Raw genomic sequence first — 60,948 nt, 5'->3', positions numbered from 1 at the left:
AGTAGTAAAAACACAACAATTAACACAATCACTATTTCTGCCCCCATACAGTTTATATTTTAGCAGTAGAAGAAAGAAACATGTAATTAAATAATTACATGTAATTAAATAATTACTAGTGATGCGAGCACTGGGTGCTATAAAATTGTATAATGAAGAACATAATCTAGTCTTCAAGGGGACAGAATCAAAGATCATAGTTAAGATATCTAAAGAATGAGCAGGAGTAAGCTATGTGAAGGGAGTTGGTTTGATAGGCCAACATAGGCAAATGCCTGAGGCAGGATAAAACTTGGTATGTTTAAGGAAATAAGAGAAGGCCAGTATACTTGGAATAAAGTTGAGGGGAATGTTGGATATGAGATAGGAGAGAAGTAGGCAGGGACTTGACAATGTTAAGAAGTTTGATTAACTAATTAGGGAGCTGCAAAGAGAAATGAAATCAAGACAATGAAATAATTGAATTTGCACTTAAAATGTTTACTCTTTCCTATGTGAAGAAAATATTGGAATGGACACAAAAGGTTTTGTGATGAAACTGGTTAAGAAGTTATTGGAGCAGTACTATGTGCATTGTTAATAGCTTTGGGGTTAGTAAGTCATGATTGTGGAGATGTAATCAATTGGAGAGATTTTTAAGAAACTAGAATTGACAGGACTTTTTGATTCACTGTATATATGGGATGAAGGAGAAGGAGAAGATAAGATTGATTCATAAGCTTATGGCTTGAGAAGCTGAGTGAATAGTATTACCATTTAATGAGTTTGAGAACCCCGGAAGATGAGCAGATTTGTGGGGGAAAAGAATAATCAGTTAATTTTGAACTTACTGAACTCAAGGTATCTATGATATATGCATATGTAGAGTATGAAGTTGGATATAGTCTTTCTTAGAAAAATGGTGTATGCTGGAAATAAAACTATGGTAGTTGAAGTCATGAGTGGATGGCATTTCTTAGGAAAAGTATGTAGAATTGAGAAGCAAAGGGCCCAGGAAGAGCCCTGAGTACTCCAACATTGAAGGGCCAGGTAGAGGGGAAAAACCTAGAGAACGGAACTTGGAAGTAACCACATAAATAGGGGGAAAAACAGGAAAAATGGCTTACTGGAAGCCAAGGTAGGAAAAAAACCTCAAGGAGGGATGGGCCAATTGTGTTAAAAGCTAATGATAGATCTGGTTAAATGAAAAGGCATGTTTAATTTTCATATACACATTCTAAACGGATATAATTAGAAAAGAAGGTGGTGTTGTAGAGAGCAAAGAACATGATCTTTAATTGATACAAACCTGATTTTAAATCCTAGCTCAGGAAAGGATTTTAGCCCTCATCTCCCGCCCCCCATAGAAACACAGATTTTGACAACTACCCATGAACGAAAATAAATAACTTTGTGGGAGTACAGAAGTCCATGAAGAGGTTCTAGCACCTTGTTGGAACAAAAAGCTGTGAGAATAGACTTATTGAAGAAGAAGAATGGTTTCACTTTACCTACGAGTATGTAACCCCTCCCCAAAGGCAGCACAGCTCAGTGCTGAGAGAGATGCCCTTGGCCTGTGATTTGTCCCATGGGAGAAAGTGAGCAGCTGGCTTCCCTAGCTGCTGCAGAGATTCACTTCATTTTTACCCCACCCATAACACTTAGGAGATTGGCACAGCTAAGAAGTCAGGAGGCAGCGAAAAGCAGGGAAAAGGGATGGAGTCTCAGGGCAACTGGGGTGTGGAACTCAAGAAAGGGTAATGAATTCTGCTACTCACCTTGTGAAATATGTCAAGAGGACAACACACACACTTTGCAGGATACATCACCTGTGGTGTCCCCCAATTAGTCCACGAGTACCCCCAAAACTCCACACATTCTTCACCGCCTTGGGGCTGATGCACCCACAAAAGGCACACACAAGCATCTTCAGATAATGTTCAAACACATGCATACAACTGGCTCAAATCTGCTGGGTTGGGAGAAGGAAAATAACCTCAAACACATGAGAACACTGCCCTAGGGAAAATAAAAAGGAGGCCGTCAGTACATAGCCTGGCTTTGCAGGATTGAGAGAGGCCATACAATCCTAATACTTGTCCCTCAAGAGGGAACAAGAAGGGTGGAGTGGGTACATCTTTAGAAAAGTCTGAGAGACCCCCAGAGTCCCTGGATAGGCTGACTGGTAAAGGTCTTTCTCTCCCAGAGCCAATTAGTAAAGACCACAGGAAGTGACTGCTTCTTTAATTGAAAAGACAGTAATGCAAGAATTCAAGAAATACAAAAACTTAAGGGAACATAACACTACCAAAGGAAGACAATAACTTTCCAGTAACCAAACCCAAAGAAATGGAGAGAAATTGCCTGATAAATTACTCAAAATAATTGTTTTAAGGAAGCTCAGAAAGCTACAAGAGAACACAGACAACTCAACAAAATCAGGAAATCTGCATAAACAAAACAAAAAGTTCAACAATGATAAAGAAATCATTAAAAAGAACCAAACAGAAATTCTGGTGCTGAAGGATATGATAGCTGATATAAAACATGTAATATAGAGCTTCAACAGCAGACTTAATCAAATGGACGAATCTGTGAACTCAAAGACAGATCATTTGAAATGATCCAATCAAGGGAAAAATAAAGAATGAAAAAGAGTGAAGAAAGCCTATGGGATTTATGAAGTACCACCAAAAGAACTAATATACACATTATGGGACTCTGAGAAGAAGAGAAAAAAAGGGCAGAAGGCTTATGTAAAGAAATAAAGGCTAAAACTTCCCAAATCATGGGAGGGAAATGGATATCCAGATCCATAAAGCTCAGATCATCAAATAGGATCAACCCCCAAAAAGATTGAACTGAAATGCATTATAATTAAATTCTCAAAAGTCAAAGACAAAGAGGGAATTTTGAAAGCAGCAAGGAAAAAAACTACTCATCACATACAAGAGAAACTCCATAAAACTATCAGTGGGTTTCTCAGTAGAAATCTTAAAAACCAGGAAAGAATGAAACGATGTATTCAAAATGCTGAAAGAAAAATACTGCCAAGAAGAGTACACCCAGCAAAGATGGCCTTCAGAAATAGAGGAGAGATAAAGACTTTCTCAGACAAACAAAAGCTGAGGGAATTTATCACCATTTAGACATGCCTTACAAGAAATGCTAGAGGGAGTTCTTCAAGTTGAAACAAAAGGATGATAATTAATAACATGAAAACATATGAAAGTATAAAATTCAATGGTAAAGGTAAGTATATAGTCAAATTCAGAATACTCTAATACTGTAATAGTGATGCTTAAATTACTTTTAACTCTAGTATAAAAGTTAAAAGACAAAAGTATTAAAAATAACTTTAGTTACAATAATTTAATAATGGACACACATTATAAAAGATGTAAATTGGGGCATCAATAACATAAAATGTGGGATGGAAGTAAAAGCATAAAGTTTTTGCATGCAATTGAAGTTAAGTTGCTATCAGCTTAAAACAGAATGTTATAATTATAAGATGTTTAATGTAAGCCTAATAGTAAACACAAGGAAAAAACCTCTAGTAGATACACAAAAGATAAAGAGGAAGGAACCAAAGTGTACCACTACAAAAAGTCATCAAATCACAAAGGAAGACAGCAAGAGAGGAAGAAAGGAACAAACGAACTATAAATTTATCACAAAAAAATTAGCAAAAATGGCAATAGTAAATTCTTACCCATCAATAATTACTTTAAATCTAAATGGACTAAATCTCTCCAATCAAAAGGCATAGAGTGGCTGAATGGATTTTTTAAAAAATGATCCAACTATATGCCCACCATAAAAGACTCACTTCAACTTTAAGAAAACACAGGTTGAAAGTGAGGAGATAGAAAAAGATATTCCATGCAAATAACTGAAAGAGAGCAAGGGTGGGTATATTCATATCAGAAAAACAAACTTTAAGTCATAATTGGACAAAGAGACAAAGAAGGTCATTTGAGTAATCATAAAGGGGTAAATTCATCAAGAGAATATATCAATTGTAAATATATAAGCATCCTACACTGGGGCACATAAATATGTAAGGCAAATATTAACAGAAATATCGGGAGAAATACATAGCAATAAAATAATGGTAGGAGACTTCAATAGCCTACTTTCAACAATAGAAAGATTATCTAGACAGGAAATTGATAGACACAGAACACCTGAATAACATTATAAACCAAATGAACGTAACAGATATGTACAGAATATTCTATCTAATAGCAGCAAAATACACATTCTTCTCAAGTGCACATGGAGCAGTCACCAGGATATATCATATGTAGGGCCACAAAACAAGTTTCAACAAATTTAAGCAGAATAAAATCATATCAGTATCTTTTCCAACTACAATTATATGAAACTATAAATCAATAACAGGAAAACTGGAAATTTCACAAATATGCTGAAATTAAACAACACACTCTTCAGCACCAATGGATCAAAGAAGAAATTAAATGGGAAATCAAAAAGTACCTTGAGACAAAAAAAATGAAAACACAAAATACCAAAACTTCTGGGATGCAGCAAAAGTAGTTCTAAGAGGGAACTTTATAGTGATAAAAGCCTACATTAAAGGGGAATAAAAGATCTGAAATAGAAGACCTAACTTCACACTGTAAGGAACTAGTAAAAGAACAAACTAAGCCCAAATTTAGCAGGAGGAAGAAAATAATAAAGATCAGAACAGAAATAGATGAAATAGAGACTAGAAAACAACTTAAAAGATTAAAAAAAAACTAGGAGGTTTTTATTTGAAAAGGTATACAAAATTGACAAACCTTTAGACTACCAAGAATAAAAGAGGTTCAAATAAATAAGATTATAGATGAAAGAGTAGACATTACAGTTGACACTAAAGAAATACTAAGGATCCTAATGAAGTACTATGAACAATTATAAGCCAACAAATCAGATAAACTAGAATAAGTGGAAACATACAACTTACCAAGATTGTCATAAAGAAATAGAAAATCTGAACAGACCAGTAACTAGTAAGGAGATCGAATCAGTAATCAAAACCTCCTCACAAAGAAAAGCTCAAGATTAGATGACTTCACTGGCGTATTTTACCAAACATTAAAAATTAACACCAATCCATCATAATCTCTTCCAAAAAATTGAAGAGAACGAAACATTACCAAACTTATTTTATTAAGTCAGGAGAACTCTGATACCAAACCCAGACAAGGACACTACAAGGAAAGAAAATTACAGGCCAATATTCCTGATGAACATAGATGAACATACATGCAAAAATCCTTTACAAAATACAAGCAAACTGAATTCGACATATTAAAAAGATCATAGACCATGATTGAGTGGGATTAAGCCCTATGATGCAAGGATGGTTCAACATATGCAAATCAATGAATATGATACACCATATTAACAAAATGAAGAGTACATATCATATAATCATCTCAATAGATAAAGAAAAAGAATTAAAAAAATCAAACATCCTTTCATGATTAAAAAAATTCAATAAATTACAAATAGAAGAAATGTACATCAATGTAATAAAGGCTATATATGACAAGCCAACAGCTAACATCAGAGTAAATGATAAAAAGCCGGATGGTTCCCCTTTAAGATTAGGAACAAGACAAGAATGCCCACTTTCACCACTTCAACACATAATAGTACTGGAAGTCATATATATATATATATATATATATATATACACACATATACATACATATATACATGTATGTATATATGTATGTATATGTATATGTGTGTATATACACACATACACACACACACACAAACACATACATATACACACCGGGGGTCCTAAAAAGTGTGTACACATGACTTGTGTTCATCTTTTGTTATCAATATACATTGAGTATTACAATTTTAATATATTTTTTCCTGTCTTAAAATGTGTATACATTTTTTGGCACCTTCTGTGTATACACAGACACACACAGACACACACAGCATGGGTGTGGATGTGGGTGCATATGGATACATCTATATGTATAACTATATCTATCTATCTCTATCTCTATATTTCTATAGCTATATCATCTATATCTATGTCTATATATCCATATCCATATCCATATCTATATCATCTATATCTGTATATATGGCACTGTTATACTGGAAGTCTTAGACAGAGCCATCAGGCAAGAAAAAGAAATAAAAGGCATCAGAATCAGAAAGGAAAAAGGAAAAATGTCTCTATTTCCAGATGACGTGATTTTGTATATAAAAAATCCTCCACCAAAAACTATTAGGTCTAATGAATGAGTTCAGTAAAGTTGCAGGATATAAAGTCCACACTCAAAATTCAGCAGCGTTTTTATACACTAACAGCAAATTATCTGAAAAAGAAATGAAGAAAACAATCCCATTTACCATAGCATCAAAAACAATAAAACACTTGGGAATAAATTTAATCAAGGAAGTGACAAATCTCTACACTGAAAACTACAAGACACTGATGAATGAAATTAAAGAAGACACAAATAAATAATATTTTTGTCAAAAAGAAAGATATCCTGGATTGGAATAATTTATCTTATTAAAATGACCACACTATGTAAAGCTATCTATAGATTTAATGCAATCTAAATGAGGATTCCAATGGCATTTTTTACAGAAATAGGAAAAAATCCTAAAATTTATTTGGAACCACAAAAAAAAAAAAACCAAAAAAACCAAGTAACCAAAGAAATTAAAAAAAAAAAAAAGAACAAAGCTGGGGGCATCATACTTCCTGATTTCAAACAATATTACAAAACTATCATAATCAAAACAGTATGGTACTTGTGTAAAAACAAACACATAGACCAATGGAACAGAATCAAAAGACCAGAAATAAAACCATACATACAGTCAACTAATATTTGACAAGGGAGCCAAGAAAACTTAAAGAAGAAAAGACAGTCTCTTCAATAAATAGTGCTGGGAAAATTGGACATTTACATGCAAAATAACGAAACTAGAATCCTACCTTACACCACTCACAAAAATTAACTCAAAATGGGTTAAAGTCTTAAATGTAAGACATGACCATAAAACTCCTAGAAGAAAACAAAGGGAAAAAGCTCTTTGACATTGATCTTGGTAATGATTTTTTAAATATGGCACCTAAAAAACATGCAAAAAATGAACAAGTGGGACTGCATTAAACTAAAAAGCTACTGCACAATGAAAGAAATGATGAACAAAATGAAAACACAACCTACAGAATGGCAGAAAATATTTGCAAACCGCACATCTGAAGATGTTAATTTCCAAAATATATGAGGAACACATAAAACTCAATGGCAAAAAAAAAAAAAAAAAAATCCAATTTAAAAATGAGCAAAACAGTCCAGGACAAATGATTCTTATACTTGCATGCGTGTTTCTTTTTAATTAAAGTTTATTGGGGTGACAATTGTTAGTAAAGTTACATAGGTTTAGGTGTACAATTCTGTAATACATCATCTATATATCACATTGTGTGTTCACCACCCAGAAGCAGATATTTCTATATCTGGATGTTCATTGGTTTTTAGAAAACACTAATGAAATTCCAGATGGGATTTGATGTCAAGTCTTTATGGCTGGCAACAACACTTACAGCATTATCACAGTATCATGTCACTTCGCCTAAAAAATGAAGCATCAGAAAAATAGACACAGACCAATGGAATAGAATTGAGAACCCAGAAATAAATCCCCATAAATATGGACAGATAATTTTTGACAAATAAGCCAAAACATACAATGGAAAAAAGACAGCCTCTTCAATAAATGGTGCTGAGAGAATTGGAAAACCACGTGAAAAGAATGAAACTAGACTGCTATCTATCACCATCTACCAAAATTAACTCAAAATGGATCAAAGACCTGAAACAATAAACTGCATAGAAGAAAACATAGGTACTAAACTTATGGACCTTGGGTTCAAAGAGCCTTTTATGAATTTGACTTCAAAGACAAGGGAAGTAAAAGCTAAAACAAAGGAATGGGACTACATCAAACTAAAAAGCTTCTGCACAGCAAAAGAAACCCTCGACGAAATAAAGAGGCGGGCAACCGAATGGGAGGAGATATTTGTAAACAACGCCTCTGATAAGGGGCTAGCTAATATCCAAAATAAATGAGGAACTCACACAACTCAACAACCAAAAAACAAACAATCCAATTAAAAAATGGGCAGAGGACCTAAATGGACATTTCTCCAAAGAGGACATACAGATGGCCAATAGACATACGAAAAGATGTTCAACATCACCTATCATCAGAGAAATGCAAATAAAAACCACAATGAGATATCACCTCACCCCAGTCAGAATGGCTATCATCAACAAGACAAATAGTAACAAGTGTTGGAGAGGCGGTGGAGAAAAAGGAACCCTCATACACTGTTGGTGGGAATGCAGACTGGTGCAGCCGTTATGGAAGGCAGTGTGGAGATTCCTCAAAAAATTACGAATAGAATTATCATATGACCCAGCAATCCCTCTCCTGGGTATCTACCCAAAAAATCTGAAAACATTTATCCATAAAGACACGTGTGCTCCAATGTTCATTGCAAGCTTTGTTTACAGTGGCCAAGACATAGAAACAACCAAAATGTCCTTTGATAGATGAATGGATAAAGAAGTTGTGGTATATATACACAATGGAATACTATTCGGCGGTAAGAAAAGATGATATAGGAGCATTTGTGACAACATGGATGGATCTTGAGAGTATGATGCTAAGCGAAATAAGTCAGACAGAAAAAGCAGAGAACCATATGATTTCACTGATATGTGGTATATAAACCAAAAACAACAAAAGAACAAGACAAACAAATGAGAAACAAAAACTTATAGACACAGACAATAGTTTAGTGGTTACCAGAGGGTAAGGGGGGTGGAGGATGGGAAATGAGGGTAAGGGGGATCAAATATATGGTGATGGAAGGAGAACTGACTCTGGGTGGTGAACACACAATGGGATATATATGTATACATCACAATGGGATTTTATGATGTAATACGGAATTGTACACCTGAAATCTATGTAATTTCACTAACAATTTTCACCCCAATAAATTAAAAAAAAATACTACTAATAAGCTTCTCAAGTAAAGTTGGCTAAATCCTAAAAAAATAAAAAATAAAAAATAAATTGAATGCTGTAAGTGCTTGGTACATTATGAGAACCATTGTTCTAGTGCAGATGTGAAGAAATGGTGTCTTTGATACGATAAGAAATTTCACTGTTATGTGGGATAGAAACCTCAGAAGTAATCCACCACTGCTTTGCCAAAGCTGATGTTGGACCACTGTTGGCTTAGATGAACAGAGCAGGGTGTGTGATGACTATGACTAGAATGAGCTGCAAAAAGAAACATCTGTCCCATACTCAAAGGTCAATGATGACAGCCATTCTAATTGGGTGAGGTGATATCTCATTGTGGTTTTGATTTGCATTTCTCTGATGATTAGTGATGTTGAGCATTTTTTCATATGTCTATTGGCCATTTGAATGTCCTCTTTGGAGAAATGTCTCTTCTGGTCCTCTGCCCATTTTTCAATTGGGTTGTTTGTTTTTTTGTTGTTGAGTTGCATAAGTTCCTTGTATATTTTGGATATTAGCCCCTTATCGGAGGCACTGTTTGCAAAAATCTTCTCCCATTCAGTTGATTGCCTGTTTATTTTGTCGATGGTTTCTTTTGCTGTGCAGAAGCTTTTAAGTTTGTTATAATCCCATTCATTTATTTTAGCTTTTACTTCCCTTGCCTTTGGAGTCAAATTCATAAAACGCTCTTTGAACCCAAGGTCTATAAGTAGACAGAAAAAGCAGAGAACCATATGATTTCACTGATATGTGGAATATAAACCAAAAACAACAAAAGAACAAGACACACAAATGAGAAACAAAAACTCTTAGACACAGACAATAGTTTCGTGGTTACCAGAAGTTAAGGGAGGACGGGGGTGGTATATGAGGGTAAGGGGGATCAAATAAATATATGGTGGTGGAAGGAGAACTGACTCTGGGTGGTGAACACACAATGGGATTTATAGATGATGTAATACAGAATTGTACACCTGAAATCTATGTAACTTTACTAACAATTGTCACCCCAATAAACTTTAATTTAAAAAAAAGGTCAAAGATTTTGTAGATATTGACAACATGTTACCTCCCTCTGCTGATTGGGAAATTCAAAGGAGAACAGACATTCTTGAGGTAGGTCTGTTTTGAGCATTGAATAACAGGAAGAAAATGTGCCCACATCCTAATATCCAGGATAAAGGACATAAACAGCACTCATGATCAGTGAAAAGCTGCAATATTGTGAATGATTTTGGTTCCAAAGAGACAGTCAGATACATGTATGTGTATGTGTATATATATATATATATATATATATATATATATATATATATATATATATATATGCCAAAAAATGTATACACATTTTAAGGAAAAAAACTGTATTAAAATAACAATACTCAATATATGCCGATAACAAAAGGTGAATACAAGTCGTGTTTGACGACTGCAAATACAAGAGGTGCTCAAAGTGGTTACCATCAGCGTCCAGACACTTCTGATTACAGCGAACTACTGCTTAAGCAACGTTGACCAAAATGTCCACTTGTATACATTTTGGCACCCCCCGGTGTGTGTGTGTGTGTGTGTGTGTGTGTGTGTGTGTGTGTGGTATTTTAGTCCAACAGACATTTCTGGAGCATCTAGCATATGCGAGCTGATTTGTAATCCAGGTTCCATCTCATCTTAGCTTTGTAATCTTTGTCAAGACCGGAAAAATTCTCATGTGTACAACTAGGGGATTAGATTATAATAGGCTATCTAAGCCATCAGTTCTATAATTCCAGGCTTGGTAGCTACAGGAACTGAAATGGAAATTGGAACCTTTACTCCATAAACTCAAACTATGTAAAATATGGATTGTAAAAATCAGTCACTTGATGAAATGGTACCGGAACTTCTGAATTTGAAAATTATAAAATTATAAAACCACCTATTTCAATGGTTCTGCATGTACTTTAGTGTACACATCCAGAAGCATTTTTTTTCTTGGAAACTACCCAACATATTTTGAAAACTGTACATATTAATTTATTGCTAGGATAGACAATGTATTGGCATGCTAAATGAAGCCAGATAAATTTTTTAAAACTCATACATCAGATCACATCGCACCTCTGCTTGAACCTCTCTAATTATTTCCCATTACACTTAGAACAAAATCCAAACATCTTCTCCTAGCCTTGCAAGACCCTCTGGTCACAAGAAGATAAGAGAGACCAGAACTCCAAGCAGAGAAAGCTGGTGCAAAGATCATAAGATATGGAGGAACTTGACATATCTGAGGAACACAAAGAAGGCCAGTGTGATCTTCTCTCCTACCACTCTCCCCTTATTTCTGCTACCATCAGTCGCTCTGGCTTTATTTCTGTTTCCTCTCATATTCTTGTGGCCGACTCCTCCTTGACATTCAGGTTTCAGCTTAAGTGTTACTGCCTTAGAGAGACCTTCTTTGACTTCCCAATATAATGGCTTAGGCTAGAGATTCAAATTTTGGAGCACAGATATTACTTTAGGAGAGAATATGGGGTGATTTAGGCTCCCAAACTCATTTCTCTTTCTAAGATACTATGCTGCCTCTCAAAGTATAGGTATTAAATAAAAATAAATTAATATGTAAAGCAAAGCTTTGCAGAGGGTGGATAAAATTTAAAAAAAAAGAAGCATATACTTTGCTCAAAAATGAAGAGATGCTATTTGAGACAGGTCTTGAAGAATAAATAAGATTTAGACAATGGACAGCATGTGCAAAGGCACTGAGGTGTGAAAGAGTATATTATTGAAGTGCTAACTCCATGTATGCAAGGACATTGTCTGTCTTGTTTACTATTATATCTCCAGTATCCAGTAGGCACTTAGTACACATTTCCTGAAGCAATTAATGCATGGATGAGTGAATACTACCATAGAGGAGCAGGCTTTAACACAGGGTGTGTTGGTGAGAGAAGCAGAATATGAAGCAGGGAAGGTAGAGAGGGATCAGTTCATGGAGAGCCTTGAATCTTAGAATGTATCCTCTACATAATGGGGAGCCAATGAAGATTTTAAGTAGGATTTTGAAGTGATCAGGTTTTGTTTTAGAGACAATATCAAGTGACAAAGGGGGGATGATGAAGGAGATACAATAGGTACAGAGACATTAATTTTGATTGCTAGTGCCCAGATCATTTTGTTCACGATTTCCTGAATGTACTTGATCTCTACCATGTTTCCCTGAAAATAAGATCGCGTCTTACATTAATTTTTGCTCCAAAAGATGCATTAGGGCTTATATTCAGGGGATGTCATCCTGAAAAATCATGCTAGGGCTTATTTTCCAGTTAGGTCTTATTTTCAGTGAAACACGGTATAGCCCACCCAGAACTGATAACAACTAAAGGATAGTATATCCTGTATGCATTAGAGTAGAACCCTGTGTATAGTGCCTCATAATCAGTGCCAGTCACCAAGATGGTATTACAGAAGGAGGAGCAGGTTATGGGAGAGAAGAGAGTAGAAATGTATTAGGCCAAGTGAGTACTACGTTAAGCTTTAGGTGTCTGAAAGAGATGCCCAGCTGTCGTGAGATATTTAGGTCTGGGTTATAGGAGTCCTGTCTGGCCTTGCAATCAGCATACTGATGACAACCAAAGCAATGGTAATGGTTAAGATCACCCAAGAAAAGTGTGAAGAGTAAGAAAAAAAAGAGAGTCTAGGGCAGAGTCCTATGAAACATAAATTTATTTCAAAGGAAAATGAGGATGTGTCACATAAGTGAGAGGGGAACCAGGAAGAGTGAAACATCTTAGAAAGAGCTAAGAGACTAGAGGCTCCTATGAAGTGAATGTTTGTGCTCCCCGCCCAAATGTATCTGAGCCCTCCTCAAGTGATGGTGTTAGGAGGTGGGTCCTTTGGGAGGTGATTAGGTCATGAGGGTGGAGCCTTCATGAATGGGATGAGTGCCCTTAAAAAAGATATGAAAGAGATGACGTCTTTCCATCTTGTGAGAATTCAGCAAGAATGCAGCAGTCTGTGAGCCAGGAAACAGGTCCTCACCAGAACCCGACCATACTGGCACCCTGGTCTGAAAGTTCCCAACATCCAGAACTGTGAAAAATAAATTTCTGTTGTTTAAGCCATCCAGACTATGGTATTTTGTTAAAGTGGCTCGAACTAAGAGAAGGTTTCAAGGAGGAGGAAACAATCAATGTAAAATTGACATAATTGAAGTATGGTAATAGTTTAAGAGTGCCTATTTATTTTAGCAACTATGTTGAGAATTTTGACTGGAAAGGAGAGGTGGGAGGAAGACCACAAGATTAAGTCTGTTGTGGTGAGTGTTTTTTTTTGGGGGGGCGTGTAGGGTTGAGAAAGGTAACTCTGGAATGTTTTAGAAGAGAGAAACTCTGACAATCTTTAAATGTTGACAATAAAGAGCGAGTAAGAAGTGTCGGGAGACAGAAGCGTTCATCAGTGGAGCTAGCCTCAGAGTTGGTAGGAGGGAATAGTGATGCAAAGCAGCTAGAGGAACTTAGATCAAAGTACTAGTAGTTGTTGTTGTTGCTACTGCTGCTGCAAAAGAATGAGAGAAAAGACTGTGAGGGGTCCAAGGAGGTTAGAAATTTTCGTGGCGGAAGTACAGGGAGTTCCTGTCAGACGAATTCTATTTTGTCTGTGAAGTAGGCGACGTAACCTGCTGAGACTAAGCGGGGAGATGGTGGGACAAGATCGACTCTTCATTTATCCCGCCGACTCAGTGCTGGCCAATTCTTTGTGGCCCTGTATCCTCTTGTTTTCCCGGAGGAACAGTGCTTGCCGTTGTTTACAAGAGTTGAACGAACGTGTGACAGCCTCCGCGTATGACAGTCGAAACTACCACTCCCAGAATGCAGTGCGGCTCCTGGGAAGTACGGTGGCTGGGAACGCTCAGGCCTCGCCCCTCCGCCCGCAGCCATTGGAGGAGTGCGCACATTCCCAGGAGGCCGCGCGCGGGCGGGGCTCTATACCCGGAAGCTGGCGGCGTCCGGTCCCTACCGTCTCTGGGAGCGGGCGGTCGGCGACGCCGCGCTGACCCGCGCCCCTCAGTCCCGAGCCCGCGCCCTCTGAGAGGGTGCCCGGACAGGTAAATGAAGCGGGGCGCGCTCAGCGGAAGGCAGGGAAATGACGGCGGTGGGAGAGCAGAGGTGTCGATCTGAACGTACTGGGGTGGGAGGAGGAGGCAGCGCAAGGGTGACGTACTTCTCTGGTGTCGACAGTTCGAAATGTCAGACAGGTCCAGTTTTGGCGAAGTGCGTTTTATGCCACTGAAATGGCCTCGACTTAAAGAGTGTCAGAATGCGTCACTTAAGTTGTTACAGAAGGGAAAAAAATGTTAACTTTCCCTCAGCTCGCGTTCTACAAGACCTCTCTATAGCATTTGAATCTCTTGACATCTCTTCAGCCTTCTGAGAACTCCTCGCTACGCCCTTGTTTCGATGACGTCACTTTCTACTTCATCTCCTCTTTCTGAGCTCCCACGTGGGTTTCTAGTCCTTTGCGTGCCCTTTCTCTACCACCCAGTGTTGACATTCTTCTACCTCAGTTGTGATAGGAACTTTTATCTCCGCCCAGATATGTTTTCTGCGTTAGACCTGTATGGCGTCATTGTTATTATTGGCCAACTCTGACCATGTAATAGATTCTTTGGGACATGCTTTACATCTCCCTTTCCCATAATCCCCACAATCAGTTATCAAATCCTTTTCTGTCTTATTCATTGCTCTCAACTATCTGTACCTCCATTGTCCCACCCTTGATCCCAGAGGATACTGTCATGTTTGGGACATTCTCTGCCTTTGAATGGCTGTGGTTGAGAGCATACCCACTTATATGTTTAATAGATATTTACTGAACAGGTAATATATGCTAGACATTCTTCTAAGCGCAAGGGATATAGCTGGAAACAAGACATAGGAGATCACTACTCTCAGTAGCTTACATGTTTATGTGTGGGAGCAAACAGGAGTAATCAAGATCGTGTAATGTGGTGGTGGTGGTGGTGAATGTAAAATAACACAGGTGGTTGACTTGACAGAGTAGGCTCCTATCCTGAAAAAGTCAGAGGAATTGGGTTGGGGCTCAGAGCATCACCCAAAAAGAATATTTCTAATACCAACAAGAATAGTCTTGATCTGTGACCAGACTTAAGGCTTTTCATAAATACCCGTCTTTTCTTCTGTCATATCAATGTTTGTTCTTCATTCTTCTGTCTCCCCCAGCGTTATTACATCAGAATTGGTGGTTTATCTGTCGTTGGCTTAGTTCCTCCTAAGACCCAGACAGAAGAGTTGGGGGTTGGATTATTCTCAGCTCAACTGTTTTATCTTACTTAGGGAGATAGTTGGTAATCAAAATATTTTTCTTGCCAGGTCCTACTGAATATAAAGTTATCTGTCATTTATAGTATATATAAAACCAAAACATACTGTTCATTCATTTATTCAACAAATATTTGAGGGAATGGTATATGCCAGGCACTGCTGGGCACTGGGAACCTAGTGAGGATAAAATAGACACTTTGAACTCTCTTCCAAGGAGAAATAGTTGTAACAGTACATTGAGAAAATTCCTAATACATAGGCTCTCACCTGCATTCTTTTTTCTTCATTCAAGGTGAGATTATCACAGAACTTTAAGAAATCTCCCGAACAATTGTGTACATTGTTAGATTATTCACTCATTAAGCTTTATTGCATTTATTTGTTTGTGTCTGTCTTCCCCATTGTATATAACTCCCTTGAATGTAGAGGTCTTTTTTCACTGCTCTTCATGTCTCCAGTGTCTACTATAATGACTGCCACATAGTAAACCCTCAGAACATGTGTGTTGAACTGAAAGAGAAAAACTACTTGATCCAATCCAAATCACTTAATTTGTACGAGGCCTTCTTTATATAAGGCCATTAGATTTATCCCTAAACCTTGTCATTCACCAAATGTGGACCATTCCATTTCATCAGGCTAGTTTATTTACCTTCTCTAGCTTGTTCTCATGTCTGTGTCTTCTCTTGTTCCTTAGCTCCCTCCTAAAACGAGTTCCCATCTCTTTCCTGAGCACCTTGCGTGCCAGGCCCCCATTTCATTCAGTGGGCCAATTTAATAGTATGTCCCATGATAACAAGGGTGGGAAAAATTTAGTATTCATTGTGTTCCTATGAAACATTCTGCTAATCAACTCTTGCAAGGATTAGCATAATACATCCCCTTGCAATAATATAAGTGATGATACAGGATGCTTGCTTTTTATTTTGCATTGACTATTGCCATGTGCTATGCAATGAGTTGATTCTTCCACTTTTTTCTGTTTGAACAGTTGCACAACCTTTATTCATATAGCACATTATGGTATCATTTGGTTTCCTCTTGGTACAAACACATCTTTGAGTATCATTTTCTCCTTAGCCTGAGATAATGTATGGTTCATGTTATTCTGCCTCACTGTCATTTTCAGAATAGCAGATAAACTTCTCAGTTCTTAAAAGTTTTGTTCCATGCAGATATATTTCAATTGTAAATTATTACTGCAAAAGATAAATTTTATCTTTATAACCGATTTAAAAACAACAGGAATACAAGAGTGCTTAACTCATGACTGTCATTATGATTTTAGAATGTGCCAACGTAAGAGCAGCCAGACATGCTTCTAAGACATTAAAAATTAAGCATTGTCATTTTAGGGAATTTCTTGCTGCCTATGCCTTCCTAATGCAAATGAACACTGAATTGTGTGCCATCTCTCATTTATAAGATATACGTGTGGATGATCTAGAATATTCATATACATTTTTTTTAATTTTCCCAAAATAAAACTATAGAATTTAAACATTTCTCAGAACACGGACTTGAGTGTGAGAAACACTGACTTGGCCTTTTCCCCCCAATCAGTTCCCTGAAACTCTCCAACCTCCACTGGAAGATGCCTCCACCCAAGAGGTATTTGCATCATTGTTGTGCTATTTGGTTAGCAGTTTTTTAAAAACAGGCAGTCCCTTACTCACAAATGGATATATTCCAAAGGTTTCTTTGTAAGATTATTGTTTGACACTCTGGATGCAATTTCCTCTGTATACAATGTTATTTATGACATTTCGGTTGTTATGCCAACCAGTAGCATCTTACTTTACCTTAATTTGATGGACTTAAAGAGCTTCACCACAATTTATAATAATTCCTCTATAAGAAAAAAAGCCACCCCAATGAATTTTAATTTAAAAAATAAAAATCTTCCATAATACTTACAAAAAAGAAAGAAAGAAAAAAAACGAAACTACATCCAGAATTCTCATTTGGGTTCCCCCACAGTATATCTTTTTCTGGAATCCCAGCAACTGGAACAAAAATGTCCTTTCTTTGGAACCTTCTAGGCAATAGAAACGGCTTTCTAACTCCAAGCTGTTGGAATTACTGTCTGGCCCACTGCTGTAAGGGCTCTTAAATGAGTAAGGAAAGAGATGGGGTAGAGGTTTTGGAGAGGAGAGGGAGGCAGGTTGGGGTGAGGTGGGTATGTGGAGAGGAAGAGTAGCAGTGATTTGGGAAGAACAGTTAGTTTCTAAGATGGGAGTTTATTGTGTCCTCAAAAAAGATACGTTATATCCTGACTCCTGGTACCTGTGAATGTGACCACATTTGGAAATAGGGTCTTTGCAGATGTAGTAATTAAGATGTAAGTTAAAATAAGGTCATACTGGAATAGGTGTCCCTGTAAGAAGAAAAGACACAGAAAGTGCCATGTGAAGACCTGGACACACATGGAGAACACCACGTGACTATGGGGGCAGAGACTGAAGTGCTTCAGCTGGAGGCCGAGGACCTCCATGGGTGGCCAGCAAACCAGCAGAAGCTAGGAAGAGACAAGGAAGGATTCTCCCCAACAGATTTCAGAGGGAACACGGCCCTGCCAACATCTGGATTTCAGGCTTCTGGCCTCCAGAACTATGAGACAATAAATTTCTGTTGTTTTAAGCCTTGCAGCTTTTGGCACTTTTTTATGGCAGCTACAGAAAACTCATACAGGATTCTTAGCAGAATGAAGTAGAATGGGGATGATGGCTCTGGGACAGCAAGGAGTGATAAGAGAACAGGGAAGGGCAGTGTCGAGAAGGGCTTTCCTTTACATTCCATTAGCTTTCCCCCCCTCTTTTCTCTGGCTTTTTTTTTTTCTTCTTGAGTATTATATTTATATAGCACTCTGGTTTACTAGATGTTCACATCCTGGTAATAATTAGGAGAGCTAGGTTTTCTGGCTTCAAATGAAGTATTACCATGTTTCCCCGAAAATAAGACCTAGCCGGACCGTCAGTTCTAATGTGTCTTTTGAAGCAAAAATTAATATAAGACCCGGTCTTACATTATATTTTATTATATTAAATTATATAAGACCCGGTATTTATTATATTATATTATACCTAGTCTAATAGTAAAATAAGACCGGGTCTTATATTAATTTTTGCTCCAAAAGACGCATGAGAGCTGATGGTCCAGCTAGGTCTTATTTTCAGGGAAATACGGTATTAGGTTGGTGCAAAAGTAATTGCGGTTTTTGCAATTATCTTTAACCTTTTAAACCTCATTTACTTTTGCACCAACTTAAATATTGCTACCACAGTTGTTTCTATTATTCCGATACTCAAGATATTACAGATTCTATTGCAACAGAGTTACAATGGGGGCGCATGAGACGTTATAGGTGGGGCTGTTAGCAGTATAGGAGAGAGTAAGAAACTCCTATTAGTGATATCTGAAAGGAAAGTTTCTGTTGTTATGTGCCCGATGTTTAACAGTCAGACATTTTAAAATTGGGGCCTGCTTTTATTGAACAAAACACTGCTTCCCTATAACTTATATCCATTGTTACTAGTTATATTCTGAATAATGCACTCCCTGTTCCAGGTAACTGTACTTTATATAAACTTGAAGACTGCCATCACATTCCCCCTAAGCCTTCTCTTTTTCATGTTAAATATTTCTAGTTCCTCTAGCCATTCTTCAAATGACACACTCTCCAGGTCTCTCACCCATACTGTTGCCCTTTTGTGCAATCTTGAAATGCTATACCCACAAATGAACTCAGTATTCCACTTGTGTTCTAACCCCACAGAGTATAATGGCAATAGTACTTAAAGAGATCAAGATACCCTGTTTCTTAATGTAATTTAAGATTACATAAGCATTTTAAGCAATTACCTCATGTCAGTTCATAATGAACTTATGGTCTACTAGGACACTAGATGTTTTTGTATTGTGGCCAAACTCAGTTTTCTTCTTGAAGCTGCTGAGGGACTGAGGCTGCTGCTTTTTCATCTCTCTGTGTCAGGAACCATATGATTTTGCGCTTCTGTTTCTCTGTGTTTTTGTTCCACTCCACCGCATGTCTCTTTGACCCTAAGCAATGACCTACTTCCTTATAAAATTTCAGTGACTGTTTTACAGTCATCTTACTGTGCATCAGTGAACACAGTTAGGAGCTGACACTTGTTCCTTCTCGAAGCATTCTCTCCCTTTGGCTTCCAGGCCACCACACTCTTCTGGCTTTCCTCTCCTGTTCCCAGTTTGCGGGTCCCTATTCCTCCATCTTTCCCTCAACTGTTTGTTGCACCTTGGGTTTTGTCTTTGGTTTTCCCTCAATTTTGGTGTGCTCTGCTCTTGTTTTGTTTTTCTTTTGCATGCAGTGTGTCTTCAGCAAATAAATCCGTTTAAAATGGCAAATCTAGATGAGCTCATCTAGAGATAAGAGTGCAGAACCAGTCCCTGTGGAAATTCAACATTGAGAGGTAAACTGGAGGAGGCGGGCTCAGCAAGAAGACAGAAGGAGAAGCCAGATATGTAGGAGTGTTTCAAGAAGGAGGGTTAGTCAGCGATGCTGACTGTTCTGGGAGGTCTAGTAGAGTGAGAATGGAGAAGTTACCACTGAATTTTGCAACATAGAGGCCGTTGGTGATCTTGGCAAGCATGGTTTCATGGACTGTTGAGAACAAAAGCCAGATTACAGTAAGTTGAGGTGTTAAAAGGAGGTAGAGAAGCAGAGAGAGAGAGTATAGATTATGATTTTAAGAAATGGAGCCATACTGGGAGCATGTTACAGGGTCAGTTGAGACTTTTAGGATCAAGAGACATAATGTATGGAAAGTGATTTGGAAATTATAACTTGCTACGTATGAGTAAGGAGAAATCCAGAAAGAAGATGGCTGAGGACATAACTCTGGGGAACACCCTCATTTAGAGAGTGGTACGAAGAAGAGACCCTGAGAGGAGTTCAGTTCACGAGACAGATGGGCACTTCTGCTGTGTGCTATCCTTCCATGCTGGGATTCCCCGAAGGGATTGGTGGTTCCCTGACCTCAAGCACTTTATCATCTGTTGCTGAGTTTCACAAAATATGGCTGTGCGGGTCACCTGCAGCCAGCAGGCTTGTCATAGCTCGGGGCCCCGCCTCAGGTCTACCGAGTAAGAATTTCAGGGCATGATGCCAACAATATGAATTTTTAGCAAGTGACTCTCAACTCTGCCACCTAAGACACCTCATTCACACTACAGTTAGAGAACCACTGGCTTATTGGATGAAACTGAACATACTAACAAATAACATTAGGTTGAAGAGTTAGTTGAAGAATAGGAAGGCATTCTCTCATCTCTTTTTATGTTTATACTATTAGATAAGACAAACTGGGCTGTTCTGTTGGGGAAAAAATAGTACAGATCCATAAACAAGAGAAAAAGAAACTTAACCTCATGTTCCATTGTTTTAGAAATGTTTTGCTTATGAAGGATCTTACCATAATCTATAGAAGCATTTCTCTCTTGTGGAAGGTTTGGGTCATTTTCACTTTGTTTCTATAATATGGATAATGCCTTTCTAGTAGAGGCACTATACACACAGGGATGAGATTGTGGGTTTGAATCCCAACTCTTACCGCTTACTAGCTCTGTAATTTGGGACAGATTATGTAAGTCATCTATACTTCAGTTTCTTCATTTTAATATAAGTATCATGATAGTGTGTGCTTTCACTGATGTGTGGATTAAACGAGGTGATAATTGTAAAATGCTTAAAATGGTGCCTGACACATAGTAAGTAAGCACTTAATGAATATGGGTTATTATTATTGTTAATAGGTATCTTTATGAACCTAGAGGCTAACTTCTGTAACTATTTCCCTATGATAAATTTTCATGATGGGATTACTGCATTAAAGGATGAAGACATCTTTATGTCCCTTTGCTATCTGTGGTCATTGCTTTCCAAAGGGTGAAATGAGTTTGTGCTGTCTAATTTATAAATGCAACCTATTTATCAATGTAATGTATTTGTGTGTGTGTGTGTGTCACATAATTACATGTACACACATAAATACACAGGTACATATTTGATATGTCTCTATATATGTATGCATATCAGCATGATTTAGGTTGAAAGCTTGTACAAGACTGTGATATTGTTAAATTTTGTTACATTTGATATTACAGTTAGTGCCTCATCAAGACTGTCTCCAGGTAGATGTTGGTAAATGATAGTAAGTTACTTCTGAAAGATCATGTTAAAGAAATATTCTAAGTCTCATATGTCTTTTTTTCCTTTTGATAGATTGAAGCCATGGCCATTCTTTTTGCTGTTGTTGCCAGGGGAACCACTATCCTTGCCAAACATGCTTGGTGTGGAGGAAACTTCCTGGAAGTGACAGAGCAGATTCTGGCTAAGATACCTTCTGAAAATAACAAACTAACGTATTCACACGGCAAGTGAGTTCTGCTCTGCATGGGTAGAGGGTGAAAGAAGTCAATTCTAGTATTATAATCAGGACAGTGGAAAACTACTAAACAAAATTCTTGGTAGATAATTTGAATAAGCTGACACGACAGTAACCTCTACCATCTTAGAAAGTGTCTAGTTGTATTAATTAGAAATTTAACTTGTAATTATTTTATTATATCATTGAAGTGATGTTAATATTTTAAAGAAAGATAATGGGAATGCTAGATGTAAAAATGACTTGCCCTCTAAGATATGTGAATGTTGATATAGATAAGATATATAGTATTCCTTTCTTCATTCTTTTGTTTTTAAATTATATTGGGGAATATTGGGGAACAGTGTGTTTCTCCAGGGCCCATCAGCTGCAAGTCATTGTCCTTCAATCTAGTTGTGAAGGGCGCAGCTCAGCTCCAAGTCCAGTCGCTGTTTTCAGTCTGGTTGCCGGGGGTGCAGCCCACCATCCCATGTGGGAATTGAACCAGCAACCTTGTTAAGAGCTCACGCTCTAACCAACTGAGACTTCCGGCTGCCCTCTCCATTCTTTTAGTAAATATTTACTGAGCAGTTGACTATTGCCGAGCACTTTGCCTGGTATTGGGGCTACAAGACTTTAAGCAGTAGTTGCCCTCCTAGAGGTTATAGTTTAATGAAGGAGACAGTCAAATCCATGGACAATTGTAGTAGAGGGTGTGGTAGTGGTGAGGGAGGTGGCATTCCAGGTAGAGGGAACAGCTACCATGTTTCCCCAAAAATAAGACCTCGTTGAACCATCAGTTCTAATGTGTCTTTTGGAGCAAAAATTAATATAAGACCCGGTCTTACTTTAATATAAGACCTGGTATAATATAATACAATATAATATAATACCAGGTCTTGTATTAATTTTTGCTCCAAAAGACGCATTCGAGCTGATGGTCCAACGAGGTCTTATTTTCGGGGAAACACAGTACTAGAGAAGTGTGGAGAGAGGAGATCAAGGGCACGTTTAGGGAGGCAGGTGGGTTTCTGTGACTAGTGCCCAGTGCGGTGAAAATAGAGCTAGAGAGATGGGTAGACGAGAAGCCGCGTAGGGTCTTACAGGTCATGTAACAGATTGGACTTGACCCTATGGGCAGTGGGAAGGCACTGAAGGTTTTGAGCTGGGGTTGACGTGGTCAGCTTTTGCTTTAGAAAGACCATGCTGGTGGCTGCTTGGAGAATGGGTTGGAGAGGGTGTAGATGGGAAATCTTAGTAATCAGATAACAGGTACGTCAACCTGCCTCATCAGTACTTAAGAAACTTTGGTTGCTTAAGCCATCCTAATTTTCTTAGTTCTTACATCAGAAGGAGGTCCTTACTGCTTTCCAGGACTAAGTCCTGTAGCCTAGGATGTAGCCTAAGCCACTATAAGAGAGACACCCCAAAGTACATTGTTGACTGAAATGAGATAGCCCACAGGTGAGTACTTTGGGGCTGGTGGGGCAGCTCAGCCATGTTTAATTAGTGCTTTCCAACTCTGGTCATGGCAGCCCCTTCAGTTCGTGTTGCCTCCCTGTGGTAGCTTGGTGGCCTGACATGTTACTCTTCAGGAGCTTCTACTTACATTTGACTGTTTGCTGTGCAGTTATGTAGCTAATCTAGGAAGGGAGGCTAGGATTTGTTATTTCTAGCTGTGCAGCCATATGCTCAGCTCAAAGTCTGTTACTCTGGAAGAAGTTACGGGATATCAGGAGGCAACTTACTATCTCAGTCTACTCTTCCCAGCCCCCCACATATCTGGGTGCACTCTTCTTCCCCAACATAGAACACTCCTCCTCCCTGCAGGAGGTGGCCCCAAAGACTCATCTGGTCACTGTGCCCAGCTCCAAGTCCCGAGAGAGGGTGACGCACGGATGGCTCCTGTAGCCCACTGACCTTAACCGGAACGACAAGCCATGTGTTCCCCTGCTCCCCCAGCCCCACCCAGTGGACAACGGTGAAATAAGAACAGCAGCACTGCAGTGGAAGCTACAAACTCCAACTTACGAAGGGAGGAACGAGAAACATGTAGAGGCCTCTGCGGCCTAGCAACGTTAAAATCTGTGCTTCACCGCCATTGCACAGACCTCGTGTTGTGCCCCGGCAGTGGTTAGGGCCCTGCTTTATGAGAGGATCCCTTGTCTTTCTTCCGTGACTCCTGGTCTGGTTCTCCAGGAGGCTCTTCCTGCTCTGTTATCCTCTCTGGCCACATTGACTGGGTGTTAGAGAGTTGTCATGTGTGGGAACTGCATGGTCTTGTTGCCTGCTGCTTGCTGGGATGGTTTACTGGCCTGCAGGTTGCCCTTCGGGGTTAAATACTCCCAGCTTCTTGTCAGTATGGCTTTATAGTTTCTTCAGAAACTTATCGGGCTTACTATCTGTGTTTCTAGTCAGTTCCCAGGAAAATGCCCAGAGACAGCACGTGCAGTCCTTTTGAGGCAAGACCGGGAAGTAGGGCATGTACCTGCCACTCATGTTTCATCAGCCACATAGTCACATAGCCATAGCTAGCTCCAAGGGAAGCCAGAATATGGAATCCACTGAAAATGTAGTTTTATTAATAGTGTAAGAAGGCTGCGCTCTCTGACTGCCGTGCGTCTCTACCTGCGTCCTGATCCAGTTCAGCCTAGTATCTTCTGGAGTGAGGCTCCATCACCGAGTTGTTTTCTTTCCTTTTAACCTTCTGCCTTGGTCTCTCCTATAATCATATTCTATCACCCCAGTCAAAAATATCTGTTATTGCTGTATACCAAAAGAAAAATGTTCATTTTACCGTAAGACAATCATTTCTACCCTGGAATCTGCTCTTCTGCTTGCTGTTCCTTTCTTCTTTGGTGACATCACCAGCCATTCACTTGGCTGAGCCTGGAACTTTGGAATCATTTCTGACTTGTCACCAAACCCTTGCTTCTCCCACAGGGGGTACTTAATCCATCCCCTCTCTTCTGTCCCCATTTGTCACAGTGTTAGTTCAGACCTTTATTATTTCTCATTTCTAATGGCCTCCTCGTGACTGTTTTTTTCTGCTCCCTCCTTAAATCTGTTTTCCACATTTCAGTGATTACACGTCCTTGCTTAAAGCCCAGTGCTTTTAGAATAAAGCCCACACTTGACCTTTGCAGTTTGGTCCATTCCTGACCTTTCTACCTTATCTTTGTAGGACTCCTTGCCGTCCCCTGACCTACGAGTGTTATTTCAAGCTTTAGTATATTTCTTTTAGGCTTTTGCATCTTGGAATTTCCTTCCCCTCCTAGGCCCCCTGGTAAATTATTGCTCATTTTACAGGTCTCAAATGAAGTACTTTCTTAATTCTTTAATTCTTCTAAAAGGGCACTTCTGTTCCTGTCCCCTCCTTCAGCAGGTACTCCTTGCCGTCGGGCTAAAATTTCTTAACAGGAGTTGGAAGATTCTTCAAGATCTGGCCCTGCTCCCTTCTCTGGCCTCATCTGTCACTACTTCAGCCCTCAGTTTTGTTCTCAACCATACTTAGCTATTTGCATCTCAATGCTGGCTTGTTTCTTCCTACCCTTTGCAATGGCTATTACCTTTTACTGGAATATGTTTGTGTTTTAAAAAATCTGACTCTGTCTTCTTAAGCTTAGATGTTTCCTCTCCTAGAAACCCCTGACTCCAAAACTGGGCCAGGTGCCCTCTTTTTGTGTGTCTGCCTAGAATCCTGGGTTTGTTCTTATTGTAGCACTTACCAGACTGTATTATAATTGCAATCTTTATTTTTTGTCTCTGTTCCCTGACTGTAGGCTCCTCGATGGCAGGGACTGTCCCTGTTACCTTTTGTTGTCGTTGCACCAAGTTATTCCCAAGTGTGGTTAAGGAGAAATAAATTTTGTAGTGAAAAGGATGGTTTCCATCTTGGACATGTTGTGTTTAAGTTGTCTGTGGTACATCTGGTTGGATATGTCTAGTAGACAGCATATGTGGGCCTGGAGCTCAGGAGATAGGTCAGATATAGATTTAGAAATCGTCATCGTAATTGTGGTAGCTGAAAACGGACATCAACCACAAAACATGAAAGTGGATGCCACCCTCCAGGGAGTGCGTGTGAGAAAAGCTGGGGCCTGAGGAAGCTGGAAAACATCAACAGAGAAGCATAAAGCAGGGGAGCCTGGTGTCAAGTAGTATAGTGGAGGGAAAACACTGTCTAGAAGAAGGAAGTGGTCAACACTACCAAGTGTTTCAGAGGCAGCCACTGGCTATGGCCACGTGAAAATCCTTGGTGAAATTGATGTGAACTTTTAGAGGAGTGAAGACAGTTTGCCTGAGTGTCCATACCTCCTCATACTTCCTGTCAAGCCTGCATGCGAACATGAATCATATAATTCAGCAGGTACTCCTGTCTATCCACTTGCTCCAGGTAGAAATGTGGGAGGCAGAGTTGAATTATCCCCATGCCTCACTCCCAACAGCCAGTCATCAAGTTCTGTCCTCCTATTTCTTCTGTGTGCCCTCTTCTTCACTGCCCACAGCACTTGAGTTTATTTCCCTTATTGTTTCTTACCTGCTCTGCTGCAGGGGAGTCTCCTGTCTGGCTCTCCTTTCAGTCAGTTCCCCACACTCTAACCAAAGCATCCTTTCCTGTTGGAAATCTGATCACACTCGCCCAGAGCTGAAGGCCTCTGATGCCTGTTCACTGTTCCGAGTCTGATGCACAGGGAGGGTTGAAAGTCCTGTATAACCTGGTGTTGGCTCACTTCTCCAGCTTCATGTGTGCAGTCACTTTATTGTTCTTACATTCCGTCCCCTGGTCATGTGACCTAATTTTACTGTCATGAACCCGTTACGTGCTGTAGGCCCTGGTGCTTGGTCTCACTCCGGAACACTTTGCACACTCCTCCCCTTGCCATCTCTTACTTAGCCTTCAGGTCTCACCTTAGACATCGCTCTCCTGTTACCCTTCACCAAACTCTGTTAGGTACCTCCTGTGTCCCCGGAGTGCCATGTACTGCCCTCAGCCCCTCATCCTACCATGCTGCCCTGGAATTCTGTCAACTGATCTCTGAAGACAGGGACTGATGATTTGGCTTATTTGTATCCTCAGCACCCAGGCAGCTACTGACACAAAGCAGACAGCGAATAAATATTGCTGTTGAGTATTTGGTAGAACAAAAAGCATTTGCTTTGAGATCTTAGGAGAGGGCAAGGAAGAACATATGGCTCATGGAGGTTAGTCTCACTGCCTCCCTCCTAAGGTGTCCTCTCGTGTTCAGGCCTTAAGAGTCCAATTATGCTTTTGTAACTATCATTTTAATGGGTACTGTGCATGTTGCTGCACTGTGTAGCTAGGGTAGAGAGCTGCTTTTAATTTCTCATGCGTTCTTATCGGTTTGGCTTGAGAGAAACAGGTATGCACAGGGGAGGGGGAGAGGGAGAACAGGCAGACAGTATCTGTAATTACTGGTCCTGAAGTTGCTTATATACAGAAGATAGAAGTGAAAGAGAGATGGCTCAGAATCACAGTAATTTTTATATCTTTTATCCTGCAGTTATTTGTTTCATTACATCTGCCAAGATAGGATTGTATACCTTTGTATCACGGATGATGTAAGTAACTTGAAGACATGTTGCTGTTTAACTGTGTGCTGTTAACGGAGTCAGTTTTTAATCAGCTATATCTGTGGTAGGTAAAGGTGACATAGATGTAATTGTCCGCAGCTGGAAATTTTTTCTGTACTTTGCATTTATCATACAGAGCAGCAGGTGACAAGAAAAGTTGATACCTGGGCATGTGCAAATCAGCTCAGTTTTGGTAGCGTTTTCGCTTAACCCCTTGTAACTTACACATTTATCCTATTGAGTAATGAGAATTGGTGTTCAGAATTATGACCCTTTGGTATCAAATCCTCTCAAAATGTATTTATCTGAAATATTAAAGTATTTCATTCCTCCAGTCAATAGTTAGTTAATTTTTTAATGTATATGAACTTTGTGCAAACAAAATCACAATACATTATGATCAGCTTCATAAACCCGTAGTTCCCATTGGTAGGTTCCAGGCGCAAGATGCTCAATAACTTAACCGTGTCATCAAGGTACTTTCTCTCCTCTGCTGTCCTTAGTGTCAGCCTCTTCCTGGTTGCATGGAGCCACATGCTTATTTACTCCTGTGCAGAGAAGAGGAACTATGTCTTGCTATAGGAATGAGGAAACTTTTCCCAGAAGCACACCTTCCCCTCCCCCTGTTTTCAAAGTGTGTTATTGACTAGGGCTAGGGTACATACTTATTTCTAAATTGATCCCTGACAAGAGGCATGCAATTGGCATGACTACCATAGGTCAGGGTTCTTAACCTTTACTGTGTCACAGACCCCTTTGACACTCACGGGCCCCTCCCACGGTGTTTTTAAATATAAAGTAAAGTACATGACTAAACGAAACCAAGTATATTGAAAGGCAGTATTTAAAGTATTTTAAAAATTGATATAGTGACATATATACTGCTTTATGAATTCATTAAATAACAAGATTTAGTCATAGGTCTAATAACTAATAATAATTTTAAGTGGTGATGAGTATAAACAAGATTTCAAGATGAAATAAGATTTCTATTGGTGACAGAGTCACAGCTACTTTTTAATACTATTATGGTTTCTTATGTTCACAATAGAAATGTAACTTAAGGATTGGTGAAAATAACAATGTAGTTTTTTTTTTCTATCCAAGTACATGGGCCCCTTGATTTTGGACCATTGACCCCAGTGTAAGAAGCCCTGGCTGAGACTGAACACCTTGGGTGACGTGGAGATGAATGTCAACCACAGTGATCACCACAGAGATTTTTATTCTTGGTTTCACAGCATTTTCTAAAATTACTTTCAAAAAATCCAGCTACATCTGAAATAACTAACGTGAATGGGCTTGGAGTAGATGAGAAATATCACTAAATTTGGGACAGTCAGAGATGAGTCTTGTATTTCTCGAGCTATAATTGTGTGTGTGTGTGTGTGTGTGTGTGTGTGTGTGTGTGTGTACGTACATAAACACTTTTTGGCTAACTGGGCCCAGACTCGATCTTTCCAAATTTATCACCACTATTGAAAAAAAATTCAGAGTTTATGTCAGTGGTATTATCTTTGTATGAAAGACTGCTATTATTAAGGATTTATTAAACTTCTTGTGCTAGGCCATCTAACAGATCCTGTGAAAGATACAGAGGAGGTAAAACCCCAAAGCCTGCTCTCAAGAAGCTAACCTTGGTTCTGTTATCTTCAGTGAGCAGTAATCAAACATATTTGGATTGGACTCTCAGCTCTTTTATTTACTAGTTGTCTGACCTTTGGCAAGTTAGTTCTCTTTGCAGAACCTTTGTTTCCTTATCTGTAAAGTGAGGTCAGTGCTAGTTCCTGCTCATGGAATCATTGCTCAGTAAATGTTAGCTGTTCTTACGGTTGTTGTTAATCATCCATCTCATCCGTTGTTTACTTTATAATGTACACTCTGTGTTGATCTCTCAGGATTTTGAACGTTCCCGAGCCTTTAATTTTCTGAATGAGATAAAGAAGAGGTTCCAGACTACATATGGTTCAAGAGCACAGACAGCACTTCCATATGCCATGAATAGCGAGTTCTCAAGTGTCTTGGCTGCACAGCTGGTAAGATCTTTTTCAGTATACAGTGTTTTCAATCATATCTTCTTTATTACCTCAAAGCACCACGAATATAGGGGACCCTGACCTGCAGTAGTTTTCCTATTGTGTTATTATATGCCAACATAGTAAAGTTTCCCTCATAAAAAAATGGAAAGGGGCCATTTTAGGGCAGAGCTAATAACTGGTGACGTTCTCTATTAATAGTGGTCAGAGTATCTCAGGACTAGGAAGGACATTAAGGATCATCTAGTTAAGCAACCCATCTAATGCAAGAATCCACTTAACGTGCCACATGGCCTCTTAACCTAGTCATTGATCTTCTAGCATCCCATGAGGCAAGTTTCATTTTCGACATGCTCAAAGGAGTCAGTTGAAAATCTGTTAATCTGTATGAATACCTAATTGTCAGCTCAGTGAAGTTTGACATATGTATACACCTACGGGGGAAATACCACCCTTTCCAAGATGGAAAACATCTCCATGACTCTAATAAAAGTTCCTTCCCCAACGCTCTGCCTCAGGCAATCACTGTTTTATTTCTATTTGCTGTCACTATAAATTAGTTTTGTCTTTTCTAGAATTTCCTGTAAATGGAATCATACATTAGACACTCTTTTGTGCCTTGCTTGTTTCACTTAGTGTAAGGCTTTTGATATCCATCCATGTTTTGTAAATCAGTAGTACCTTTTCTTGCCTAGCATTATTGTATGCATATAGCACAATTTCTTTATCCATTCACTTGTTGCTGGATATTTGAGTTGCTTCCAGTTTCCCCTATCGTGAATAAAACTGTTATGAACATCCATATACAAGTCTTTATGCGGACGTATGTTTTCATTTCTCTTGGGTAAATACCTAGGAATGGAATTGCTGGGTCAGATGGTGAGTATTATTTAATTTTATAATAAATCATCAAACTTTTTCCAAAGTAGTTGTACCACTTACATTCCTACCAGCAGGTCCGTGTTTCTGCATCCTTGCCAATACTTGTTATGGTCTGCCTTTCAATTTTAGTCATCCTAGTGGGTGTGCAGTGATAATCTCATTGTGGTTTTAATTTGCATTTCCCGGATGACTAATGATGTTGAGACCTTTAGAAATGCTTACCTTTTGTCCACGAAACTATTGGAGTGCAAAGACATAAATTCTATCTTTGTGTTGTGAATGAGAAAAAGGGCTTATTTTAATTGTATACTTTCCTTTTCACTTCTTCTGTGAGTGTTCTTTTTTACTCTAGATTTTTGAGTATTACACTTTGAAATATGCATTCCTCTGGAGACGGAGTTTCTTTACCTAGTTATAAATCTTTATTATTCAGTCAGTTGGTTTGTTTTATACTTCTCACTAGGAAACATTCATATACAGGAAACTATGTGAAACGTCACCAACAAAAGTGTACCAGCACACAAAGTAAATAGGGTCAGCTGGCAACTAGGCTTTCAACTTAGCCAGTTTGTCATTAGCTCCAGTTCTGTGTGTGACCCTCTGAATAAATATGTGCCCATTTCCTCATCTATAAATGGAGATAATAATAGCATTTTCATCATAGAGGTTTTGGGTGGATTAAATAATATCCCCTACTTGAAGCATTGGGCACCGTGAAGTGACTGGAATATCCTTTATTAATTACTCCATAATTATTAGCTGTGGATGATAATTTCAAAATACATACTATCATCAGTGTTTTACATTTATAGATCCTATAAGAAGGCAATGAAAATAGGATGCATATCTGATCCCAGCTGAGACAAGGACAGATGCTCAGAAGCTGGGCCATCCCCTACCTCATGATACCCAAGAAGTGGGGAACAATTGAGGGTGCCCTTTCTCTGTCCTGTTCTTGCCCCAACTCTAGTCATCTTTTCTTCTTTCCTCCTTGTCTGAGCACAGACCGTATCACCCCCTGCTTCTGCTCCAAGAGTCTCAGATGTATATTTGATATGTTGTTATACACTTAACTTTATTTAATTTAAAATAAGGTGGTATTTTTATACTGGAACACATTTCATATGGCAGCATTTTTTGTGTGTGCTGCCTGTATTTTTCGCTAGGTCTGGTAACAGTTTTTGAATGAAGTGACATATATCTTTCGTATCAATAGAGACATAATTTTATAGCATTTCTCAACATCATTCCTCGTCTTTTTGTTTTCCTATTGTAAATAATGTGTGGATACCATAAGTTAAATATTATTTTCTTATAGAAGCATCACTCTGAGAATAAGGGCCTAGACAAAGTGATGGAGACTCAAGCCCAAGTGGATGAACTGAAAGGAATCATGGTCAGAAACATAGGTATGTTTCATGGCATAGTCCATACGCACGTGGGCAAAAATGGTAATAGTATACGTGATTGGGGTCAAATTATTCTAGAGAGGCTGAAACAGAACTTCCTTATTCTTACTGTTGGAAGCTAATTGTCAGGTGAGATGTAGAGATGACTTATCTGTGAGACGGTCTACTGTATGAATAGTTTCTTTTCAGTACTTACAACTGTTCTTCATTCATAATTTGTTAATTTACTTAGCAAAACTAATTTCTGACACCCTGACAACAGTCCAGCAACTTACCATCATTTAGTCAGTTTTGGGTAGAGATACTCAGATGGCTGATGTTATCACTACTAGATACTTAAAGTATAACTATTTGACATCCTTAGAAAGTTTGTGGCTCTTGATTAAGAGAAAAAAAGAATTGGACCAAAACACTGTTATAGCCTTCCAAAGTATGAACTGTGATATAAATTTCATCAGCCTGTGTTTTGTCAAGAACCTGTTTAGCACATTAAAATAATCCAGAGAAATGCATCAAGTTTATTTTTAATTATTCAGTGGTATTTCGATTTAGGATGATGCTAATTTTTTAAAAAGCACTGGTTCTCAAAGTGTAGTCCCAGGGCCAGTAGCAGCAGCAGCATCATCTCCTGGCATCCTGTTAGAAATGCAGATTTTCAGGCCCCGACCCAGACCTACCGAATCAGAAACTCTGGGAGTGAAGCTCAGCAATCTTTGTTTCCACAAGTCTTCTGGAGAATTCCAGCGCATACTCAAGTTTGAGAACCACTCCTTTAAATATATCTTCTAAGGGGAATGAATATCTCACAGACAATAACTTTTATAAAATTGAACAGAAGTGATTATGTAATTGTTTTATAAGATATTTAATTGAGACATTATCAAATTTCATAAATGTCCATTTACTTACAATTTTGGATTTAGCATTTGAATTATTTTTATATTTATTATTAGAACAGTTACACATTACGAAAGGACATTTTTAGAAATGTACTTTTGGTCTCACCATCCTAAAGACTCATTTCCATTTTCTTTCCTTTCCATTTTTATCCACATGTATACATAGTTGTGGTCATAGTTTAGATTCAGTTTTGTGGAGGCAGACATGCCTGAGATTGAGTCCTGATTTCACTTCCTGCTTGCTGTTAGCCCTTGACCAATCCTCTAACCTCTGTGAGCTTTATTTCCTAATGTGCAAAAGGGAGGTAATGGAACCTGAGGGTACCAGGGTAAAGGAGGTAATGTATGTAAAAGCACTTTGTATCGTGCCTGGCACATAGTAAGAGCTGAGTGACTGTTAGCAATTGTTAGCTACGTTATGCTCATGTAGTGTTTCATTGAGTTATGTCATAGGTTACCAATTGTGTCCTTATTTGGGACACTGACTCTTCAGAGCTGTGGTACGCAGGGTGCTGTTTTACACCCACACAAGGAGCTCGCTTCCGAGTGTAAGCACTCTGCTTCCTTCATGAACGTCTGACCTTGAAAATGCCTGTTGGGCTGAACAGTGTGCTTAGAGACTTAGGTAAAGCAGTAGCAAGCCCTCTTTGGCATCAGTCCTGCTGATTTAGAGGATCGTGTTCTAATAACAGTTCTGATAGAAATGTTTTTATGCCTATTATGTTTTTTTTTTAACTTTAAGATTCATTTCCAGGAACGAGATTAATACTCAAAAGGCAGAGACATTTTTGTGGTTCTTGATAGGTATGTCTCTTGGCTATTTGAAGTGATTTCCTTTTACTGATTTTAGTTTTAATTCTATGTTTAGATGCAGACAAGAGAACCTATTGAAAAAACTACTAATATTTATTTTCCCCTTTTGTTGGTCTCCAAACGTTTTTATTTTGCCTGAAAGCAGAAGCAGCCAACTACTACAATATTATTCATTGCAGATGCATAATGTTTCCAGAAAATGAACCTCTTTCATCAGCTCCTTTTAGACTTACTTAGTTTTCGAATAATATAAACAGCAGATTAAAACTGTAATCAAAAACGTTTCTAACCATCTCCCTTTGATTTGATTTTTTTAGCAGTTTTATTGAGATACAACTCACACAATTCACCCATTTAAAGTATACAAGCCAGTGGTTTTTACTATAACCACAGAATTGTGAAACCATCACCACAGTCAATTTTAGAACATTTTTATCACCCCCAAAAGCAATCCTGTACCCACTTACACTCACTCCTTTTTTTTCCCCCTCACCTCCAGACCTAAGCAACAATTAACCTCTTTTCTGTCTATAGATTTGCCTATTCTGGAAATTTCATGTAAATGGAATCATATAATATGTGGCCTTTTGTATCTTGGCTTCTTTCACTCAGCATAATGATTTTGAAGTCCATGTTGTAGCATATATCAGTACTTCATTCCTTGTAGCGGCTGAATAACATTCCATTGTATTGATACGTTTGATTTATCATCTATTAGTTGATGGACATTTTGGTGGTTTCTACTTTTTGGTTAATTTTGATGAAGTTCAATTTATTTTTTTCTTCTGTTGCTTGTTCTTTGGATGTCATATTTAAGAGACCATTGCTTAAGCCAGGTCACAAAGATTTACTCTTTTGTTTTCTTCTCAGAGTTTTGTAGTTTTAGCTCTCAACATTTGGTCTGTGATCTATTCTGAATTAATGGTTATGTATAAAGTAAGGAAGGGGTCCAACTTAATTCTCTCAAATGTGTACATCCAGTTGTCCCAGTACCATTTGTTGAAGAGATATTTGTTTTCCCAATGAATGGTCTTAGCACTCTTATCAAAAATCAGTTATTCATAGATGTATGGGTTTATCTGGACTCTCAGTTCAGTGCCATTTAATCTGTATGTCTGTCCTTGTGCCAGTACTGCACTGTCATGATTATTTACATGTGTAGTAAGTTTTAAAGTCAGGAAGTATGTGTCTTCCAACTTTGCTCTTCTTTTTTAGGATTGCTTTGGCTGTTCTGAGTACCTATCATTTCCATAAGAATTTTAAAGTGAGCTTGTCAGTTTCTGCAGGCAAAGTAGCTGGGATTTTGATAGGGATCGTTTTGAATCTGTAGATCAATTTGGGGGGTATTGCCTGTTTAACAATATTAAACGCCTGATCCATGCACACGAGATGCTTTTTCATTTATTTAGGTCTTCTTTAAGTTTTTTTCAACAATATTTTGTAGTGTTCAGTGTACAAGTCTTACATGACAAAGACTTTCTGCTTGACCAAACATTGGACAGGCTCCTCTGAGCCTTCTGTTTGACCAGGCCTCATCCTTGGACTCTGTCCTCTGCCTGCCTAAGCCAGTCTTAGCAAAGAATCCTGCTAAGTCAATCCCCTACCCTTGATATCTTATCACCCTTGATAGCTGATCCAGTTCCTAATCCCCTACCTTTGATGTAGAAATCTTTGTCCTGTCTTTACGGAGATCCTTTTAGGCTGGTTTAGCAAGATTGCCCTATACTTGTTTTCTTCTCTTAGTAATTTTCCATCCAGTGGCTACCCCCTCACTCTGCTCATTGCCTAAAAATCTCCACTTGTCCTTTTTTAAAATTATTGAGATAGAACTTACATACAATATCCTGTGAGTTGAAGGTGTATAATGTGTTGATTTAACACATTTATAATACTGCGAGATGATTACCACCTTTGCTTTAGCTGACATCTATCACATCACATAAATTATTCTTCTGTGGTGAGAACATTTAAGATGTAGTCTCTTAGCAGTTTTGAAGTTTATAATACTGTACTCTTGGCTGTCATCACTGTGCTGGCATTAGATCTCCAGAACACATTCCTCGTCTTGTTGCAAGGTTGTGCCCTTTAACAGTACCTCCCCAGTTTCTCCCTTGGTACCACCATTCCATTCTGTTTCTATGAGTTCAGCAATTTTAGATTCCATACATAAGTAATAGACAATATTTGTCTTTGTCTGGTTTATCTCACAAGGCATAGTGCTCTCAGGGTCCACCTGTGCTGTTGCAAATGACAAGATTTCCTTCTTTCTCGTGGCTTAATATTTGTGTGTGTGTAGTTGTGTCAGTCACACACACACACACACACACACACACCACATTTTCTTTATCCATTCGTCCATTAATGGGTGCTCAGGTTGTTTCCATGTCTTGGCTATTGTGAATAATGCTACAAAAAATATGGGAGTGCAGTTATCTGTACAAAATCCTGTTTATATTTCTTTTGGCTATAGACCCAGAAGTGGAATTGCTAGATCATATAGTAGTTGTATTTTTAATTTTTTGAGAATCCTGGCTGAACCAGTTTACATTTCCACCAACAGAGCAAAGGCGTTCCCTTTCTCCATGTGCTTGCCAGCACTGGTTAGCTCTTGTCTTCTTGGTGACAGCCACCATGACAGGTGTGAGGTGGTATCTCATTGTGCTTTGGATTTGCATTTCCCTGATGACTTTGATTGCCTTTTCATGTCTGTTGGCCATCTGTAGGTCATCTTTGGAGAAATGTCTATTCAGCCAATGAAAAAATTCTGCCCATTTTTCATTGGCTTATTGGGTTTTTGTAACTGAGTTGTATGAATTCTTTGTATGTTTTGGATATTAACCCCTTATCCAATATATGGTTTGTAAATATTTTCTCCCATCCTGTATGCTGCCTTTTCATTTTGTTTATTGTTTCTTTGGCTGTGTAGAGCTTTTTAGTTTGATATAGTCCCACTTGCTGATTTTTGTTTTTGTTGCTTGTGCTTTGGTCGTCATATCCTAAAAAACCATTGCCAAGAGCAATGTCAAGGAGTTTCTGCCCATGTTTTCTTCTAGGCGTTTTATGGTTTCGGTTCTTACATTTAAGTCTTTAATCTATTTTGAGTTAATTTTTTTTTTTGAGTGGTGTACAGTAAGCCCTCACTTACCGGCATCCATGGGTTCTTGGAAACTGTAACTTTAAGTGAAAAGACATACAATGAAACCAGTTTGACCATAGGCTAATTGATATAAACAAGAGTTAAGTTCTTACAGCATATTTCTGGTCACAAAAATATCACCAAACTTCTAAAGAAAGACCCAAAACACTTCTAATATTAAACATTGAAATGAGTGTGAGCTATACCTACATTTAAGAAAGATTAAGAAGAAGAAGTAGAATTATTTTCCAACCTGCTTATTCCAGTTCAGGGTTGCGGATGGCCAGAACCTCTCCTGGTAGCTCAGGGTGCAAGGCGGGCACCCTCCCTGGAAAAGATGCTATCCCATCACACACACACACACACACACACACACACACACACACACACACACACACACACACACACACACACACACAGAGTTTACACTTACCAGTTAACCTAACATGTACATCTTTGGGCTATGGGAGGAAACCAGAGTACCTGGAGAAAACCCACACACGTGGGGAGAACGTGCAAACTCTACACAGATGGGGGCCCTGGCCAGGCATCAGTTTTTTCCTTCTCATCAATGTTATAATGAAATGATGTAATTTGAGGACCTCCTGTGTATAGGAGACCAGTTTCAATTTTCTGCGAGTGATTATCCAGTTTTCCCACATCATTTGTTAAAGAGACTATCCCTTCCCTGTTAGTATGCTTGGCTCCCTTGTCAAATCTTAGTTGACCGTATATGTGGGGCTTTATTTGGGGGCTGAATGTTCTTTTCCATTGGTCCATGTGTCTGTCTTTATGCCAGTACCATGCTGTTTTTAATTACTATAGCTTTGTAATAGTTTGAAATCAAGAAGTGTGATGCCTCTGGCTTTGTTTTCTCAGGATTGCTTTGGCTATTTGAGGTCTTTGAGTGTTCAGTTTCTATTTCTTCCTGATTCAGTCTTGGGAGATTGTATGTTTCTTGGAATTCAGTTGACCCCTGAGCAGCGTAGGTTTCAACTGCACGGGTCCAACCTAGATGTGGATTTTTTGCCCCCAAAAAAATACACGGTCAGCCCTCCGTACCCCCCAGTTTTGCATCCACAGATTCAGCCAGCCGTGGATTGAAAACAGTATTTGATCTGCAGTTGGGAATCTGTGGATGCAGAGGGCTGATTTAAGTTATACATGGAATTTTGACTGCACGGGGCGGGGGGGTCAGTGCCCCTAACACCCATGCTGTTCAAGGGTAAACTGTATGTCCATTTCTTCTAGGTTATCTAATTTGTTGGCATATAATTGTTCATAGTAATATCTTATGATCCTGTGTGTTTCTGTAATGTCAGCTGTAATGTCTCCTCTTTTCTGATTTTGTTACTTTATTTATTAAATTTATTGGGGGTAACATTGGTTAACAACATTATTAATTTTCAAGTGTACAAGATTATAATTGGATATCTGTGTGTACTCTATTGCATGTTCCCCACCCGAAGAGTAGTTTCCTTCAGTTATCATATATTTGACCCCCTTTACCTGCCTCACCCTCTCCCCACCCTGTTCCCCTCTGGTAACCACCATTCTGTGACCTGTATCTGTGAGTTAGTTTTGTTTTGTTAGTTTGTTAATTTTTGTTTTATATGCCACATCTGAGTGAAATCATACGATTTTTGTCCTTCTCAGTCTGACATCCTTCACTTAGCAGAATACTGTCAGTATCCACCAGGCTGTCACAAATTGCAATGTTTCATCTTTTTTATGGCTGAGTAGTATTCCACTGTATATATGTACATCTTTTTTTGTCCACATTTCTGATTTTATTTATTTGAGTCTTCTCTTTTTTTCTTAGTCTAACTAAAGGTTTGTCGATTTTGTTTATCTTTTCAAAAAACAAAAAATAAAAACAGCTCTTAGATTCGTTGATCTTTTCTATTGTTTTTCTGGTCTCTATTTCATTTATTTCCACTCTTATTGTTATTTTCTTTCATCTAATGTTGGGCTTAGTTCTTCTTTTTCTAGTTCCTTGAGATGTAAAGTTATGTTATTTGATATCTTTCTATAGTCTTAATATATGCATTTATCACTATAAACTTTTCTGTCAGAACTGCTTTTTTCTTTTTTTATATTGGTTGATGTTTTTAATTCAAATATTATCTGATTATTGTCTTCTTTGTTTTTTTTTTAATTAAAATTTTTGGGGTGACAATGGATAGTAAAATTACATAGGTTTCAAGTGTACAATTCTGTAATACATCATATATATATATCACATTGTGTGTTCACCACCCAGAGTCAAGAACTGCTTTTTCAGCAGCCCATAGGTTTTGGTGTGTTGTGTTCCCATTTTCATTTGTTTTGAGGTATTTTTTATTTCCCTTTTGATTTCTTCTTTTACCTACTGGTTGTTCGGGAATGTGTTGTTTAGTTTGCACATATTTGTAGATTTTCCAGCCTTCCTATCATTGATTTCTAGTTTCATACCATTGTGGTTGTAAAAGATAGGTAGTATGATTTCAGTCTTCTTAAATTTCTGAAGATTTGTTTTGTGTTCTGTCATCTGATCTATCCTGGAGAATGTTCTTTGTGCAATTCAGAAGAACCTATATTCTGCTGCTGTTGCATGAAATGTTCTGTCCATGTCTGTTTCGGTCTGTGTAGTGTAACGTATGGTTCAAGTGCAATATTTCCTTGTTGATTTTCTGTCTGGATGATCTATCCATTGCTGAAAGTGGGGTGTTGAGTTCCCCACCTATTATTGTATTGTTGTCTGTTGCTGTCTTCAGATTTGGTAGTGTTTGCTTAAGATACTTCCCCGATGTTGTGTGTGTATATGATTGTCATATCTTCTTGATGTATTGGCCACTTTCTTGTTATGTAATGACCTTATTTGTCTCTTATTACTGTTCTTGGCATACAGTCTTGTTTTTTTGAAATAAGTATACCTATCCTCACTTTCTTTTGGTTTCTACTTGTGTGGATTATCTTTTTCCATTCCTTCACTATGAGTGTACTTAAATCTGAAGTGAGTCTCTTGTAGGCAGCATATATTTGGGCTTTTTTTTTTATCCACCCAGTTACTCTGTGCCTTTTGATTGCTGAGTTAAATGCATTTATAATTAGAGTAATTATTTATATGTAAGGATTTACTAATTCCATCGTATCCATTGCTTTCTGGTTGCTTTGTAGTTTCATTGTTCCTTTTTCCCTGTATTTCTGCCTTCATTTTGAAATTGGTGATTTTCTGTGGTAGTATACTCTATTTCCCATTTCTTTATCTTTTGTGAATCGACTCTAGGTTTTTGTTTTGTGGTTACCATGGGGCTTACATAAAACGTCTTATTGATAAAGGTTGGTGCAAAAGTAATTGCGGTTTAAAAGGTTAAAAATAATTGCAAATACCACAGTTACTTTTGCACCAACCTAATAGTCCATTTTAAGCTGATAACAGCTTAACTTCAATCACACACAAAAGCTCCCCATTTGCTCCTACTCTGTTATATTTTTGATGTTACAATCTACCTAATTTTACCACCCTTCTCCTTCAGGAACAATACTTATTCTAATAGTTGTACATTTGATGGAGTCTCATGTAGATCACATAGGCATTCTTTGCTCTTTTGTGTTCGTTGTTGTTATCCTCTGATTGGGTTATTTCAAGCTTCCTATCCTCTAGCTCGCTTACCCTGTTTTCCAATCGATCTACTCTCTGGTGGATGCTCTTTACTGCATTTTTTTCATTTCATTCATTGAATTCTTCAGCTCCAGAATTTCTGTTTGGTTCTCCTTTATGATTTTTATCTCTTTGTTAAATTTCAGATTTTGTTCATGTACTGTTTTCCTGATTTCATTGAATTGCCTTTCTGTGTTTTCTTGTACCTTGTTGAGTTTCCACAAAACAGCTATTTTGAATTCTTTATCAGCTAGATCACAAAATTTTGTGTCTGATTTCAGTTATCAGAGGATGATTGTTACCTTTTGGTGATGACATGCTTCCTTGATTTTTTTTTTCAGTTTATTGGGGTGACAATTGTTAGTAAAATTACATAGATTTCAGGTGTACAATTCTGTATTACATCATCTATAAATCCCATTGTGTGTTAACCAAAGACGGAGTCAGTTCTCCTTCCATCACCATATATTTTATCCCCCTTACCCTCGTCTCCCACCCCCACCCCCCTTACCCTCTGGTAACCACTAAACTATTGTCTGTGTCTATGAGTTCCTTGGTTCTTAATTTTCCGTGGAGTTTTGTATTGCTGCTTTCTCATTTGAAGTATCAGACACCCCCTCATATCTTTACTAGTTGCCTTCAGGTGGCAAATACTGTTCATCGGTCCTCTTCTATCTGGAGTTTTCGTCAACCTTGTACGGGTACACCTCCATGCTTCTTGCTCCCTCTTGTGGCAGAATTCGTAAACTTTTATATCTTTTCTGGTCTTAAACTCACCAGGCTGACTCCTGGAAATCTCTCTTTCGTTTTCCAGAAGATGGCACTACAGCTCAATTTTATGGTTTCCCCTTTGTCCACAGACCCTTGTCTGATATTCTAAGAGCATTCCTTTTACATTGCACTCAGGAGCACACATTGCTCATGTATAGAAATACCGGTGATTTTCCTATACTGATCTTGTATTGTGCAACCTTGGACAACTTCTTTATTAGTTCTAAAAGCTTTTTAGTGGATTCCTTATGACTTTCTATATAAAGGATCATATCATCTGAAAATAGACATAGGGTTTAATTCTTCTTTTACAATCTGGATGCCTTTCATTTCTTTCTCCTACCCAGTTGCTGTTTCTAGAACCTCCAGTATGTCAAATAAAAGTGGCAAGATTGGACATCCTTGTCTTATTCCTGGTCTTAGGGACTCTTTCACAATTAAGGATGATATTAGTTGTGGTTCTTTCATAGATGCCGTTTATCAGGTTTAGGAAGTGCCCTTCTATTTCCTGTTTGTAGAATGGTTTTATAATGAAAAGGTGTTAGATTTTGTCAATTGCTTTTTTGTATCTATTGAAATGATCATCTGGTTTTTGTCCTTTATTCTATTAACACACTAGATTGCAATGATTGATTTTTGGATATTAAATCAACCTTGCATTTCTAAAATAAATGCCACTTCATAATGGTCTGTAATCCTTTTTGTTTATTTTTATTTTTTAAATTCTATTTTAAGTATGTTTTTCCAGGACCCATCAGCTCCAAGTCAAGTAGTTGTTTCAATCTAGTTGTGGAGGGTGCAGCTCACAGCAGCCCATGCGGGGATCAAACTGGCAACCATGGTGTTAAGAGCACCACACTGTAACCAACTGAGCTAACCAGCCACCCCTATAATCCTTTTTATATATTGCTGGATTTATTCTGCTAGTATTTTATTGGAGACTATTTTATGTCTGTATTGAGAGAGAGAGAGAGAGAAATTTGTTATTGTGGTGAGTGGCAACATTTTAGTTCAATGGCAACATTTCATGAGAACGGCCTCTGGTGTCTCTTCTTATAAGGGCACTTATCCTGTCATAAGCCCTCATGACCTCATCTAAACCAAATCACCTCCCAAAGGCCCATCTCCAACTGCCATCACATTGGGTGCTAAGATTTCAGTGTATGAATCTGGGGGGACACAATTCAGTGGATATAACATCTTCTCTTTAATGTAGATATTTACTGCTATAAATTTCCTTCTGTGAGAGGCTTTCAGTCCATCCCATGTGCTTTCCTTCTGTTACTTTAAATCCAACAGCTGAGCCCCCTCTAAGTAAGTTTCTAATCTCTGCTCCTTGTCCTGTGCATGGGTCACACTTTCCTGTTTGTTTTTTATCTCATAATTTTTGTGTTGTTGAAAACTGGACTTTTTAGATAATGTAGCAACTCTGGGCACTGATTCTCAACCCCCAGGGTTTGTTGTTTGCTTGATTATTTGTTTAGTGATTGGGCTGGGCTTTTTTTTTTTTTAAGTGTGTTTCTCCCACAGTGTGCAGCCTCTCATGGCACTTCTCAGAGGAAACAACCTTGGGCATGCACACAGTCACCCTGGAATGACATGGCTCTCATTGAGTGTCTCTTTTCCTGATCTCCCTGTTGTACTTCTAGCTAGTCTGCTCCTGTTGGTGTCTCGCCCAGCTATTAGCCTCTACTAATTGCAGGCTAATTGCTCTATTTTTTTCCAGCAGTTCCCCAGACATAAATTGCTCCAGTCTGATCTAATTAGATTTGGGCTGCCTTGTCTTTGTGGCCAGTCTTAGACATTTGTTCTGACCTCAGGAGGGTTCTTAGCTGTCTCTTCCCCTGATACTCTGTTAAACTTCTGGCTGGTCTGTGGCTTTACTTGTGGTTCTCATGAAGCTGCATCTTAATTGCTTATCTCCATTGTTTTGACAGCATCCTTAGGCTTGAACTTCCCCATGCTCTGTTCCAGATAAAGTCTGTTCTCTTAGGAAAGCTCTCTATTCCTAAGGCCTGCCAATCCGCCTGGGAACAATCCCCAAGCCACTGCTCTAGAGCTGTGGGTAGGGGCAGTGGACTACTTCTCTTGGAGTGACACCATTGCTCTACCTGTGGAGTGCTGGGTAACTTGTGGTTTTTTTGGCTTGCCTGTGGCAGCATGGAACCTCTGCTGTATGAGTAAGTCAGGGCAAGGACACTCAGGGCCCAGTATTCTCGGCCTGCCACTTGAGCTTCTGCCCTGTGTGTTGGGGCTAGGTGGAGGAAGGGAGCCCCAGACCTATCCCCTGTGCCTTGCTGGAGGAGAACGTCTGCATCTTGTGGCTTGGAGTGGGGGGGGATAGGAGGACAGATGCTGATGACTTGCCCTCATGGGTAGGAAGCAAAGCCTTTGACTGGGACCTCAGGAGAAAGAGAACCCCCCAGCACTACTTGCCAGGAACAGAGCTTCCATCTCTCTGAGCTTTGGGTTAGAGCAGGTCCTGGTTTAAATGCCATAGACTCGCTGTTCTTACTGAGAATTAGTTGATTTTCTTCATTTGCTGTATGTCCTTAGGACAGTCCCAGTTTTCAGAGACTTTAAGTGGTTGTTGTTTGTTTGTTTTTATTTTTATGTTTTCTGATTATGGTTGTTTTGTTGGAGAGAGGGTTTGTGCAGTTCCTCACAACACAATTCTTGAAGTCTCCAACTCTCAACTTATTTTGAAGTTTCCTTTTTTTTCACTTTCAGATTATACCCTTAGTTTAGAGGTTTGTAAACTATATTCCTTGGATAGAATCTGGCCTATTTTTCTACATAAAGTTTCCTTGGAAAACAGTCATACCCATGTGTTTACATATTTTCTCTGCCTGACAGAGGTGAGTAATTGCTACCGAGACAGTTTGGCCCATAAAGCCAGATATTTAGTATCTGGCCCTTTACAGAAAAAAAACTGCCAACCCCTACTTTAATTGATAAGCTTTACTAAAGTCTTTTATTACTTAAAGATAATAAGTGCTTCACTAGTAAATGTGAATTGTCAAGAATACTAAGTATAATTAAAAATAAGATTTGTCTTAAAACAAAGACAAAAATAGCAGATTTTTAATGTAAACATGTTATTTTCTGTTTTTCCAACATTTTTAGATCTGGTAGCTCAGCGAGGAGAAAGATTGGAATTATTGATAGATAAAACAGAAAATCTCGTGGATTCGGTAAGTACGGGCTATGATGATATTTTTCAGGATGTAGAGAATGTGTGGTTGATAGCTAACATAGTAGGGAAATGTCTTAAATTTAATACTGTAGTGTTTTTTTTTTCTTTTCTAACCTCCATTATCTGATTACATTGTGATTACAAGGATAACAATGAGGCATAGAAAAAAAGCCAGGACCCATTAATACCCATTAAGGAAGCTTTGGTTTGGAAAACATACGCAATTTAGAGAAACAATTTGTTTAAAGCTTTGAACTGATGTGTACATAATTCAGCACCTTCTAAGCACATTTTGTAAAACACGAAACAAATTTTCAGGCTCCTTGCGACCTAGTGTGAATCCTGAAAACTGGACAGTTCATTCATTTTCTTGCTCACTGTGACAGCTTGAGCCTTCCGTGTGTCAAGCGAGAGGCAGGATCGGGAAGGGCCACTGAGCCTTAAAGGAGTCAGTGTCCCTGTGACCTACTTACGCTACAGTTCCGTGTGTCTTCGCACTCTCCATCCGGTTAGTGGATGAAGGTTTTGAGGAAAGATGATAGATACAATGGTGAATAGAAAGAGGGCAGAGATCAGTTACAGTTTGGGTCTCTACAATTACAAATTGAAATGCAGAGTGGAAGATTACACCTTGGAACAGACCCATGGGTGATCAGGTTCATTCTTACTGGCAGCTAGATTGTAGAGGTTAACAGCACAAGTTCTAGAGGCCGGCTACCTGGGATTGACTCCATTTCTGCCACTTACTGGTCATGTGACCTTAGGCAAGTTACTTAACCTCTCTGTGCTTCAGTGATTATCTGTAAAGTGGAGATACCTACTCCATAGTGTTTGGAGAGTTAAGTCAGATGATGCATGCAAAATGCCCAACACAGTGTCTGGTACATAGTAAGAGCTATTTAAATGTTTGTTGTTATTGTTGGTTTTACTGGGACATTCATTAACAGTATGTCTTAGAAGGATAACAGTTTTTTGTTTGTGTTTGTTTGTTTGTTTTGTTTTGTTTTTTATCAAAGCCCATGGTAGTTACAGGAAGGATGGCACCATACAGGAAGTCAAAACCCCAGGATGCTGTAGTGGCTCCCTTTATAACCCATTGCTGGGGGCCAAAGAGGGCAAAGCAGTATGTGATGCCAGATCTGCAGACCGGTGTCTTTGCTGTTCCCAGTCCATCTCTTAGCTACTCCTAATCCCAGAAGGTTATCCCGTTTAGCTGGAACAGTCTGTATTTGACCAGCACTAGTATAGTCTGTACTTTCCAAATGAAAGTCTTCTTAATTTTGTTGACTACACATCCCAGGATAACAAAAGCTGCTAATTAACTAACAGATGTCTCATTTCTGGAGGAATAACATACGTAGGATAAAGCGCAGCAAGGGTACTACTGTTAGTAAGTGTACAGTTCATTAGTTTTCACATCTGCCTGTACCCATGTGACCACCACCTGGATCAAGATAGAACACATTTCTAGCACCTCCAAAGGCTGGCTTATGCCCCTTCCAGGTAATCATCCCCAACAGAGGTAACCATGTTTCTGACTTACATCATCCTAGACGATATTTTGCCTGTTCTTAAAATGTATAGAAATAGAATCATATGTTATGTAAGCTTTTGTGTCTGGCCTCTTTTACTCACCACAGCTGTGAGATCCATCAACATCGTTGAATGTAGTAATAGTTTATTCTTTTTTTATCATTTTTCACTGTTCATTTTACAAACCTGCCTACCACAATTTGTTTATACGTTCTCCTCTGTGGGGCTTGAATTCTGGATTCTCTATTTTATTTCACTGATCTGTCTGTCTGCCTTTATGCCAATACCACACTGTATTGATAACTAGAGCTTTATAGAATTTCCTAAGTCCTCCAACTATGTTCTTCTCCAGGACTGTCTTCACTATTTTCGGTCTTTTGCATTTCCAATTATATTTCAGAATAAGCTTGTTACTTTTTACCTTTAACAAAATCTTGTATCTTTGATTGTGATTGCATTTAATCTATAGGTCAATTTAGGGAGCATTGGTATCTTGCCAGCATTGCGTCTTCCTTTCCATAAATATGGCATGTCTCTGCTTCTGCATAGGACATCTTTTCTTTTTTTCCAACAATGTTTGGTAGTTTTTGGTGTACAGGTCTTGCACATATTTTGTGAAACTTACCCTTAAGAATGTCATGCTTATGTAGTCTATAAATTTTTAAATTTCATTTTCAATATTTATTGCTAATATATAGAAATAAAATTGATTTTTGTATATTGACCTGGTTTGTATCCTTCAACTTTATAAAATTCACTTATTACTTCTTGGAGCTTTTTTGTAGATTCTTGCCTTTTATTTCTTTGCCTTACCTTACTGCACTGGGTAGAATTTTCTACACAATAGTGAATGCAAGCAGTGACAGTGGAAATTTTTGTGTGTAGCACATGTTATGGGGGAAAATGCAATATTTTCACTAATTATGTTGTTAACCATAGATTTTTTGTTTTTTGAGCGTCCTTTCATCAGGTGGAAGAAATTCACTTCAGTTCTTCATTTGACAGTTTTATTCATGAATTTTATCAAGTATTTTTCTCCATCCATTGAAAGGATTGTATGGCTTTTCTCCTTTATTCAGTTACTATGACTGAATATAACTTATTCAGTCAACATTTATTTTTAACATCTTATTGGATTTGCTATTGTTTTGTTCAGGAATTTTGCATCTGCGTTCATCAGGGATATTGGTCTGTAATATATTACTCTTTTTAGGCTTTGGTATCAAGGATATGCTGGCCTCATCAGAGGAGCTGGGAAGACCTCTCTCTATCCTCCAACAGAGTTTAGATACTGTTGGTATTATCTGTTCCTTGGCTGTTTGGAAGAATTCACCAGTGAAGCTGTCTCAGCCTGGAGTTTTGTTTGTGGGAAGGTTTTAAATCTACCATTTTGATACTTGTTTCCTATTTGTACCATCTGTCCGTTGTTCCCTTCTCCCCCTTTTTCTGCCTTCTGATCAACTCGTTGAGTGTTGTCTAAATTCCATTTTTACCTCCTCTATCAGCTTATTAGCTATACCTCTTTGTTATTTGATGTTTGCCTTAGGGTTTACAGTATAAGTCATTACCTTATCATAGTCCGCCTTCAAGTGGTATTATTTCACTTCACAAAAACAGTATAAGAACCTTCCAATAGCATACCTCCATCTGACCTTCCTGGCCATGATGCTGTTTTATAATACTTTTATTTACACATATATTAGAAACCTCATGATACATTGTTATTATTTTTGTTTAAACAGTTGATTATCTTTTAAAGAGATTTAAATAATAAGAAAAAACATCTTTCTGTTTACTCATTTCTTGTAACTTCATTCTTTTCTGGATCCAGATTTTCATCTGGTGTCATTTTATTTCTACCCATAGGACGTCTTTTAACATTTTTTGTAGTACAGTTCTGCTAATAATGAATTCTTTTTAGCATTTGTATGTCCAAAAAAGCCTTTATTTATTTCACTTCCTTATTTTAAAGGTATTTTCTTTCAATATTTTAAAGGTGTTCCATCACTGTCTTACACATTCTTTCTGACAAAAATTCTGTCATTCTTGCATACATAATGTATGTTTTTCTTCTCTAGGTGCTTCCTTTTTTATTAATTTCAGGTGTACAAAACAACCTAATGATTAGACATTTACACCCCTCACAAAGTGATAAGCCCCCCCAATCTACTACCCCTCTGATGTCATGTATAGCTGTTACAATACCATTGACTATATTCCCTATACTCTACATCCCATGACTATATATATATATAGTCTGTGTATACAGACTATATATATATACAGACTGTGTGTGTGTGTGTGTGTATATAATTATAGTTGACATTCAGTATTATTCAGCTTCAGCTTCAGATGTATAGCGTGGTGGTCAGGCATCTACACAGTCTATGAAGTGATCCCCCTGGTGCTTTAAAGGTTTACTTTTTATCACTGGTTTTAAGAAATTTGGTTATAATGTGCTTTGGTGTGGTTTTTTCATGTTTCTTCAGCTTTGGGTGTGTTGAGCTGTGGGTTTGTAATTTTTGACAAATCATGAGAATATACAGACGTTATTTCTGCAAATATTTTTCTATCCCTCTTCTCTCCTTCTAGGACTCCAGTTACATGTACATTAAGCCACTTGAAGTTGTCCCGCAGCTCACTGATGCCGTGCTCATTTTTGTCAGTCTCTTTTCTTTCTGTTTTCACTTAGGATAGTGTCTATTGGTATGTCTTCAAGTTTATGTATCTTCTGCAGTTTATAATGTGCTAATACTCCCATATCATGTATTTTTCATCTCTACAAGTTTGATTTACATCGTTTCATATCGCCCATGTGTCTCTTTAACATGTGCATGCCTTCCTCTACCTTCTTGAATATATGGAATATGTTTATAATTGAAATGTTTATTCTACTTACGTGTCATGTAAATATTGATAGAGTTGGGTTTAAGTAAGATACGTTGGTCTTTGGTTTGTATTTGCCCCAGTGTCTTTGTTCCTCTTTATCTTTCTTAATTTGTTTACTCAGATATTTTAAAAATTGTTTCATTTTATCACATCTTGTTTTTTTAACAGTTTTATTGAACTATTTTTTATTGATAAATAATCCACAGACATGTGATTGACCCATCATTTAAAGTATACATTTCAATGGTTTTCTGGAATATTACAATTCTTTCAATTGTGGTTAAGATATATACCAGTATAACATAAAATTTGCCATTTTAACCATATAATTCAGTGACATTAATTATATTCACAATGTGGTGCAACCATCACTAATTCCAAAACTTTGTCATCATCCCAAGCAGAAATTCTGTAGCCATTAATCAGTAACTCCTCACTCCCCTTACCTCCAGACCCCAGTTCTAATCGTACTTACTGTCTCTATGAATTTTCCTATTCCAGGTGCCTTCATATAAGTGGAATTCCACAATATTTGCCCTTTTGCATCTGGCTTATTTCACTTAGCATAATATTTTCAAGATTCATCCATGTTGTAGCGTGTGTCAGAATTTCCTTCCTTTTTGTGACTGAAGAATATTCCATTGTATGCGTACAACACATTTTTTGTATCCATTAATATGGATGGACCCTTTGGGTTGTCTCCATCTTTGGGCTATTGTGAGTAAGGCTACTGTGAATGTTGACGTAGAAGTATCTGTTCATGTCCATGTGTTCAGTTCCTTTGGGTCTGTATCTAGGAGTAGAATTGCTGGGTCATATAGTAGTTCTATAATTAGCTTTTTGAGGGACTGCCAAACTTTTCCATAGTTACTGCACCATTTTACGTTCCCACCAGCAATATACAAGGGTATCATTTTTTCCACATCCTCAACAACACTTGTTATTTTTCCATCTTTTTATTCTAGCCATCCTGGTGGTTATGAAGTGGTATCTCATTGTGGTTTTGATTTGCTCTTTCCTAATGACTAATGACATTGAGCATCTTTTCATGTGCTTATCGGCCATTTGTATATCTTCTTTGGAGAAATTATTCAAGTCCTTTGCCCATTTTTTAAAAGGGAGTCATCAGCTTCTAATGAAACCATCTATATGGAGCAAAGAGATCATCAGGCTGATCAGCTTGCCCCTGTCATTCTCATAGGGATTTTTATATCTTCTTGTTCTCTTCTACCCCCTACTCAACTCCCCAAGGGAAGCTTTGGTAAGGTGAAACAATTGTTTTTTGTAGCTGAACTGGTTTTAAAATAGGTGATTTGTAAGAGTTCATATATTGACTTGAGGATTGTAGAGGAATCTCCACTCTGATGTATTTTATCACACGACTACATTTAGGTTTATTCATTTCGTTGCTCACTACTTTTTCTGATTCACATTATCGTCCTCTTTCTTGGATTCTTTATTGTGATTTAGTTTGTGAGTAATTGCAGAGTTCAGTTAACTGAGACGTTCACAAACTGTACAGTTTAGAGGGCAGAATCCCCAAGACCTGCCTGTTCTGACTCCAACTGCAAGTGTATTTGTTCCCCAAACCACCCTCAGGTTTGATCATTGACTAGAAGGACTCACAGAACCCCATGAAAGCTGTTACACTCACAGGTACCTGTTGTGCTGCCCTCATGGAATCAGGACGCTTTACTGTCCCAGCATAGATGTGTGACAACATGCATACAATATCGTCAAGCAGGGAAGCTTGTCCAGGCCTTGGTGATCAGTTTTTATTGAGATCTCATTATATAAGCACAACTGACTGCTGGCCCACTTGCTTGATTTCTCTCCAGTGTCCAGCTTTTCTAGGTGTACAGCTGGTTTTTCTGTAGTGACTAGTCCCCATCCTCAATGACATTGTTACTCTTTGGCTAGCTGAGGCCAAACGTCAGACCCCTTTTGGGGCAAGTGTAGGTTCTTCACTACACAGTAAAGCTGATGGGCATCTGGGTCGTTTCCATTTTTGAGATAAGACAAATAGCACAGTTGGAAATATTTTTGTATGTGTCTTTTGGTGAACTTGTGCATGCGTCTCTCTTGGGTGTATACCTAGGAGTGGAATTGCTGGGCTATTAGGGAATTTTATTGTTTGTTTGATTTAAACTGCTTGTGTCCTGGTGGGAGTGGTTAGTTGATACTGAGAAATTGATGTTTCAAAAGAAAATGAATAACTGAAGGAGTGAAGTTTTTTGGGTTTTGGCCTCATACAGGTAAGAACTTATCTTCCTGTTGAAATTGAACAGGCTTAATGGCTCAGAATCCCAGCATTATACTGGGCAGAACAGGCAAATGTGTTTGCAGCCAGCTGCCCTAGAAGTCTTTCTCATTGGAAGCGTAGAGGATAAGGCTTTCCCACCAACAGGAGGAACCACTTCTAATGGTTGACATCATGGGTATGGCTATGGTGAAGAAAAAGGAGAGAAGCCTTTCCCCTGGGCTCCGACTGCTTTGGGGGAACTAGTGATCATGAATGGCCAGTCTCACATGTGAAGAGGAGGAGGGGTAAAAACACTGGGACTTAACAGAGTAAATGAAAGTAAAAGTTTTGGAGGTCTTTCTGCAAATCAATCATATACTCAGTGCCAGGAACCAAACAATTCATGCTTTTTTTTCCTAGTCTGTCACCTTCAAAACAACCAGCAGAAATCTTGCCCGAGCCATGTGTATGAAGAATCTCAAGCTTACCATCATCATCATCATCGTATCAATTGTAAGTTTTTGTCCTCTTTGTGTTTGATCTTATTTTTTAATCTCTAAGAAATTGGGTAGTGGAATTCTTTCTAATAATGAGCACTCTAACATGAGCTACGTAGGCAGGGGCTTGCCTATGAAGTCACATTGGAATATTATCTTGACTTAAACCCCATCTCCCTGTTGAGAATTCTTACTATAAGGAGTTGTGCAAGGCATTCCAAATATTTCTGGATATTTACTGTTTTTGCCACTACTGAAATGGGATTCTTTTAAAATTGCATTTTCTTATTTCCATATTTTCTAATTATATTTCTGTTTAGTAGTTGATTCTATTTACTATTCCTTTATTTCTGTTTTCTCTTTTCTAATTGCTGTATTGTGTGTCTGGCGACTTTGTATACCTCTTTTTTTTTGAGATTTTATTGGGGAAGCAGAACAGAACTTTATTGGGGTACAGTGTGTACTTCCGGGACTTTTTCTAAGTCAGGTTGTTGTCCTTTCCATCTTAGTTGTGGAGGGCGCAGCTCAGCTCCAGGTCCAGTTGCTGTTGTTAGTTACAGGGGGCGCAGCCCACCATCCCTTGCAGGAGTCGAATTGGCAACCTTGTGGTTGAGAGGACGCACTCCAACCAACTGAGCCATCCAGGAGCTCAGTGGCAGCTCAGCTCAAGGTGCCATGTTCAATCTTAGTTGCAGGGGGCGCAGCCCACCGTCCCTGTGGGAGTCGAGGAGTTGAACTGGCAGCCTTGTGGTTTCAGAGCCCGCACTCCAACTAGCTGAGCCATCTAGCCACCCGGGAGCTCAGTGGCAGCTCTTTGTCTTCATTCTAGTTGTGGAGGGCGCAGCTCACTGGCCCATGTGGGAATCAAACCGGCAGCCCTGTTGCCCAGAGCTCGCCCTCTAACCAACTGAGCCACCTGTCCGCCCCGCATACCTCTTATTAATCACCATAGTTTGTTAGTTGATTCTTCAGTGTGCTATAGGTCAGGAGTCAGCAAACATGTTCTGTAAAGTGCCATATAATAAATATTTTAAGCTTTGCGGGCCACATACAGTCTGTTACATATTCTTATTTTTAAGCAACCCTTTAAAATTATAGAAACCATTCTTGGCTCACAAGCCATGGGCTGTAGTTTACTGACCCCTGCTATATAACTAAATTTACAGTACCATCTGTTAATAATTTTCACTTCATCAAATTCATATATGTATGTATGTATGTGTGTGTGTATATATATATATATATATATATACACACACACACATACACTACATATAATTGTATATACTTATATTTTTTTTCTTGCATTTACTAGTAGCAATGTTCAATAATTATGGTGTCAGTGGGCATCTTTATTTAGTTCCCGGTTTTAACTGAAATGCTTCTAATATGTCATTCAGAAGAGTGATACTTACTGTGAATTCTCACTAGATTTTTCTTGTCAAGTTAAGGAACTTTTATTTCTAGATTGCTAAAACTTTTATCAGGAATAGGCTTTTAACTTTAGGGAATGATGTTTCTTTACCCAATGAATTGATAATGAGACTATTTGTATTTAATGTATTGAATTACATTAATAAATGCATTTATAGATAACTATTCTTTCATTTCTGGGATAAATACTAAGAAGTTATTATGTAGTCTTTTAATACATGATGAGTTCAACTTCCTAATATTTATTTAGTAGTTCTCTTGTCTGTAAATATAAATTAGTCTATATGCTATGCTCTCCTTTTGGAACTCTTATGTAAACAGATTATTGGACCTCTTTGAACTATTCTGCATCTCTAGTAACCTTTTTAGCATGTTTAAACTCCTTTTTGCATTGCATTCTGGGAGAATCACTCAGCTAACTCTTCCAGCAAACTAAATTTATTTTCAGCTCTGTTCATTCTGCTATCGAGCTCTTCTGTTTATTTATTTGTATAGCCATGTTTTAGATTTCTAAGAAGTTTCCTTCTTCTTAACTTTAACCTTGTTTTTATGGAACTTGTACTTGTTAACAGATGTACTGTATCCTTGAATTTCTCTGGATACATAGTGAGAGCTATATCACAGGGAATTACATAACTTACACAAGGCTGGGAGCTGGCTAGGCAAGCCCCAAATCTGTAGAGCACGCTGTCAAGAAGGGCAGAATTCCTTCTTCAAGGAAACCTCAGCTTTGCTCTTAAGGCCTTTTAACTGGTTGAATCAGGCTCATTCAGATTATATAGGATAAACTGTCTTACTTAAAGTCAACTGTTAGGAATTCTAATCACAGCTGCAGAATAAAACAGCACACTGTAGCCAAGCCGAGTCGACACATAAAGCCGACCTCACAGAAATATAGTTTCTATATGTAATGGGTTCATTATTTTTATTTTGAAATACATTCTAGGTCTTTTTTTTAAATTTTCATTTCTAATATGGTAAGTGTTGATCATTTTGACGCCCTTCAGCAAGAGCCTCTTGGAGTCTTCACCAGTTTTTAAGAGTGTCAAATGTTCCTGGAGCAAACATTTGAGAGCTGCTGCTCTAAGAAGGAGGGGGGATGCAGGACTTTGGGGGTGCTTGGTGACTGGGCAAGTAGCCTTTCCTCCCTGTCCTCTTGGCATTTGCAGAAGCCCGAAGTTCCCTCCAAGCAGATACCCTGCCTCAGTCCAATTTGCCTCAATCCCTGTTGGAGGTCCTCAGGTTTGGCAGAAGGGCAGGCACAGACCTGTTGGTGTTTTACTGGCCATTGTGTCATAACCTTAAATGTCTCCTTGCTCACGATCCCCAGGTGGCACATTCTAGACTCATCGGCTTTTTTCTCCCCTCTTCTTTGGTCTGGGAATTTTGATTGATTTATGAAGCTGGGTTGTTGTTACATTCAAATTATATTTATTGATTACTTAGCACATGCAGAGTACTGCTCTAAGTGTAATACCAATCTTTGCCAAATGGTGTTGTCACCTAACATTGTACTTCAGCTTTAAAAATCCTTATATTTCACTTACGGCAAATGGTCAACTTTATATCAAATTGGAATATGTGTGTGTGCATGTGTGTGTGTGTGTGACTGTATATGTGTGTGAATGTGTATGTGTGTGAGTGTATGTGATGTGTATGGTTTAACCTATTCATTAATAAGCAGAATTTGCTGTAAACCACCTCCCAACATTTGTAGACAAGTAAGGTAAAACAGTTTGATGACTTTTGGGAGGGGGCGTGGAATTCGTAATTTTTTTTTTCCCCAAGCATGTGAATAATGACATCAGTCACTTAAAGATCTCAAAAAGTTGTAATTTAAAGCACACCAGAATGACTAATTTTCACACTATACCTGATGTTTAAAATAAATCTACTTTTGGAATGAAGTGATGTGAGCAAGCACACACTATTAAAATACCATAACGTAAAATGACAATACTCTAATTAAAAAGCTAACACATCGCTAATGGGACTGGGGTTTTTGCTGTGTTTCTTTTATCATCAGTTTTCCTTTGATTTGGTGATTATAATTATTGTGTCCTTACTCACTGAAAGGTTAGTAATGACATTCTTGCTCACAAGTGGTAGAGAGGTAGAGTCTCTACTCGCGCTTTTTAATTTTTTGTGATCCTAATCCATGTATAAAGCCTAAGATTGTACTTAATAAAATCATACTTCAAGGGAGCTACAGCAATTTGGGATCCTTATGACAATGGCATCTGTGTAGGAGAGGCTCGCGTACCTCCATTCTTCCCAATTACCATAAAGACAAACACGCCCTGCTCTCTGTCCTGCTGAAGAAAGCACAACAGAATTCAAGTGGGTGAGTCTTCGTCAGAAAGGGTAATTTAATTGAGCTTCCATCTTTGAAAATACTTGATTAGTGTAGTGTATTATTACACAGCCACACTCTGATGGGAACAGTATTTATTAACAGGTTAGAAGCCTGTAATGGATTCAAGAAAATAAAATTACCTCCCTCCTCCATCCAGGTCTTCATCTATATCATCGTGTCACCTCTCTGTGGTGGATTTACATGGCCAAGCTGTGTGAAGAAATAAGGAAAAGTTACCATCAACCAAAGGGTACAAGAGAACAAGGAGTCAAAGGCTCCCTGTGATTGAAGCCTTTTAATAGCAACAGATGGTGTCTGCCAGTCTCTTCAACCCTCTTGTTTCTTTTTCTGTTTTTAATCTTGTTTTATGCATCCAGATTTTTCTTTGTCCTGTTAACCAGTTTATTCCAGTCCACTTCAAATTGAGCCATTTATAGCAGCAGTAGCCTTAAAAAGGCCCTTTGTTTGTTTCTTTGGTTTGTTAAATAGTGTCACCTCCATAGAGAAACATGTTTGTTTGCGATTGCACACAGCTATGAGCAGGGTGCAACGCACCAGTCTGATACTTGTCTCTGAACACTGCAGATGAACATTGTGTGTGCACAGAGGTGTTCAAGAGACAGAGCATTGCTCACGTCTCATCTTTATGTCTTTTGTAATTGAAGAGTTTTAGGTACTTGAGAACAATATAAATGGAGATTAATTGTTATTTGGGGAACTGTAATTGAATTGTCGGTGCTGCTTGCTTCTAGGAGCCCAAGCAGGTAAAGTATTAGACATTGCATCTCAGTCAGAGGGAGATCATTTTGCTAGCCTGTTAGAAGCACATGGAATTAATTATCTTTGACCTCCTAGTATTCACTTTTAGGAAAAAGGTTGACCGTTCACAAACCTTGCAGAGCTTGATATCCTGTTTTGCCATTGCAGTTGATTTGAGAAGATGATAGTTTAAATATTGTTGAAGGTTATGGTTTTTTTATGTTTTTTTTCTTTACTTGATTTTTAGGGCAATTCTATAGTTAATAGACCAATAGTGGAGGGAGTGGGGAGGCAAATTCCTCTGGCTCACCAAAGAAAAAGAAGAGAACCACAGTGGATGTGCTAGCATTTTAGCTATGTGAAGGCAGATAGTGTGGGCAATTTTTTCCAGTCTGGGAAAAGCCCAAACAATATAATATAGTCAATGGTCAACTGCAGGGTTTGGCTTTGACTGCTGTTCAGTACTCGTCGGAGCATCCTGTGTGGTTCAGTAAGTCCTTTAATCTTCCTAGTCTTGAAGAACTCTTGAGAAACGAGAGTAGGCAGTATGATGTATAGAAACAATCCAATACAGTGTAACATTCATTTAAGTGCACTATAAGAAAACTGGAATGCCATCACACTGCTTCGTCTACTCTAGCGTCTGCGAGCCACTATGTACTTTTGGTGTGTATCTAAAAGGACATTTGCTGCTCTAGACCTAATTGCATTTATTTATCAATAAGTGCCAGTAAATGGAAGTCACATTACATTTGACATTTTCCCAATGAAAGAACAAATTAGTCTATAAAGTCTAGCCACCTGTGTAGCCTAGTCATGTGCCTTGAATACATATGTGTGACAGAATCTGGCTCATGCTACCTGTTCTTCCTTCTACACCTTGCGATTCATTTATTTGACATGTATTTTAGGCTCCACTAGGCCCATTTATGTGACATATATTTTAGGCCCCCCTTTTCCTGGTGATCATGCAGCGCTCCAGTGTTTTTCCAGTTCTTTTTATCAACACTAATGCCTTTTAATTACATGAGCATTTCCTATTGGAAAACGCATTTGTTCCAGGAAAACATGGCATTCCTTAATAATAATTTTCCAAATGTCTTTAATCCAAAGAAAAAGACTTAAAGTTTATTCCCCTTTCTTATACACAACTGAGTAAAAATGATGTGCATGTTTTAGGGATAAATTACTTAACTGTCCCTTGATCGGTTTATGTATAAGAATGCTTTTTAAAGCACATATATTGTTTTAAATGATGCACAAACTGAAGGCATTAATAAAATTTAAGAGTAATACAATGAGTTGCTTGTTTTAGAATTTATTTCTGGAATCTAACTTCTGATGACATTTTGCCATAGTTTACAGATCAAATGTATTTTACTTATGCTGGAAACACATTAAGAAGTGTGACTTGTGTACAAGACATTTTAAATCATTATGTTGTATATCTGAAACTAATATAATATTGGATGTCAACTGCAATTGACAAATAAAACAATTATTTTTTAAAAAAAGGAAAAAAAATGATAGAACAGCAGACCAAAAACATAAGAATACAGAAGAATTAAACAATACTAGAAAAAAAAAAGAAGTGTGACTTGTAGCCTTTCAGCAAAAGCATTGTCTCAGGTTTATAAAATGTCTTGAAATCCAAAGACACAATAGAACTTAAAAATACTTGTAGGTTATACTGAAACCAATGAAAGATCCTGAAATGACCACACAGCCTCCACAATTATCATCCTGATAACAAGCTGAGACAGAACAACAACAACAACAAAAACCTCCAGGGATTGTATTTCTCTTCACCTCAAACCCTTGGTCACAAGATCAAATAGAGTCACAATCCGTAAGTTTTCCTTCTTAATGAATGGATACGGCTTGCATCAGATAATCGTTTCTCTTTGCTTAGCTCGGCTGGTATCTCTTTCCTGGTCTTGAGATAGATGAAATTGGGTTGCTTTCCAGGGTATCTTGATGGAAATGGATGTAACAATAATAAAAGCAGCCCTAGACACCCCTCTGCCCCTGCATCAACGTTCCACGTTAGAAGCAGGTCTCTTTCTGACCGCTCCATTTTTTTTCAAGAATAATAAATGTTGTGGAGTGGTGGTAGTTGACATATGATTCATTTTGAATTCAGTGAGGAAAACAGAGCCAAAACAAGTGTTATGGAAACAAGGGGTTTAATACAGGAGTCAAGCTTACCGGGTATGTGACCGACAAGGAAGGGAAGGCCTGGAAGGGAGGCCCCAGGGGATCAGAGGAACAGTCCTAAGTATTTGCACTTGAAGGACTTCATTTGCACTTGAAGCACAGGTTAGACCTTGCTGAAAAACCTGAGAATGCCTACGTATCTGTTTGCCAAAGTGGGTGTGTGAACAGTGACGTGTGGAAAGGTCTGTGGAAGCCACAGCCCCAGTAGATGTGATACCAAGTACATAACTTGTGCTCAAATTGGCAGGCAGGGCCAATAGGAGGAAGAGCTGAGTGTAGAGTGGAGGGGTATGACACCAGGCACCTGAGCGTCTTCGTGTCTCACCGCCCTGACCTTCAGAGAGTATTGCCATCATTTCCCCTCTGCTTTCCAAGTCTCAACACGAGTTCATTTCGCTGTTCAAACATAGGGAAAGACTTGATGAAATTCCCAGCTTCTGGCAAGAGCTGTGGTTGTTCCCAGGTTTACCCTGTTTCCCAGAAAATAAGATCTAGCCGGACAATCAGCTCTAATGCGTCTTTTGGAGCAAAAATTAATATAAGATCCGGTATTATGTTATATTATACTGGGTCTTATAGTAAAATAAGACTGGGTCTTACATTAATTTTTGCTCCAAAAGACGTATTGGAGCTGATTATCCAGCTAGGTCTTATTTTCAGGGAAACACGGTAGTCATGCGATCAGTTCAACTGCTTTATCTTACAGAGAAGAGCCATTGGGGTAAGTTAAAGCATTCTTTTGGTCAGGGTAATTGTACAAAATCATGTTGGATTCATGCTGTTTATAAAACAAAAACATTATCTAAATCTGAAATATGTTGTGATTTTCTGTATCTTTTCCAAAGAGGGAGATGCGAGGACCCGATGCCCTAGGCGGAAGCCCTGAGTTTACCAATAACAATGTTGCTTTTTCAGCAAGTGGAATTGCTTCTTGCCATTGTGGGGGGATAGCAAGAGCACTGGACAGGTGGCTGCAGCCACTGTCCTTGTGAAGCCCTCCTTCCGTGGGTTTCAGGTCCCACAATTGGGGTGTCAGTGACGTGGAAAGTGCTGCTTTCCAGGCCCAAGTCCAGCACCTCAGCTTCCTTTGAGAATTCATCTCACCTGCTTCCGGTCCAAACAGTTCCAAAGGGCTGATCTCACGTCTAGCCAGTCCCCGAGCCATCCTCTGGGTGCTGTGATGGGTTTGAGCATGAGACTGTAACCCAAGCCAAGCCAAAGGTTTTTTAAGTCGTGACCTTGCATGGAAACCAATGGAAGGAGAACGCCCTCCCCCTGTAGAATGGACGGTGAGTGGGTGTCAACCTGGCGTTGTTGGATGCCCTGGATGCAGGGAGATTGTGCCTGTGAATGGGGCTGCCCAAAAGCACTTAGCAGGACGGAGGGCTGGACAGAAAACAAGTCACATTGCACAAGTATGAGAACTGGGACCTGCTAGGTCCAAACCCACTCTTAAACTTGCCTCTTGCAAGTATTAATTTATTTCTACCATTTAGTGAGTAAATGTGTCCAGTTCCTTGCAATCAAAGTCCTGGCTGACACATCAGAATCAATAATCCCTGAGACTCTCTCCAGCACAGTGTCATCACCAGGCATGGCATAGTTGGGGGACACGAGGACACTGTGTGGGGTCAGATCTTAAGGCACCCGCTGAACAGCTCTGTCCCTGTTCATTCCGTGTCCCAAGAGAAGGAACCCCAGAACAAGGAGCGGGGAACCAGCAGAGGGAAGAGGTCCTGGAACCCAAGAACAATGAGAGTCAGTGATGTTGCAGCAGCTATGTGTAGTGCTAGGTGGGTACTAGACTAATCGAGGGGATTAGTGCCTAACTCATATACATGTGTATCCACTATGCTGTACTCTTGAAATTAATATAAAATAATATTGAATGTTAACTGTAACTGAAATAAATAAATAATAAAAATTAAAAAAGAGAAGAGGGAGGGAGAATGCCGATGACGTGTTGGGCAGGAGCTGACACACCACCTCACTGACCCCTCACAGCCATCCTGAGAGGGCGTGGTTATCCCCATCTGATAGGTGAGGAGACTGAGTTTCCATTTTTTTGCCTGAAGTCACCCAAGTAGTAGGTGGTTGGCCACAAGTCAGGTCTGCACCTGTCTGGGGCTCAGCCACTCCCCCAGACTCCCCCAGACACTGTCACCCCAGACTCCATTCTGAGTAGCCAGGAAGCTCTTGTCAGTTGAAACCTCAGAGGAAAGGAACATGAACAGAAGCAGATCCGTGCTCTGGACAGAAGAAGAACATTGTAAAAGGCCTGAGCACAGGGCATAGAAGTGGGGGAGTCGTTGTCAGGGATCTGGTGCTGATTGTAGCATGTGAAGGAACAGGCCACCTCCTCCCTCCACACCTGTCCCCATCCCCAGCTGCCTGCCCAAGTCCCACCCCAAAACTAGCCTGGGTGAGTGCATGGCAAACTGGGCCATTAGGTTATGTGCAGATTTTCTTCAAGTACAATGAACAAGATTCAACCCAAAGCTTCAAGGACTATTTGGATTACTCTGTCCAGGCTTCTGTGTGTATGTACGCTCTTCTGGCCCATCTTGACCCATTTAGGCCTGGATTCTGAACTCAGAATTGTGTTAGAATCAATCTTCAGATTAAATACCTGTAAAATGGAGAAGATATTGTCCCTGTTTCATCTGGGAAATGGGAGCAGTAGGTGAGATAGGACGTTGCAGGGCCTAAAACAGGATTCATCTCAAAATGAGCTTAGTACCCGGGGTCTTCATTCTCATTTTAATGCTAAGTGGGCAGAGACCCTAAGAAAGGGAAATGTTCTCTGCTGCCATCTAGTGTGCATCTTGGGAATAACACC

The 60,948-nt window shown here is 38.7% G+C and overlaps 1 protein-coding gene across 1 annotated transcript; it reads left to right on the top strand.

Annotated features, from left to right (window-relative positions):
* Positions 1–14,009: 14,009 nt before the first annotated feature.
* On the top strand, positions 14,010–57,193 carry VAMP7 (vesicle associated membrane protein 7). The gene is made up of 8 exons (XM_033111029.1): positions 14,010–14,164; positions 21,661–21,815; positions 27,328–27,385; positions 29,296–29,433; positions 31,634–31,724; positions 44,113–44,180; positions 51,267–51,359; positions 55,291–57,193. The coding sequence occupies exons 2-8, from the start codon at positions 21,670–21,672 to the stop codon at positions 55,357–55,359; spliced, it is 663 nt and encodes a 220-aa protein (XP_032966920.1). The 5' UTR covers positions 14,010–14,164; positions 21,661–21,669; the 3' UTR covers positions 55,360–57,193.
* Positions 57,194–60,948: the final 3,755 nt, after the last annotated feature.

Source organism: Rhinolophus ferrumequinum, chromosome X (genome assembly GCF_004115265.2).
Source record: "Rhinolophus ferrumequinum isolate MPI-CBG mRhiFer1 chromosome X, mRhiFer1_v1.p, whole genome shotgun sequence".
NCBI classification, from domain to species: domain Eukaryota; kingdom Metazoa; phylum Chordata; class Mammalia; order Chiroptera; family Rhinolophidae; genus Rhinolophus; species Rhinolophus ferrumequinum.
Note: the sequence above shows the minus strand (reverse complement) of the source record. Positions and strands in the feature narration are given on the sequence as shown.

Bases quoted from the DNA above. Each gene is read 5' to 3' on its own strand.
- VAMP7 (XM_033111029.1), top strand. From the start codon at position 21,670: ATGGCCATTCTTTTTGCTGTTGTTGCCAGGGGAACCACTATCCTTGCC. The intron at 31,725-44,112 runs GTATGTTTCATG...CAACATTTTTAG, and splicing joins AATCATGGTCAGAAACATAG to ATCTGGTAGCTCAGCGAGGA. The intron at 44,181-51,266 runs GTAAGTACGGGC...TTTTTTTCCTAG, and splicing joins CAGAAAATCTCGTGGATTCG to TCTGTCACCTTCAAAACAAC.